General features: G+C 36.2%; 1 protein-coding gene across 2 annotated transcripts; it reads right to left on the bottom strand.

The window, feature by feature from the left end:
• Positions 1 to 8,509: 8,509 nt before the first annotated feature.
• On the bottom strand, positions 8,510 to 53,885 carry LOC149789487 (histone H3-like centromeric protein A). 2 transcript variants are annotated; one of them, XM_089971501.1, is made up of 4 exons: positions 53,762 to 53,885; positions 27,503 to 27,666; positions 26,023 to 26,100; positions 8,510 to 19,406 (listed from the first exon to the last, which is right to left on the bottom strand). In XM_089971501.1, the coding sequence occupies exons 1-4, from the start codon at positions 53,808 to 53,810 to the stop codon at positions 19,266 to 19,268; spliced, it is 432 nt and encodes a 143-aa protein (XP_089827627.1). In that variant the 5' UTR covers positions 53,811 to 53,885; the 3' UTR covers positions 8,510 to 19,265. The 2 variants fall into 2 exon arrangements, with proteins under 2 accessions (XP_089827627.1, XP_089827628.1); XM_089971502.1 differs by lacking the exon at positions 53,762 to 53,885 and adding an exon at positions 53,361 to 53,474.
• Positions 53,886 to 64,775: the final 10,890 nt, after the last annotated feature.

Below are 64,775 nucleotides of genomic sequence, written 5' to 3'. Positions count from 1 at the left end.
TATCCCGGTTAACGTTAAAAGATTATCAATTTCATCTTTGGTCGCATATGCTGATAAATCAATATCTTCTTTTTTTTCCTTGGTTCTGCTTGATCTTCCGTAAATATCAACCATTATCAATTATGGGATTGTTTAAATTTGGAAATCACATCTGTGGTGTATTCATGCACGACTTTATGCGGAGGACTCGCTGATTTCGTGATCGCATCAAGAACATTTAATACTTCACGACCGCATATCGGAGGATCAATCAGTGTTTGTGTTGGTAACGTTGACTGCCAAACTGGAATGTTGGAAAATCTTTGGACGTACCTGAAAAACTCAACTGGCGGTGCTAGCCCGTACGAATCGAAGTAGATAATTCCACGTGGATCGATCGCGTAAGCAACCCAGTGAGTTCCAGGACCTTCCTTGTTGTCGAGATTAATAATACCGGTTTCTGTGCTCGCCGGTCGTGCTAGTAATTCATCTCGCATAAATACACCTCTGAAATTCTTTATACGTAATTGCTTAACAGCATCAAGCAAATCAAAATTAGAAGCTGGAAGCTTCAACATCGGTGTGAAAACGCTAGCGTTGAAAACACTTAGAACTTTTTTGGGTACCATGACGCCGGAGTTCCCGGTAGTCTTAGACCGGATCCCTTTTTTTTTGTATCCTTTCCCGGTGGCTTTCTTTAGTGCCATTCCAGCAGCGGTTCCAACAGCTCCTAACGCGGCTGCCTTTGCTGCTGCGGCTGCTGCTGGTGCTAGTGCTGCGGCAATTATTGGAAGAAATGGAAGTATTCCGCCGGTTTTTTTGACCATATCTTTGACCGCGGCCGGAGAGAGATCAAGTCGAACTCCAGTCGTTGCTTGTTTCGCTTTATTGAAATGTTTTTGTTGGGTTTTAGTCAATGACAGTTTGTTTGGACCGCCCACTAGCTGATCGTGTTTTAGTGTTATTGATGTCCCACATGTGCTCGCGTTTTTCGATTGTAATTTCTTCACCTGACCAGGAGTCAGTGTGACATTAACATGACTGTATGACATTTTATTTAATACGATATTGATCTAATTGTTTACAAGTTTTCCACGGGAGCATCGATGACTCTCATTCGACCGCCAGTACCTTCAAGTAACATTGCTTTATCCGAAAGTATGACCGCGACGGCTCTGTAATTAGCTATAGCTGCTACGTTTCTATTCACGGTAGCCCTGAAGTGAATATTAACGACAGACTGTCTGGTTAGATCAAGATGCTCCAGCGAGAAGTAATAGATTGGATAATTAGATATAAAATCCAATTGCGATATTTTCAAACCAGTGTCGATATTTAGATCACGCGCTAGATACTTTGTCAGTCGTTGATATGCACGTGCAACATGGTTGTTACCAAAATTTAATTGTATATTTTCAGCTGGTTCTTGATACCCGTTTATTTTCAGAGAAACGTCAGTGATACCAAGTTGATCAAATATCATATGCGAACGTGTTTGATCACCAACTCGTGCAACATCCTGAAGATCAATGAAAATATGTCGCGGCGCTGAAACCCCCTGCTGTGATGCTATCTGCCATGTGAATATACCATTGACGGCACTTTGATAACTATCTGTGGTTGTTGTAAGCCACGATAGCAGCGTTCTGCCACCTTGATCCATGAAAGAAAGCAGTCGCTGTTCTTGGGCAAGTGCAGGGGACAATACCGGCATCCACAGTGATAGTTTTGTTATGTTTACGTTACCAGCGTCACCTAGAGGTCGCCATAGCGCATCATTGTCGTTGGCTTTTCTAACAAGCACGACCTATGTTTTGCTCCGAAAATTACTTTTCTGACATCTCGGCAAAATCCAAAGATATGAGACAGTGGAATCGCACAAGAAAAATTTCTACGATTACCTACTAGCGTTTGTCTGCGTGTAGCGAAACCTAAATTAAATTCTGCATTAGCACCATAAACCACCGGATTCACATCAGCGTCAGCGTTGGCGGCAAAGTTTCTTGGTCGTCTAATATTGTACTGATCACTGTTAGGAAAATTAGAAGTGTCCTTGGCAAACATCATTGATGGACCAGCTGATCTTGTATAATCATCACAATATCTTGCTAGACCAATTATTGTTGTAGCAACATCGACATCCTTCTGAATCGATTCAATATTTTTTCCATCAATCATGTAGATAGCACTATCAAACAAGGCCATAATTCCGTTATTGACAAAGCCAATTTTAACATCAGGTCCGTATTCTGTGTCATCGGTTTTTATAATTTCACCTTCTACCTCAACAAATGCTTCAGCAGGCAGGAAATATCTACTGGTATCCTGAACCTGAAGTTCAATTCGTCCTCGTCTGTTTGGTTCTCGTGCGTCATACGAATAATACTGATAATCACGCACTGATTTATTTTTAGAGACTGGCGCGTCTATGTCGAATGCTGTATCGGATTCCAGTTTGAACATTTTATTGTAAAAGTTATCGTCTAAAATGGAGACCACTTCCCGCGATCAAACTTGTGTTTATTTGTTCAGGAATTTCGTTGACTAGCGCGGCTAGCTTTTGATTTGCGGCTTCGTTTATTACTTTACTGACATCTGCTGGCATGTCTGCGGTGGCTGGTAATTTTACCGGTGGAGGTTTTCTGCGTATTAGTCGTGCTAGTCTGCCCTTGATCGCCGTGAATGCTTTACCGGCAGCGCTACCAGCAGCGCCAATAGCTTTATCTTTAACAACATCAAAGGCTTTCATGCCTAATTGTTTTACGATCGGTATTGCTTTAGGTGCCACTCCCGCAAATAAACTCGTAACAACATCGCCGAATCCGTTTCCATAAGTCATCCTGTATACGGGTAGTCGTGAATTTATCACTCTGACCATGACTGGTCTACGTTGAGAATTGTGTACTATCATTTATTTAATTAGTTATTTCTCTAATCGCGGCGACTTCAGTCGCTATCGACGAGTTCATCAATAAGTTCTCGATAGATGTGAGTATCCATGATGCCGCCGCGAAATAGTCACTGACAGATATCAGCCGCTTCATTAATTATTTCCGGAGAGTTATTTCCAGCTCGTTTTCCTCCGATGAGAACTTCTAGCCGTGATACATCATTGATGATATTATCAGGGCAAATATTTAAACCCTTTCCAGTTTTTGTTTGTTGTTCTACAATTCTTGGAGCTAAAACATCTTGCGGTAAACTTTCAGGAGATGTTGTTAAACCAATTATTGGCGACCTAGTTGGCTCGGATTTTTGACGACGTGGACTTTGTTCAGATGCAACCTCATATTCACTTAACGGGACCAGGCCAGTATTTGCTATCCTCTGCCGTTGTTGTAAAGATGAAGGTTTCTGCTGGGAGGATTCTAGTTGTTTTACCTGTTCGGTATAAACTCTTTTTACTTCTTCAAGGAGACCTCTGTATTCTAAATCATCATCTCTGGCTTGTTTTTTGTTTTTATATATACGATATAGCCATTTAATAAAATTATCATCATTCACGTTTTCAAAACCGGGTTTTAAGATACTAGATTTATTAAACATACCAATTAATATTTTTCTGGGCAATTCTTCTCTTGGAGTATTTCTAATATCTTTGACAAACCCTTCTCTAAATTTTGCAATCAGTCCAATATTTTCCTTTACTGGTTTGGACGCGAGTTCAGCACGAATTTGTCCAATACCTTCAAGTATTTCTTCGCCGACGGATGGAGGTTGAACTGCAGCTATATCAGCTGGAAGCCCTCGTAAAATCCTTTTTGTTTGTTTGGTTCTTCTAGCAATCTTTTCAGTTTGCTCAGCGGTTTGTTTTAGCGTTGGAAGAATACCCTTTCTTCGTTACTCCTCCTCTTTGATATCATCCTTAGGTTCTCCTAGTAAAGCTCGCTCTGTGACCACCGCAGCCTTTTCAGTAGCTGTTGTAACGGGTTTAAATAATTCTTCTGCACCTGTTGCAAATTCAACTTGTGCTTGCTGCCGTGCTTGTAATTTTTCTCAGACACTGTCTCGCACAGGAAGAAATTTTTGTATTGCTTCAAGTCGCTCTCGAGCTAGTCTAGCAGAATGTGCTTCTCCGATGTTGGCCATTATTGTTAACTTAAATTTTTAATTCAGAACAGAAATCCTAAAATATTTTACATGATAGCAGCAGAGAGACTGACCCACCAACGTCGTCGTCGACGTCACCGCGTGAAGAAACATTTTTTATAGTGAGTTATCGCTGTCGAAATAACCCCTCTATCCAGAAAAGAGGATTTAGTCATCATAGTTTCTGGATAGAAGGGTTATTTTTGTGAAATAAGACCTTCTATCAGAAATGTTTTCGATAGATGGTCCTGTTGGACGAAATAGTTGGTGGGCTCAGTCTCTCTGCTGCTTAGCACAACTCTTGATGAGAACACATGAGCCACAGTGCACAAATGAAACAATGAAGTCACTTGGAGTTTTGTGGTCGAGAATAGGATTACAGGGCAGTCGCATCTGGTTGCCCAATCACTTTGTGGCACTGGTTCCATGTAAAAGTGAAATGGTCAGCACACCAAATAAGCCTGAGCAGTGTCACAGCTTACATACAAAAGGAAGAACTCAAGAAAATAAATACTTAAGGCATGCTAAATGGACATAATGCCTGTGAGGATCAGGCAAGCATCATCAATCCCAGACATTGTGGACAGTTGTGAAGCTTTGGAGCATACAGATGAGATGACCAGCGTTCAAGAAATACCAGGAACTTACCCTCTTCCACGACGAAAACCGCTAATTGCAGAAGAAATGCTCAATATAATTGTGCGTGACATTCCGACTGTGAAACAAATTCCAACTGGAATTAAACAAAATGCCTGTGTGGTTCTGGATAATATGAACAATACAGAGAGAAGAAAAAAACTATTTCCAGTTCTTTTCCCATCTCAGAGGTGTGCTAAGTATTTAATTTTAAAATGTGGAGATACTCATGGGGACAGACTATGAGAAGGCAATGGTCAACGCTATTGATCTGGCTCTCCCTGATTGCAAGAGAAAGCTGTGCACGAAACACAACAAAGATAATCTTATCCGTCAAATGACAGAAAAAATAAAAAAACACTAAGGAGCAGACATGTATCGTTGAAATGATCTTTGGATCAAATGGTGTTGCCACAGCCAACAACTCAGCAACTTTTGACGAACGTAACCAAATCTTGAAAACTAAATCAATTGAAAATAATCGTGCAGATTTTTTTGTTATATTACAAAAGATACATTCAAGAGAAAATTGCAAAACATGTTGTATCCGGTGATGACCAGCTGTGGACTAACAATAATACAGAAAGCATGAACAAACAGCTAAAGGTCTTGCTAAACTGGGAACCAAGAAAAATGAACGAACTCATTGAAAGAATATATGAATTGATCAAGGTCCAGCTCGTCAACCTTCGCCGATCTCTCTATGGGGCAGGCAACTATATCCTCAACACAAAATTCTCACAATGTAAAATATGTAAAATAAGTAAATTATCAAGGAATTCAAAATATCAGGAAGAAAAAGACTATATATTCATGACATTTTTGCAGAAATCCCACATTAAATTAACAACCGCAGTCACATCTTCAGACGGCATGTACACTGTGTTGAAAGCCCCGAAACTGGCAAAGAAGCCAAACCAAAGAACAAGGACTTAGAAAGAACAAAGAATTAGAAAATATTTGCTTTGTCTCTGATGATTATTTCTTTTTTTTATTATCTATTTAACTCAGCACAACGGAACAGTTTAAAACATGTACCCAGTTGAGAATCTGTCCTTATTCCTTGTAGATTGAAGTAGCCGTTTCCAAACCCATGTTCTCCAAATGGATAATAGATATGGTAACTTCTCCATAAACAAACTCGAAGATGAAACCCATTTCTTCTTCCTTTTGTACTAAATATGAAGATATTATAAAATTGATATTTCATAATTTAAAACAAGTTGAATATGACATCAATGTAGAAATATATGTTAATATGGTTTGTTATAAATGCCTTCTTTGTTCCATCATATGAAGATTAATGTCCTAATGTGAGTGAGTCTCCTTCTGGTGAGTAGCCCCTTGTATTCATCTGTATTAGTTCTCCTTTTCTCCCTTCTTCTTCCCTCCTGCTCTTTTCCTGTGCCGCTTCTGATACTATTCTCCTTCTCCTGCACCCTTCCGGTGCTCCTTGTATTCACTACTTCTTGTACTATTCTCACACTCCCTCTGCCTCTCTTTAATAGTCTAGTGCTGCCTCTATGTGCAACCGTGGAGCTTCCTATGGAAAATGTAAGGGACGTACATCTGGTTCTTCCTATTCTCCTCCCGTAATATTCCACTCTCTCACAGACTTCTCATTGGACAAATGGCAAACACTTTAATAAGCCTTTATTACACTCACGATTTAAAAACACATATTCGTGACCAGAATAATGGTGTATCAGCATTATATATATAGCATGTATGCTGTATGAATGATATACCACAAAATGTATACATTTTTCATTAAAACGAAATGAGGCTTGCATAATGAGTGGTATATCGTGGATACAGCTTACATACTATGCATATATTTTATTTCTATCACATACAAATACACATATTTGCCTTTTGAATGGAGTTTAGACTGACTACAGGCAATTGTGTATTGACCGAGTCAGTTAACTCACATCTCAGCTGAGTGTGTCCACTACAAAATGTAATGTCCTTTTGTGCCTATTCACAATCACCTCTGCATATTGTTAAGTTGTTTACATTTTTGATTTTCTATTTTTATTCACATTGATTAAATCAATATTAGTCACACTTATGATTTATACAGTGCTAGACATCACTATAAACAGGCGTTGTATAATGAGGACATATTGAAATGTTGCTTTTTCTTTCAATAATCATTCAAGTAAACAATTTTTCAAATAAAAAACATTTTACATACGATTTTCTTATAATTTGAACTTTGCCGCCAAATTATACTGGTTATTTAATTCGGCATAATTATGTTGAAAACTAATCCTTCAGTTCGGTTAATATATTCATCAACATAATTTACAATATAAATACACTTGTCTAATGTGACTCTGTCAGGCTTTGTGAGGATTTGTTAGGCTTTGTATGACTTTGTCTGGCTTTGTGTGATTAGGATATATTGAAAAAAATTGCATTTTCTTTTGATAATAAGTTAAATGAACAATTTATAAAGCAACAAACAGTTTACGTATGATTTTGTCAGACTATGCTATTACTGTCATTATTCAATTTCAAATTAGTACTCTGTCACCCAATTTTGAGTCATTTAATTCTGCATAAATATGTTGAAAAACTAGTCTTTTGGCTTAATTAACAATATAAATACACATTTTCTATTTGACTTTGCATGGCTTTGTCAGGCTTAGCCATATTTAGCAGGACCACTATTAGTGATGATTTATCAAAATCTGAGATAGATTTGAAAGAAAATTCAGTCAGATTCCATTAATTTTTGGAGTTTGTACACTTCAAGCATCTTTCATTAAGTCAAAGGAGAAAACTATATAAGCAATGGTTTTTTTTGTCTAAGGATCAATAAATGGAGAAAAGATATAAAACACTTATCATTTGAGTAACAGAAACTACCATTTATTCTGGAAAATTATCACCTTAATCAAAACGTTACCATTGCATGTTTAAACCATTTATATAGCTTGCTTTCATATTTTGAGTGAAGTTATTTTAATTTACAGGATTAATAAGCAACTTTTGTCTGGCTACAAGCACTTGTCATACTCAATATAATAATTTAGTATCTTAATAGTAGGAGATACACTGTATTGTTGACCTTAGGAAAGTGTTTGACCATGTAGATCAAAATATTCTTATCCATAAATTAAAGAGATATAAATATAATGAAGAAGCAAAGAAATGGCCCGTCTCCTACCTTACAAACAGATCAGAATTTGTCATAGTAAATGCCAATCTTGCTGAAGATGAAGGATATATGAATTGGTTGTAGATTAAGAAAACAACCTACTAAAAATCATATTAATTCAATAATAAATGTCCTTCCCAAAATATGATTATTCTAACTTAGATTCACTCATGTTTTCTGCTGAAGATTACTGTACTAAGGTCTGCACTGTTCGTTCTGCATACAACATAAAGCCAACAAGACAGACCCTGATCTGGCTGAAATGAACAGTTTTGAGCTGTTCTTGGTTTAGTGCATGCCATACTTACAACATAAAAACAAGACACCTTGAACACAAGACACAAGAAACAAGACACACCTGACAGGATGCTGTTTTAGTCTGTTCTTTGTTCAGTGCCTGTCATAAATACAATGTAAAGCCAACAAGACTGACCTTAATCTGCCTGACAGGACACTGTTCTAGTATGTCTTTTGTGCCTGTCAGGACAAAGGCATAGGCTGTTCTTGGTTCAGTACCTGTAATACATACAACATAACGACAACAAGATGTACTGTGATCTGCCTGACATGACACCGTTCTCGGCTGTTCTGGGTTCAGTGCCTTTCATATATACATAAAAACAGCAAACAGCAATACTAGAATAAAAACTTTTATTTTATATTTTCATTTTGAATTGTTACAATGACATGTCAATACTTTCAAGTTCCTTTTCAATATATACAGCTCTTGTATTATCAAGGATGCAAAGTTAAACTTCTTTCATCTGATTTCAAACAATGAACAAATGCAACAACTCATTGGTTGTAACTTTCACACATAAAAACTGCTAACTGGGGAAGATGAGGTTAAATCTGGCAATAAGCCACTGTCTCATAAAACTGTTCATACTGATACAAAGAAAAATATGAACCATACAGCATTATATATAGGATAAACTTCACAAAATTTCATGAAAAGAAATAAAATGTACAAAAGTCAACAATGCTGAGAGGAACAGATAACGTCTGGATGATATTTTAACAATTCTTTGCTTAACATTAACCTATTATGATGCAGTGCATAAAAATACTATATCTTTTTCTATTGTTGCTAGTAATAATCTACTACATATATTATAAATACTGAAGCCATTATTTTTAATGCCAATGAAATTAACAAATATTTACAAAATATAAAAAATACATGCAAGTAAAAATACATGATAACCACAGAATCAAATGAACAGAAAAAATTCAGAAAACAGTCTGACATGAACATCTATAACAAAAGTACCTGCAACCACTTATACAGGGCAGATTTTTCAATAGACTGAGATACAACTTTGTTTAAATTCATTCAAATTTAAGCTACAAGCAAGTCACACCTACAAGTAAGATTAAGATCCAATCTCAAACAAGGCCAGAATTTTACCAACATGTCCCAAGTAAATGCATATGATTGGTCGAAAATAGTCAGACTAATTTCATCCTCATTGCTATTTTAACTTTCAGTCTTGGCTCACAATGTTGTTGGCATAATCCAAACTTATGTGAACAATGAACACCTGAAGGCATAATCCAGATGTATCTGAACAAAAAATTTATACAAAAAAGTGTGACCAAGTTTAACACGTATCTTAAATTTATGCCTAACACTGGCGATACTCAAGGCAAATTTTATTCAAACAATTAAGTCTTCCCAAAAGAATGATTTCTCACATCCCTATATTAGTGTAACACAGTTGGCACAAGTAAGAAAGGTATGTGGAATATGTATATCCCACATGAATGCATTGTGACACTATAGATGACCCTCATGATATATATTACAGTAATTATACTATAATGAGATATATTACAGTAATTATATTATAATGATATATATATTACAGTAATTATACTATAATGATATATATTACAGTAATTATACTATAATGATATATATTACAGTAATTATAATATAATGATATATAGTACAGCAATTATATTATAACTATAGAGCTGACTTTTTTTATGAGATTGAACCAAATAAAAAAGACCCATGGGCATGTACTTGGACCGCTTATGACCTAGCTTATGTAATATTCAAAACAAAAAATAATTTTGGAATATAAATATAAATTCTTTAATTTCCTACTCGCGATGTTTTTATTATAAATTAAATTTCTATGCTCTATCAAATGATGCTGAATTATTTAGAAAATACTGTCTTTTTATAATTAATTCAACCACACTAATGATCTACCACCTTGTTTTCATGACTCTTTCCTGATTAGATACGTGTGAAAAATAATCCATTATATGCATTGGTGTGGGATACAGAAATCCCACCAATGGGATCAGAATTTTTTTTTAGCAGGAACAAGGTTTTGCCAAGTTCCTGACAAATCTTGACCCATGAAAGAGATTTTTCAATTCCACACCAGTAGAAATGACAATTTTAATATAGTGAAAGAGTTTTTAAATTGTTGGCCAAACGGCCCTATTTTTATAAATTTAGAAATTTTTGTTTTTTGCTTTGTCAAACTGGAAGGTATTTAACTATTCTGAGGCATATGAAAGGGCACCAAATGGCCAATACAATCTTTTTAGGAAGGTTTTTTTTCTCCACCCAAACCAAACAATGAACTGAATATGATGAAGCTTTAAAGTGTTTTGTTTAAAAAAAAACAACATATTGTCCGATTTGATTTTCCTTAAAAAAAACACTAAATATTTGTCTTCATATATGCTAAAGTGAAAATGGCAAAATAAGTTTTAATTTTAATATCATTTAAAACATTTATCCATTTTATCACTTCTAGCACATTGTTTCTAAATACTGACCAAGAGCAAATAGCTGTGAAGAATCACTGCAACATGTAAAAATATATATGCCCTAAAGAGTACCGTCTCAAATAGTTTTTGTATATAAATCTCAATCAACACATCCATTGTTCCAGTGGCCAAGTAGCTCTTAGAGGAAGAGGTTCCCATTTCAGATTTAGACAGACCCTGGCTATAATGTACCCTTCTTTCAAGAATTACTGAAAAACAATGAAGTGGGCTAAAGTACATGCAGATTATATGCCCTAAGATAAGAAATACTACATGAGACGGATCCACACAATGCAATCAAACTGTTGATACATGTTTAAAAAATAACTAACGGTATAATACATCTTTACTAATATGTAAAATTGAACTAATAATAATCTGTAAGTTCACAAATCTAAATTTGGCACTGAAACACAACCTAACAACAGACACAAAGTTTAACTTTTTTACACAATAAAATTTCATTGCCCATACTGATGTTTATTTAATTTTGTTTCCTTATTTCACCAGCTGAAACTTTTAAATGAAAGAAGTGTTGGATAGTTAAGTTATGGTCTAAGATTAAGCATCAAAAATATACATACAAAGGTTTTGTGTTGTAGACTAATTCAATATGTTAAAGGTTTGTTAAATTCATTTATACAGCATCTCAAATTCAAACCCACTGAAAACACACAGTATGCAAAGTCTCAACCTAATTTCAAAAACTAGTCTCATACTGAAAACACACAGTATGCAAAGTCTCAACCTAATTTCAAAAACTAGTCTCATACTGAAAACACACAGTATGCAAAGTCTCAAACTAATTTCAAAAACTAGTCTCATACTGAAAACACATAGTATGCAAAGTCTCAGCCTAATTTCATAAACTAGTCTCATACTGAAAACACACAGTATGCAAAGTCTCAACCTGATTTTAAAAATTAGTCTCATACTGAAAACACACAGTATGCAAAGTCTCAACCTGACTTTAAAAACTAGTCTCATACTGAAAACACATAGTATGCAAAGTCTCAACCTGATTTTAAAAACTAGTCTCACATGTTATTGTTATGATGTAAACTTTGAAAAACAATGCAATGTGTATGTACGAAATTTACTGAAGTTGATAATCCAAGATTTTTTATTCAACAAGACTTTAATTCCTTATCTTATATTGGTTACCTAATTATTACGTAAGAACTTAGCTCCTTACTTGGGGGCCCCGAGTGGCCGAGTGGTCTAAAGCGCTCACCGTTCCGGATTACTGCCATCTCACCTCTGTCTGCGTATGTTCGAGTCCAAGGCTCGGCTAGCGTGGGTACGTGGGAAAGCCTGCCAGTAGCTTCTTGTGGGTCGGTGGTTCTTTCCTGGGTTTTCCAGGGTTCTTCCTCCACCAGTTATACTGGCCGCCATATATGGCCTATCTTGTGCTGAAAAATGGCGTTAAACCCTAGAACAACAACAACAACAACAAGAAGCTCCTTACTTTGGTGAAGCTTAACTGTGTAGTATTATTTGTGCTTGGAGTTGTGTTTGAAGTGCACATATTCTGCGTATGATGGAATTTTCTACCTTCAAATACATGTAACTGCTTTGGGTTCATTAGTTTCCCCCAGAGTGTGTAATTTATATATGGAACACTTTGAGTTGGTAGCACTCACCACATGTTGGTCGTAGATACACTGACGACAAACACACTAAGCATAAGCTAGAATATGTATTGGAATTCACTGATGACATTACCAGCATTGATATTAAAATCCCCATAATAAAAATAAAAAAATTGCAGATTATCTTTTTTGGACACAAACACCTTAAGAAACATTGACAGCACTTTTAAAATTACGGTTTATCATAAACCTATGCATAAAGACCAGTACCTTGATTTTGATTCATACCGTCCATTAGATCAGAAACTTGGGGTGGTCTAAACATTATATCACAGAGCCAAAGTCATTACATCTGACCCGAAAGATTTAAAACAAGAACTAGATCATGTCAACACTGCCCTCAATAGGTGTCATTATCTGGAAGATAAGATGGTTTCCAACAGGCTCAATGCTAGTCCTAATGACAAAACTGAGGAAAGTAGACCAGCTGGGAGAATAGTTTCAAAAGGTAACATCATCCTTGCATATGCAAAAGGGACATGCAAATGCTTCATTTGATATTGTTTTCCAATGACACAAAATTAATGTGAGTTTCAAATTGTACCGGAGACCCTAAGACTCGTATAGGTTCACCCTAAGGCTAAGTCTGATACTTATCTATCATATTATGTGTGAAGGACAGGGTTAAAGTCAGTTGCCATCATGACTATATTGAGGAAATGGAAAGGACATTGAAAGTGAGAGTTAATGAACATCAAAGACCAAGTTCAAGTTTGTCTAAAGTATCACAGCACATCCACAATGTTTGCCCTGGACACACTGTAACTTGGAATTCAGTAAAGATCTTAGATTGAAAATAAGCCTGGTTTGAGCATGGGGATAAAGAATCAATCTACATCCATGCGCACAAGCTGATGCTGAACAGGGACAGGGGCTGTTACAACATGCCACATATCTGGGACAATCTGTCAACATCGCTTACCATTCCATCGAGTGATGTAAACAGTCAGTAGAGATTAAAACAGTCTGCTGATGAAGTCCTTAGGGTGAGGACAAAAGCTTCAGGTTAGCTTCCTCTATGTTTTTTGAGCATGTCATTGAAAAGCTAAAAACATCAAAAATTAACGCCACTCTTTATCGAACCCATTCAAAATTAATGATACTTGCAAATATTTCCAGTCTAATCAAATTAGTATCAGAAATGTGGCTTCAAGACTAAACAAGCTTAATCAGATGCAAAATTACCTCATTAGTATGCAGTGGTGATGCTTAATATTGAATTCATTAAAGATCTTAATAATATAAACAAATATTTCAAGTTTGATCAAACTGGATCAAATACAGCCTCAACTATGGTATCAAGGTCAGCCAATTAGATACAAGATTACCTCATTAATATGTGTGGATCTTGTTCTTTTCTGAACCCATTAAAAATCATCATGATACAAGCCTGTATTTCAAGTCTGATCAATACAACAAGCCTATATTTCAGGTCTGATCAATACAATAAAAATCATCATGATACAAGCCTATATTTTAAATCTGGTAAGTACATTAAAAATCATCATGATTCAAGTTATATATGATCAATATTTGATAAGAAATGCTGCTTCCAGTGTGGTAACAAGTTCAAGAGGACCAGAACTGAAAAAGAATATGATCCCATTTTGACTTGTTATGGCCAACATCCTCTTCTGACTTGGACTAAGAGTACAAGACATCAGAATGAGTTAGGAGGATTGTGTCTTTGCAATAGTAGCAGGTAAGTATTACATAATTATAACCAACGTGGGTGTGAGAAAGCTTGCCAGTAGCTTCTCGTGGGTTGGTGGTTCTTTCTGGGGTTTTCCTGGGTTCTTCCTCCACCATTAATACTAGCCACCATGTATATAGCCTATTGTATGCTGAAAAAGGATGTTAAATCCCACATCAACAACAACATAATTATAAATAGTTGAACCCCCCACCACCACTACGTTTTAATAGCAGTACTACATTACCTGATATTATTGCATTGCAGAACTTGCCAGTTAGGATGGAGGCTGATGGCCTCCACAATTCTGTAGAGAAAACAACTGCTCTAACTTTAATGATAGATGTGTTCACAAATGTAGGCTGGATAAAGGTTGTGCCACATGCTGTGGTGTCCCTTTAGACCCAACAAAAAATGCCTTCATGCTGATGTACCACAAATCAAAGGCAAAAGGAGCAGATAATGTGAGATTTTCGTAAGTTGGCACTCCATAAAGGGAGTGATTCAAACAGACCAAAGATGCAGTAATAGCCTTAATTTTATGGACTTTATATTCTCATGAATGGTTCCTACCTGTGTGGACATTCTATATGAAAATGGTGAATGCTGAAATCTCAGCAGAACCCTTAAGAGGCAGGAAGAGAAGATTTAGGAAGGTACAGAAAAGAGTAAGGTACAGGGGTGTGAATTTTGACTCCAATCAGAAATCTGTCCTGATTTAGACACCAATGCAGGTGGAAATGAAAATATGATCCTTGGGGGATCCAAGCCAACAGGGTGCTTGTACAGTCTCCAGTTTGCTAGTATATGTAGCAGGAACTGGAGTGGGTGCAAGTAAAGTCTCCCTAGAGGAATTTAGGTCTGTAGCCAAGTTCAGACTTCCCAGGAGATAGAGAGGCAAAGGTGAGCCAATGAGGTCTTCTCCAGAACCATTAAGAAGCACAGGATTTTTGGTCACTCCTGTCTGAAGGAACATGATCCTGCCATGGCTGGTGAGGAAATTCATTCCCACATATTATGCAGATTTAGTGAAGAATGAAATCAGATTCTTCTATATTTGCTACAAGTCTGAGATGGGTCATTGGTGATCAACAGTGGGACAGGTCCTTCAGAACAGCTGAGAATGTTGTACAACAACCAGTCATTGAATACTGGAGGATGAGGATCCATAATAAGTGGGCTGAAATTACCTCCATCACCCTTTAAAGAATCTGGGGCTGGACATGAGTTTGTTGTTGTTGTTGTTGTTGTGGGGTTTAACGCCATTTTTCAGCACACGATAGGCTATATATGGCGGCCAGTATTAATGGTGGAGGAAGAACCCGGGAAAACCCCGGAAAGAACCACTGACCCACGAGAAGCTACTGGCAAGCTTTCTCACATACCCATATTGGCTGAATCTTAGACTCGAACCGACGCAGGCAGAGGTGAGATGGCAGTGATCCGTAACGAAGAGCGCTTTAGACCACTCGGCCATGACATGAGTTTGTGCTTGAAATTAAAATATCTCTGCTCAAGACAAAACCAGGGGTGTTTTCTATGTGGTGGGAAGATGGGGATGTACCATCCTGAAGATTGATGGAGACAGTCCAGTCACAAGGCCTTATGGCATTCCTGATTGAGACAACAGTCTCAATTGTGAAGTGTTTTTCATGAAGAAATATGTTGAAGGTGGAAAGGTGGATTATGAGCCTTTTCTTAACACCAGCAATATCCAGGAAAAGAAAATCTGATACGTGTCATTTTCCACCATCTCAACTCTACCTTTCCAATGAAGGGTGTACCTCTTTCTTAAATGAGCCAGTTTAGAAAAGAAGCCAGTAGCCATCCTTTAAAGTGGAATGGACCTTATACATTATCCGTGACTTGGACATATACCAAGGCCCTAGCGAATACCCCCACATGTGGTGCTCCCAAGTCCAAGGGGAGACGGCTTAAGGGGCCAAACCAAAGAATGAACTTGATAGCTGGAGGCAAAAACCAGCGATTAAAAAACAGACGAGACATGCCACCCTTCTGTTGCTTGGCAAACTCTTGTACCCTGGAAAAAAACTTCTATGTAAACTCTCAGTGCAGGAGCAACAGAAGATCTTAACAAGATTATGGTCAAGAAAGCCTTTTTAAATTGGAGAGAATCTTCTTGTCATTAGTGCCAGAAAGAATTAGGTAGTACATAAGTCTGGAGGAGAAGGCAGTAAATTTATCAAACATCCAAACTAACTCCATTACAAACACCTGGCCCGACAGGTGGGAAGGTGTATGAAACCCCAATAGAAGGCGATAAACAATCATCATCAGTTCCTCTGATCACTCCATTATGATGGAAATGACATTGTCATTCAAAGCCTGCTGCTGAGGTGAAACAGGACTGTCATCATCATCCTGAAGCAGCTCATGGGTGTGCATGTGTGATGGGACTAACAATACTAGTGGTACTATAATGCAATAAGGAATCGCTGAGCTCTTTGAGATCATTTTGAAGCTCAGTGGTGGCCACCTTCCTATTTGCTGGAACAGGATGGATGAGATATAGCAGGTCCACTACATGTCATAACCACTGTCCCTAAAAATCAAGGAAGAGACTTCCATGGGGTTGGAGGAAGGAAGACTATGAACAAAACAATAACATGGGGTGGGTTGCTGATCTGATCATCACACTCTCTATTTGGGTGAATACAACCCAAATCCCTAATCCCATTGGGATAACATAGCAAAAGAGATCGGGTGGCTTACTGACACAATCCCTGTCCCCAGGCAAGATTCACTAATCTCTGTTACTGGGACACAAACCTTGAAATGTTACTGCTTGTCCTTAAGTGGGATGTGCAATCGGATCTTACTCTATAAAATAATGAGCATCCCGAATCCATGGCCATTAGGTGATCTCCAAACCACAGAGACTGCAATAGTCTTTCCAAAATGTGAAGACATCCAGACCTCTCATTGGAACAGAGGAGGTCGTCCAGTGAAGACGACGAAGAGGAGCCCTTCTTACTCCTTTGTATATGTGGCAACGTACCATGAAGTTCCACACTTGTCAGACAAAAGAAAACAAAACATCTGTGCATGCATGTGCACCCAGTACATGTCCCAGGGGTTTTCATGTGCCCACAATATGCAACATAAGAAACTCTGAAAGAGAAATATTCACACAAACCAAAATATCAAGAGCTAAAGGGAAGTAAATACTTACTCATTCACTGGAACTATGAAGAGGATACAATTTAATGATGCATTGCTTGCTAAACAAGATGCAAAACCCCTCAAAATGAACAAAAGAACACAGGTAACACTCAAATAAAGCAGGCACTGAGGAGATAAACACTCAATCAATACAAAAAGGTATGTGAAATTCAATGAGTGATATAATGCACATGTACTGCGTACATCATTCAAGTAAAAAAGAAAAGATGGTATTTTGTATGTTGGCTATGACTAAGGAGTCTGACTGGGATCATGTTCTTTTCAATTTTAGACTTCCAATACTAATTGGAGGAGGGAATAATTAGTTTTGGATTAAGGACTGCTCATAAAACTTGTCTGAGAACTTAACAATATAAGCATATATGCAAAGTTTCTAATCAAAATCGGATCAGAAAATGTGCAAGATAACCTCATTCACATGCAGAGATCTTTTTCATTGTCTAAACTGTCCAAAATTTTTTTTACGATATAGTTTCACATTCGAAATCTTATTGAAACTGGATCAGAAATATGGATCCCAATGTGGTAACAATCAATTGCTGATGAACTGATGATGCCCAACAAAGAACTGACAACATATAACGGATGCAGGGCTATGCCAAAAGTTCATTTGACATAGCTGGACGCTCATTTGTTCTCCAGCTGGACATGAAACAAAATGAGTGCAGATTCAGATCCTAAAATTCAGACCTGCCTAAACTGGTCAGAATAATGTGTCCTTAGGCAAGGCACTTTACTGTAATTGCCTTGGCATTATAAATCTGACCAGAAACATGTATTATTTAATTAGCTATAAACTGATGCTAGTAATAATTAATCAGGCAGAAATAAATATATGGATACAGGTAGGAGCAACATTTATTCATTGGTCATCACACTTGACATGTTACGAAAGGGAAGGTCAGATCCAACCAGGAGGTTAAACTGGCTACCATGATGTGTCCTTGGGTATGGTTGCCTCGGTATTTAATAACCAACCCTAACAAGACCTGCACAGAAAAGCAGACAATTTCTTTAATTTTTAGTAATGTATAACAAAATATCATTTACTGCTATTGTCAAGCTGGAAAACATGGATTTAAAAGTTGGAAGTGTGATTCAAGAATGATGCAGTGACGGTAACTACTGTGTTCAACTAGGAATAAAAAAAATTGTAAATTTGACTTAACCTCAATTACATTGAGTACATTTTCACAAACTGCACTTCCAAACCCTATGGAGCTCAATGGCTTTTTGATATCTCTCAACTTGACACAAAATATTATATTTCATGTGGGCCGTGGTGATGGCAACAATTTTTCTGCCATGTGCCATTCTCAAATTAAGACATGATGTCAAATAAATGTTCTTGTTGTCATTCCTGCTTTTTCCCCCAAAAATCTGAATATTCCATTTTATTTTTCTGTACTTTAAAAACTTTTAAGAGGTTTATTATCCCTTTTGTTCACTTTATGGATGCTCTTTTTACAAGAAATAAGCAACAGCTTGATCACAAAATATGTGCAGATATAAGCATCAAAGGTACTAATGTTGAGGGTTCCCTGACCAACTCCAATGAATCTAATGCGAAACCTGGATCCGAATCAAACATGGATAAGCCAGTATCCTGATTTTACTGTAAACAATCATATTTCTGTAATTTGTGCTTTTATTCTCTGTCTATATCTAAGGGTTGGTAGGTCTGATCATATTTAATGTGCTTGGTCGAAATCATGGGTCCCAAAAGTGTTACATATATGCCAAAAATTGAATATATGTCAAGAACATTCTTTATGCACTGGTTGCAAACCTCTGAGCTTATATTTAATGAATATTTATGAAACTGACCTCAGAGATTCATATTTTGACTTAAGCAAAACATAACACATTGAAAAAATTGCGCATATTACTCGGTGTCCTCTTTTTGCACAAATTACAAATGAATACTGAAGCCTACAAAAACAACAAAAGTGATACCTTAGTCTCACTAAAGCTGCAGGCAAAACAATAAAAAATTAATACATTTCATCAAAAAAAGTTTGTTACATTTTACCATAGCAATAATAGATCAAATCTGTTTCATCAAAAATGTATCTCCACGTAATCGTAATGCCAACCACATGTCTCTTGACATAATGGTGACACGTTTGGCATGAACTGCACACAACTGACAGTCCTCAAACAAGTTCACTAGAATTGCCTCAGCAGCCTGGAATAAAAGAAATGAACATATTTTAGGGTTCTTATTGATGCTGGAATTCACACAAAAATACTAATTCTTTAGCAAGTGTCACCTATTTTCAACCAATAATCATTATAATTTCTCATTTTTCAAAAAAATATGCCAAATATCTAGGAAGCCATTTTGACAATATAAAGACAATATTACTTTCTGTGTTGCATCAATTTAAACATGACACAAAATTTTCAGCTAGCATTCACCTATTTTCTGTTTTGGAGCATATACCTATGATGTATTCCCACAATGGTACCTCTGATAGCAATATCAATAAACAATAGTAAAACTATTAAAACTGACAGTATTATCAACAGACAAAAGTAAAACTATTACAACTGTCAGAATTATCAGTAGACAAAAGTAACACTATTACAACTGTCAGTATTATCACTAGACAAAAGTAACACTATTACAACTGTCAGTATTATCACTAGACAAAAGTAACACTATTACAACTGTCAGTATTATCAATAGACAAAAGTAACACTATTACAACTGTCAGTATTATCAACAGACAAAAGTAACACTATTACAACTGTCATTATTATCAACAGACAAAAGTAACACTATTACAACTGTCAGTATTATCAGAAGACAAAAGTACAGAAAAACAGTTGCAACACTTGATGTTTTGTGTTTTTTTCTTACCTCTTTGATATATTATCACAGACTAGAAAATATATGCTCATGGGCATTACGATTTCTTTCCTCAATTTCTTGAAAACTGAAGAAAAAATGTGTGTGTGATTTGGATTTTCAACATAGCTTTTAGCATTTTTCAGTCATATCACTACGATGTATGCAGCATGGCAGTTTATAGTGATGTCTAGCACTGGGGCATCATGCTGCAGACATGTAGCATGATGTCCCACCTAGTCACATTATCCTGACACCAGGCCAACCAGTCCTAACACTAACCTCTTTATGTATCCAGGGACAACTTCCCCACAGAGATTCAGAAGTTTCCCTGAGAAAGTCATAAACATGGATAATGCATGCTGAGATATTTTGACCACAGCTGCTAAACATTAAAGAGGAACTGTTGACAAAGATTCCACCATCAGCAGGCCAAAAGGAGCTGCAGAAAAAAGACTGGCATAGAAAACTGTGGTAACTACAGGTCTAACCTTATGTTCTATGGCCTCCAGTGTTTTAACTGGAAGGTCACCCAGGTTCCCTTAGAAATACCCATTTGTGTAAAAGTCCAAAGTTTGTGAGGGAGATGCATACAGTCTCTCCAATCTGGAGAGAATTTTACTGTACTCAGTTCCTGAAGGCTTGGGACACAGATCCAGGGATAAAAGACAGTGTGTGCGTATATATGTATGTATGTATGTATGTATGTATGTATACACAATGGTTAAATGGTTGGTATTTAATGACAACTTTTGTGAGTTTAAATTTTGCTGAATAACTGAAAACATCTTGCCCACTGCAACCAACCTAGTCTGGTGTGGACAGAACTCAAGCCAATTCCAACCAAAATTGGTATGAATGTTTCTAAGGACAAGCTGTATCAAAATTATGCCCAGGGTAGCTTCATTAGCAGTGATGTTTCTCCTTAGCAACTAGGTTGAAAACATATTTTTTACTTCTTGACTCGAACATCATAGTCAATATCACTCAAACTTGGTATAAGTAGTCCTTAGGACATCCTTCTGATTGGATATCAATTCTACCCCCAGTCGGTCCAGATTAACAGACCAGCCTCAGGCCATCTGTCAAAGCGGGAAGATTTACAATAGCGTTGAGGGTCCTTTGTTCTTAGAACAAAGCTTCTAACATCTATATGCCAGTGTTAACACCTAACGGGGGGGGTTCTTGTACAAACAAAATCGCCACAACAGTGCAGGGTCGACATACTCATTGCGCTAACCCATTCCTTTGTTCCTGACTTACGTAATCACAGGCAGGCAAATGTGACACTCATGAATTGGTGAGCCAATCTGGTAAAACTTGGATGGAGTATTTCTTGAGACGTGCTCTATCCCAATTATGTCTGACTTAGCTCATGTAGCAATGGCGAAACTTTCATAGCAAACATAAGGAAAACCCAATTTCAACTCCTTAATACTGGCCGAACCAATCTGTATAAATGTTTATTGGAATATGCTCTATCACAGTTGGGGTCAGGTGGGTCTCCTAGCATTGGTGTAGCTTCCAAAAGAACCAGGTGAAAAGCATACTAATGAAACTCATCTCCCATTAAGTATGGCTAATGTTTACTTTTTTTTAAAAAGGTAGTCTCCATGTTAAGTCCACATGCAAAGTACCACAAAGAAGGAATAGTCAAAACTCAAAATTCATCTGAAGTATCAGGGGTTTAGGAAATATAAGCAAATTAAAAAAAATTAACCACAGGATTCAAACAATACTATTATGATTGTGCTCCTGGCTCCCTAAAATGTAAGCAAACAGAAACTATTTTTAAAACAAGAACCTGTAAAGCAAGAGATAAAATAATATTCTTAAACAACAGCAATAATGAGCTAATGATCACTTGACTTCCTTGTTAAAGGAAGCCACTTTCATCAAGACCCACTTAGAACACATTTAAAAGGAAAGCCACTTTTATCATGGCCCACTAAGAACACATTTAAAAAGAAAGTCACTTTTATCATGGACCACTAAGAACACATTTAAAAAGAAAGTCACTTTTATCATGGACCTCTAAGAACACATTTAAAAAGAAAGTCACTTTTATCATGGACCACTAAGAACACATTTAAAAAGAAAGTCACTTTTATCATGGACCACTAAGAACACATTTAAAAAGAAAGTCACTGTTATCATGGACCACTAAGAACACATTTAAAAAGAAAGTCACTGTTATCATGGACCACTAAGAACACATTTAAAAAGAAAGTCACTGTTATCATGGACCTCTAAGAACACATTTAAAAAGAAAGTCACTTTTATCATGGACCACTAAGAACACATTTAAAAAGACAGTCACTTTTATCATGGACCACTAAGAACACATTTAAAAAGAAAGTCACTTTTATCATGGACCACTAAGAACACATTTAAAAAGACAGTCACTTTTATCATGGACCACTAAGAACACATTTAAAAAGAAAGTCACTTTTATCATGGCCCACTAAGAACACATTTAAAAAGAAAGTCACTTTTATCATGGCCCACTAAGAACACATTTAAAAAGAAAGTCACTTTTATCATGGCCCACTAAGAACACATTTAAAAAGACAGTCACTTTTATCATGGCCCACTAAGAACACATTTAAAAAGACAGTCACTTTTATCATGGCCCACTAAGAACACATTTGAAAAGAAAGTCACTTTTATCATGGCCCACTAAGAACACATTTGAAAAGAAAGTCACTTTTATCATGGCCCACTAAGAACACATTTAAAAAGAAAGTCACTTTTATCATGGCCCACTAAGAACACATTTAAAAAGAAAATCACTTTTATCATGGACCACTAAGAACACATTTAAAAAGAAAATCACTTTACTATGGTCCACTAAGAACACATTTAAAAAGAAAGTCACTTTTATCATGGACCACTAAGAACACATTTAAAAAGAAAGTCACTTTTATCATGGCCCACTAAGAACACATTTAAAAAGAAAGTCACTTTTATCATGGCCCACTATGAACACATTTAAAAAGAAAGTCACTTTTATCATGGCCCACTAAGAACACATTTAAAAAGAAAGTCACTTTTATCATGGCCCACTAAGAACACATTTAAAAAGAAAATCACTTTTATCATGGACCACTAAGAACACATTTAAAAAGAAAATCACTTTACTATGGTCCACTAAGAACACATTTAAAAAGAAAGTCACTTTTATCATGGACCACTAAGAACACATTTAAAAAGAAAGTCACTTTTATCATGGACCACTAAGAACACATTTAAAAAGACAGTCACTTTTATCATGGACCACTAAGAACACATTTAAAAAGAAAGTCACTTTTATCATGGACCTCTAAGAACACATTTAAAAAGAAAGTCACTTTTATTATGGACCACTAAGAACACATTTAAAAAGAAAGTCACTTTTATCATGGACCACTAAGAACACATTTAAAAAGAAAGTCACTTTTATCATGGACCACTAAGAACACATTTAAAAAGAAAGTCACTTTTATCATGGACCACTAAGAACACATTTAAAAAGAAAGTCACTTTTATCATGGACCACTAAGAACACATTTAAAAAGAAAGTAACTGTTATCATGGACCACTAAGAACACATTTAAGAAGAAAATCACTTTACTATGGTCCACTAAGAGCATGCTTAAAAAGAAAGACACTTTTGCTATAGAACAGTCCAGACGTCAGCAACCCAAGTCATGTGTGCCAAAAGATGGCATGTCAAGAGGTTTTGTGTGGCACGTGAAGGGCAGCCAAAAATCACAGTTTTAAGTGTTACTCTCTTACTGGAGGCATATGCTCATTCAATTTGTAATTAGTTCGGAAAAAAGTGGCCTGCCATGTAAAAAAGGTTGCCGACCCTTGGACTAGTCTACTAAGAACATGTTTCAAAAGAAAGCCACTTTTGCTATAGTCTACTAAGAACACATTTAAAAAGATTCATTTAAAAGAAGTGTAAATGTTCACAGTTGTTTAAAATATGACAGCCGGCGCTAAGCCCAAGGGACTACAACACATCAAGACTAATTTTTTCCAAACATACAAATTAAGAATATTTCACTATCGAGGAATAATTAATAAACCATATACACCAACCCTGAGAGAGGTATAAACATAATTTTTGCTTAAGGCAAAAAAAAGTGTAATTTGAGCATAAAAAGTGTAATCTACATATATATCATGTTATAATTACAGTAAACTGTATGAAAAATGTTCATTTACTTTTGCTATTAACCTGGATCTGCAACAGGTACAAAGTCTTGGCAAATGTGGGCAAAATACATGTTGATTAGAACCAGAATACAAACATAAAACATACTGACAAATGATTTATATTCTACACTAAACTACTATACATGTCTAACTTCACTGAAGTCCACAAATTCTTTTGTGCTCAATCTAATTGCTGTATTACATCATTCTTGTCTTCTTTTCAAATTTATAATGTGGAAATGATCTGTCCTTTTTTTGATCCAACATGTTTTTATGGTTAAAAAGACCCATCTGCTATAACAATTTTCATCCACAAGACAGACCTTAGATTTCCGTTTTGCTAACATATGGCACCATTTTATTTAAAAGACTTTTTAGTACAGACTGGTCTGCTACCAAGCATGAATAAAAGTATAATGAATCAGTAAGACAAACTTGCAAATTAAAGAAACCCGTTTTGTTGAAAATGGGTTATTTACAGTTGCTATATGTAAAAAATAAGAAAAGTACACATAGGTCAAAAACTAACAAATTAACTTGTTTGCTATTCTTATACAGCAGTCTTTCTTTTTAGAATATTCTCAAATTTATATGATGTGTGGGATGAAGGAGATGATAATAGAAATGACAAAAGATTTTATTACTCTATTTCTATTTTATTTTTTAATGTACCAGAAAAGCATAAAATGTAATGATTACACCAAAAGTGGAATGGTGGGCACATATGCCAAATTTTAACAAATATCATAAGTCTCAAATGAAAAGAAACTAATTTTTATATGTGCTTTAAAAGAATAAACTATGTGAAATAAATATAATTAAAGATTTTATTTAGATCAGCTAAGCAGTTTTGAAGATATGGACAATTAATTTCAAACGCTGACGTCAATATTGGCTAAGCTCTTAGCCATGATAGATAAAGTTATGACAACACTTCATCACATCCATTGCAGAAATATTCATCTACCAATTCAATATTGAAATAAAGTTTGGTTTGGAATTTTTTAAAACCAACACCACACTAAACAACAAAGTTAAGCTATAAAGCAAATAATAATGACATATTCAGGTAATAGATATATAAACAGTTTATAAAACTGTCAAATTTATGGAATCTATTCCAGAAGCCTGGTGCTTTTAACAACAGCAAGATCTATTCCAGAAGCCTGGTGCTTGTAACTACAGCAAGATCTATTCCAGAAGCCTGGTGCTTGTAACTACAGCAAGATCTGTTCCAGAAGCCTGGTGCTTGTAACTACAGCAAGATAACTATTACTGATTTGTTAATTGAAAATATCATCAAGATACTCTGTGATACTGCTATAAAACGTGTGCTAAAATTCAAATTATATCAAAATTAAATAAAAATGTATTAACATCTACTAAACATCTATAGGCATTCAACTGTCAACTGGTCACAAAACCAGAATGTATCAAACAATGCCACAGTACAGACTATTACTACTTTCACATATGACACTGACTGTCCTGGAGTGATCTGTTTTGGCTTTCTGCCCGAACACTAAGAACAAGATCTGATATTTTCCTATATAACAGCCTGTTCTAGCTCTCACAAGCATAGTCACCCGTCTGGTTTACTTAATTTAATGTTGGGCTACCAGGGCTTATGCCTGATTACCCACTGGCATACCATCTGATTTTGAAATTTGTCAGACATCTGACATGGTACAGGATATCTCTTTGCGATTTTAAGTAAATATTGAGAGTTGTTCTGTAGAAAATTTACCTCCTGTAGTGCCATTATAGCCTGAGCAGTCCAGTAGTGGTCTCGCCCAGGGTAAAGGGTCATGGCAACTTCTCGCACCTAGAAAATTTGAAATTAATATAATCATCAGTCCTGTCCACGCAAAAAATCCTTTCACTCCCCTATACAACCCCATGCCATCACCTTCATCTTCAGCCCATAGGCTAAATTGTCACACAGACTCAAAGTTTAAAAACTCTGATTTAAATTAATTTCAGGGAAAGAAAAATAAACTGTTCAGTATCTTCACAAAATCGAAAAAATGTAAACCCCTTTATCATTTTTAGCCAAAAAAGACATACATTAAAGAAGAGTTAAAAAACCAGAACACTGAGCTTATTCTAAAAACTTTTAACATAGTTTAATTTTAGGCACGGAGGAACATGGACATGGATGCCAATGCGACCACTATGCTGAGCTTAAACCAAGCCCAAGAGACAAAAAAAATCTGACAGCACTAGCCAGAGCCCATGGGACTACCACACATCAATTTTCAAAACATATGATGCTGAAGAAATTATAACTATGAAGGAATAGGGTATTAACAAAGCCTAACACTCACTAGGATCCTACACTGCCCAGGTCCGTATATGCCATATACTGATCCATCAACAAAGCCTAACAATCAAATACTGACTACAGTGCATAGAATAGACACAAAACAAAGGAATAATTAACAAACTGCAAACTAATATTCTGACATCTACATGCTTTATTGCTCATTGAATCTTAAATTTTATATTTAGTATTATTTATTTTTTCTTTATTCGATTACCATAATTATCAGAAATTAATAAATTTACACTAATCATGATTTCAGATTTTCTTTACTTTTTGTGCAGTATAATTTATGCTTATGCCATCATAACATTTTATAGCTAAATAATCATTTATCTAATTCTGATCTTAGAACTGGAGCTCAGTTTGTTTTATATTTTTCTAATCTTGCGCAACAACTTGTTCCATGCTGGAAGTCCTGGACTTCGACTTTTGAAAGCCTAGTCAGAAATAGGATCAAAGGGAAGCTGGTAATGATACTGATGTTAAGAGTTTCTGGGTCCATTCTACAACTGAAAATTTAGGAGGAAAATTTCCCCTCCACTTGAAAAAAATGGGAGAACATTCCTAAATATAAAAGATTTAATCAAGTAAGGAATGATAGCCTTGCAAATATAATGATTTTTGCAAATTCATTTTAATTTTATGCACAATTTATTAGAAATTAGCATTAATTCAGTAATTGCATATCCTCGCAAATCGGAGGTCAAGAATCATGCTTTCCACCAACATGCTGACACATTAAATTTTATCACCAATGTAAGCAAATGAACTGACATTATAAACAACCATTGACATATAAACACGCATGATATATTTAATAAAAATCCCAAGCATATCTGACCATCTTAGCACATTATTAATCTCTTTTGAGTCTAAATAATTCTGCATAGCATAAACATACTAGTCTTGAAAAAGGCAGTTTTCGAATTAGAAGATCTGTTGACTTCTGATACTTCCGGATCTCAGCTAAAGCCCTGGTTCCTGGTCGAAATCTCCTCTTGTGTTCAGCTCTTGGTCTCTGCTTACCTTTTGTGGGACTACTTTCCTTCCCAGAAGGAGGAATGCCTGTGAAATTATGAAATGTGATTACCTGTTTCTTTTTCTTAAATATGGTTGTAGATCTTATTTAGTCAAAATCGGACTACAATTATATTTTGCGAACATTTACCTGAGTGACCTGCAAAACTGCAGAAAATCATCGGCAGCAAACATTTTCAGATTTAGGGTGAATAACTAACTTACACATGCATTACATTATATTAAGAGTGAATCTTTGTTTTTCTTGTGCTCAAAAATTTTTTAATTAAGACACAAGCACAAGGCAAGTGGCATTCAAAATAAATCACTTGCTGTGACTCAAAGTCTACATTATTTTGCAATTATTTTGACATGCATCCCTCCCCAAGAAATTAAATGGCCAATCCATTAAACTTGCAATATTACCGGTATTCATGAAAATGAACCCTTCTTCACATACTGCTGTAGAGGGGATCACATTGTGTTCAACAATTTATGCATGCTTTGAGTGTGGATTCTGAATAAGTGTGGCATACACATCTACTCTTGTGACCTTAGACTATGTCTTCAAGTCAATTTTCAATGTCTATTTCATCAGGGGCCTAAGAGTAATTTCATTTCTGAATGATGCAAATATCTCAAACAAATTAACAAAATATAATACCTGGACTCAAATTTAAACACTGATGTTGATTTGTACAGTGTTTTACTTGTGTATCCAGAAATAATTTTTATGCTCAATTTTGCTATTAAAAAAATCAGTCAGGCAATATAATTTCTTTTCTCTGATACTGAACAGTTTAGATAGCAGGACAGCTGTTAGGGGTATATAAACCTCACACTGATGAGACAGTAGTGAATGAACCAATGTCTCAATCAGAACTTTTCCCTCTGATGAGTAACAAGAATAACAAAACCAGTCAGTGATAAAGGGTGGCTAATCACCACAACAGACGGGAAGGAATGATTCAATATTCATTCAGTCAACTTTTTCTTAAAAACATATGAATTAGGAGATGTATTGGTGTTTTTAATATATCAATCAATACATGCAGTAGCTTTAATTTCAGAATTACTCGAGTAATAGTACAGTATTTTGTATTTGTTACAAATACTGAAAACCCTCACTCCAAGTGATAGTACTGTGGATTTATCACAATTACTGACAACACTCCAAGTGATAGTACTGTGGATTTATCACAATTACAGACAACACTCCAAGAGATAGTACTGTGTATGTGTCATAATTACTCAGTAGTTATGTAACATACACAGTACTATCTCTTGGAGTGTTCACTGGACACATGATGAGTGACAGTACTGTGAATGTGTCACAATTACTGACAACACTCTAAGTGATAGTACTGTGGATGTGTCATAATAGCCAGAAACACTGAGTGATAGTACTGTGGATGCATCACAATGAAAACACTATGAATGATAAGGTAGTACTGTGAATGTGTCACAATTACTGGAAACACTCAATGCAATCAACACATTCAGTAGCTTGGTAGCTACTCTTTGAACTAAATGGATTAAATATAATCTAATGGTGACAAACATGGCATTGACGGCTTTGATAACTCACTAATCCCCTTGTCTAGCTTCACTGTCAAACACTTGCATAGGTATCACTTTATATATTTAACCTGTGGATACATTACCAAAATCAGCATCAGCAAGGGACAACCTATTATTATTTAATACAAGTGAGTGCTAATTGTAAGACAAGCAGTGAAATATGGAGACAAGAAATAGTACTGTTCCACATAAATAGGTCACATGCTTCACTTTATGCACAAAGTTTATAGGTTTTGATACAAGTATGTAGATGATCTTGACAAGACAGAGTGACCCAACAAGGAGGTTAATAGTAATAATTAATCAGTGTCCTTTAAAACATTATGAATGAAAATGATGCATCTCATCTGCATTCTCAAGGACTCTTTCAAGCAAATTTGATAAAACTCTTTGAGGATAGGCTCAGCGGGTAACTAACTTATAGGAGCCCTGACATTGTGCTAAGCATACAACCTAGGATAAAACAGGCATTGGGCTATCCATTTTTATTAGTTCTGCTGTCTTTCACAATTTCAAGAAAAGCAAAAACAATATAACTATAATCATTCTCATCAGCTGATGTGCGTGTAAGTTCTGAAAACTCTTAGTCAATTGTAACATATAACAAAGCTTGGGATATAAAACGGCACTGCCACTCGTGAAAGAACATCTCATTAGAAGAGTGGATATGAGGAGCCATGATAGAACATCTCATTAGAAGGGTGGATATGAGGAGCCATGATAGAACATCTCATTAGAAGAGTGGATATGAGGAGCCATGATATAAATTCTCATTAGAAGGGTGGATATGAGGAGCCATGATATAAATTCTCATTAGAAGGGTGGATATGAGGAGCCAAGATATAAATTCTTATTAGAAGGGTGGATATGAGGAGCACCTTCTTCCATAGGAGTCTTTTACACAACACATGATCATTTTGGGAACAAAAGTAGTACACCTATCTAATCAGTGAACCATGGGGTCTAAATACATCGAACATGGCATAGGCAAGGGTGCAAAATAGTGAGAAGGAATAAAGATTTAGTTAAAAGGGGACTGGGAGCTAGCAACTTTCACTGACTGTTGACACATAAAAATTATAATCTCCATTGTCCTACACAAATATTCATCTAATGGATTTTGATCTTTACGATGATTAGTAGGGGTGAAACAATACACATTTTAATTTGATGGACTTTCTATCTTTGGAATCTAGGTGGTGCCCCTTTATGTATGTTGACATACTGGTCCGTATTTTCAGTATAGAGATTACAGATATAAATATAGTTATTATATATTTAAATGCAATTCTCATAAATGACAAGAAAACAAAAATACTTCCAAGCACACTACCAGTTGTTTGTCAGTGAGTTCTATTCAACATTTTAGGCCATTTATGGTGGTTCTATTTAACTCACTTTAGCCGCCAGGTCCTTTGTTTTGCACTGCATGAATGCTTTGAAAACATCTTACCAATTTCACATCTCACTAAAACTTGGAAGATATTACGATCTTATCTTCAAAACAGAAGAAATAAAGCAATTTCATCATGCAAAGAAAACCTCATCTATAACAAATCCAGGCATGGTAATGAGGATGAATATCAGCAAAATCTATCACATCGTACTTCCTGCAAATGCAAAACACTGCTGTGGCCACAGGTACATGTATTTGTTTGTGACAAGGAAAACTACATTGTATTAACAACACCCAGTCCTATTCTATATTTTTCAGAAAAATTTACACAAGGTGATAAACTTTAGCAGTTTGAAATCTGCCCCCTTGTTGATCTGTGGTAAGTTTATTTTCTCCTTCAGCACCTTCAGTCACTGGTTAAATATCTCTGCATAAATTTTCAATTTTGTTCCTCATGTACAATTTTAGGAAAGATGGTGCCAGGATTTTATTTTAAGGGGACTTCACCCACTGTCACCAAAAGAAGGGGAGAGTATAAAAGAAGGAGGGGGAGGAGGAAATGATCATGGTTCAATATTTAACTAACATATCAATATCTCTCTTCCTGGTCAACTCTACTGAAATCAAAATCTTTAAAAGATGTCACCTCTAGTTGTATAAGTATTAATCTGTTAATTATTTACCAAGCTGATCCTGTTCGCTATCTGTGAATGAATATTTTTCTCTGCTTCCTTCTGAAAGGGTATATGCATAGCTAGCTTTCTCAGCTTGAAGATTTTGGGGAACAGGTCTTTGTGGCTTTTATTTACAATTTTCCATAGCTCACAGATATTTCCTTTTGGATACATCTGCTCCAAAATATGATTTTTCACTAACATAAACTTACTTTCATGAATCAGCAGCTTACTGAGTACCATGTCAGATTTCTTATTTGTTCAATATCGCTATATTATGCTTTTCAGTCCATTAATGCCATAGTCTGCTTGTTCTGACAGAGGTATTCAAATAAATATCTATACTTCTTAATTTCATTTTTTTTCATCCTTGTTTATACAGTTTATCTTTAACCCTGATATGGATATACTGTTTTGTTGCATATGATTCGCAGGGCTAATTTGATTGATAAAAAAAATGAAAATTGAATTTTACTTTTAAATTGTCTGTAATTTTAAATAGGCTCGGTATTCTGCCTTTTCTACATTTAATTTTGAAATACAGCTGAAAGGGAGATTGACCATCATGCCCTCTACTGTTGTGCATCCAACTTTACATCTGACTCATACATAACACCGTTTTTGGGCTCAAATCTTTCACTGATATCTCCATTAATAATTTCCCACTCCAATAATCAAATATACTTCAAAATTTTAAAAATTAGTGTTATCATAACTATCACCAGCCAGTATCTGGCGAACGAGAATGTAATGAACCATGCCAGGAATCAAACATTTTGGGTTTTCTAGTTGACCCTTGTTTTAAATATGCATTTGCAAAAACTTCCTTCATGGAAAGTTAAAACTACACCATAATACTTATTCCAGGGCCTGATGTACCACTCAAATTTACTTTAACAACCATTCTTGTTATGCTTGATGAAACCATACAATACACACCAACACCAGAAAACCCAAGACGGACCAGAAACAATGGCAAGCAACAATCAAAGGATGAGAGACAACAAGTTGACAGCACCATCAACAAAGCCTACACAAACAACACCTAGCACTCTACACCATCAAGATATTCAAGATATAATGGTAGTACTTGGACAAAAAACTGTCAACAATACCACAACATCCACAGCAACAACAACAATCACTAGCACAACACACAAAACCTCACGCCCATCCACTACCCCAAAATACACCATACATAACAGTCAGCAAGCAGGTCCATCAGAGCATATAACGGCCAGGGAAACAGCGGAAATAGAAAAAGCCCTCCAGGAAGCAAACCAAGAACCACAAGAAACAACAAACCATACCCACCATGATATACCAGAATACGAAGAACAAGCATGTGAGGGAAGGGGGAAAAAACAATCAAAGGAACTCAACAGATCAAAAAAACAATCACAATAATAATAATGAGTTCTTTGTATAGTGCCTAATCTTTAGAAGCTCTAAGTGCTTTACAACATTAGACAACACCTATAAGATAAAAAAACATATATAATGATATGATTACAAACACAAACACCATGAAATTAGAAAACAAAAAAACATGCTGAGAATATTTAAGGTAGGAAACATTATTAGGTCTTTAAGTTTGTTCTTGCAGTCGAAATAAGTGAGTTTTGAGAGAATATGATCACTGTGTCTTTGTGTCTAAGTTCAGTGGGCAATTCATTCCACGTTGCTGGGCCCTGGTATGCAAAAGAACGCTGTCCATATGACTTTGTTTTCATAGTGGGAATAATGAGTATACGATTGTCAGAAGAGGAGCACACGGCAAACAGATGAGAAACATGGATACAAGAAACAAGAACACCAGCCACCTAAGATCAAAGGAAAATAACAACACAATATACGGAGAATACCAACATAAGGAAAAATCTGAACCCACAAAATACCACTATCACCCACCAGAGCTAACAATATATAACAATAGCACCAAAGAAAGATTTCTTCAAATGAGTAGTAAGAGTTTAGCAGTAACATTAACAACACCACAGCGGCACCTTCCAAGTTATTCGACCAAAGGCCAATGACATAATTATCTGGTGTAACTCTGCATGGCAGCTCGCCAAATACCTGGAAATAGCAAACATATCAGGCATCCCTGTCACCATCAACAGACATAAAGCAACAACACTATCAGCACTAACAAAACAACAACACCCAATTGTGGAGAAGAGGCGAAAGACAGGGGCCCAAATAAACCAACCAAGACCAATGAAAGGAAAGAAACCCCAAGCTGTGGATTCAAAGCTATCTTAAAGCTTACAGGTCATCAGCTATGGAAGACATCAGAAATAGAATAAGATCTAACATACCACCATATTCCATACAGACGAATTATGAAACTAAGTAATCATCAAGGAGTGGAAACCTTTACAGTACTGCCTGAATTTGCAGAACCTCCCCCAAAAAGTATCAGGCTCGGTCCATATGGCAAGCCCATAACACTACAAAAATACATCAACAAGCCTCGTTACTGCAGTAATTGCCAACAATGGGGGCACTTCACCTCCCAATGCCGATATCACACAAGATGCAACAAATGTGGAGGAAAACACAAAGGAAAATGTGCGGCAAATTCATATAAATCTGCCAACTGCTGACGAAAACACACCATACTCTAGGGAGTGCCCCTACACAACATAGGAGATACAAATCAAAGAAATAAAGGAAGACAGGCAAATCTATAACCTACCCAAAAAATGAGCAAGAACAACCCAACACAAGCAGCGACATAAACGAAGGGAACCCTACATCAACAACAGCAACTACCTCTCATGGATCATGTGCTCCGCAGTCGACTTCAATCACCCACAACCAAGAGGAATGACACACATAAATCAGACAATACACAAAAGACAGATACAACACACAAACAAAACATACAAAAACCAGCACATACTCAACAAATAAACAAGGAAAATACCACCCATAGTGCCTGAGAAGAGGGAAAAGAGGTAAATACCACAACATATGACTATATCGATCTCACCTTAATAACCCACTATTTCACTGACCTGCGGGAGGATATACAACAGAACACGCATCACAATCAAATTAAAAAGCAAGACTTCATCCTCTTACTCCTACAACTACTAGAAAAAAATCTTGCCCAAGGACAAATAAAAACTAAACAAATAAATAACAACACTGAACAATGGATATACGTAACGACAAAGAGTATGCAGACAAACTCATCATATGTCAATGGAACTGCAGAGGCCTAATTCCAAACCATGGAGAACTAATATCAGCCATTAACATAGCCACCAGCAAACCGAAAATCCTATGCTTACAAGAAACACTCTTAAATGAAAAAAGTAAGACTAGACTCCAAAATAAATGGTTTTGACACAAAGTTTCTTAAGCATAGGAGTAATGGAAAAAAAGAAGGAGGACTTGCCATATACGTTCACAACAATATTAAAGATGCAGTAGAGATAGACATTTATATTAATTTAAAGGAAACCTAATTGAACATCAAACAATCAATATTAATGTCGGACAAAAAAATCCTACATATTTACCAGTATAATATATATGACCCTGGAGGAAATAATATAAATCCCACCCAAACTTACTCGTAGCTATTCAAAGGTAAGGGTATAAATATCATAATTTGTGGGGACTTTAATGCACACCACACTGAATGGGGTGGTGACCATATAGACACAAGAGGGAAAAGCATCGAAAAATATGCCACAGAGAATCAACTTGTAAAATTAAATGCTGACACACCCACCAGAATAGACGCCATCTACGGAAAACTGACACCTATTGATTTAACACTCACAACACCAAACCTTGCACTTATCACAAACTGGGAAGTGCTACAATAAAGCTCACTTGGCAGTAACCACTCCCACTATGTATAGCAATATACATACAAAGTCCAAAAATGCAACAAGTAACCATACAAAAATGGAAAACAAAGCAAGCCAATTGGGACTAGTTCCAACAAGCCTTGAACAAGATACAACTAGAAGATCTTCAAAGTAACGATGCAAATCAATACTATCACAACATAACCCAGGCTATAAATGAAGCAGCACAAAACAGTAAACCTAAAACAATCAGGAAATCCAACAACAATAGTATACCATGGTGGACAAACAATTACCACATAGACATCAAGGAAAAAAAGAAAGCCCTCAACCGTTTTAAACACACAAAACTAGCTTCGAACTTTATAATATATAAGCAAAAAGAAAACAACACAAGAACAGTAATAAAGGAAGCAAAAACTAATTCATGGGGAGCATACTGCTCCACACTCAACCATCATACCAACTCTAAAGAAGTCTGGGCAAAAGTCAAAGCCATGAAAGGGAAGGTCCTGGCAACATCACCAAAAATATCAGGAACCGACATCAACCAGAACAAAGCAGAACAGCTGGCACGACATTTTGTTAATTCCAGCAGTAATAACAATCATACCCAAAAATGTATGGAGCAAAGACGGGCACTCGAAGAAGAATTCCCTCACATATTCATGGACCAAACCAACAATGACTCACCACTAAATGACACATTCAACCTCAACGAATGGAGAAAAGCACTACTTAACCAAAAGCACATCCCCAGGTGAAGACAACCTCGGCTATGACATCTATAAACATCCCCCGATAAATATGCAAAGAATAATACTTGACATGATAAACCTAATATGGCACACTGGAAACATACCCACATTATGGAAACAAGCAGTGGTCATAGCCATACCTAAACCAGGAAAAGGCCCCAAAACCATAACATTATACAGACCCATCACCTTGACTAACACCATCTGCAAAGTCATCAAAACAATGATCAACAACCAGCTAAGGCACCACCTGGAACAAAACCACCTACTTAATGAAAATCAATGTGGATTTAGAACCATATGCTCCACCATTGATCAGCTAATTCGACTCGAAGCCAGCCTTAAACTTGCCTTCAATGCCAAACGGATAAAAAGATAGGCACTTAACTGCGAAAGGCCTCATCTTCAAACTCAATTCAGCACAACAGGAACAATGTACCGTTGGATCTCAAACTTCATAACAGGGAGGCAAATCAAAACCAGAGTAGGCAATGCACTCTCCAAGACTTACACTCTGGACAACAAAACTCCCCTGGGAAGCGTAATAAGTCTAACACTGTTCAACCTCATGATCAACAACCTCTGCAACAATATTACCAACAAACTAGTCGATCTGTCCCAATTTGCTGATGATAGTGGAATATGGAAGGCAGGCAACCCCAACAGCCAAAACATCAAGCAACAACAGCAAAGCCTAGACGCCATCAGCAAATGGGCAGACAACTATGGATTAAAAATATCTGACACTAAAACAGTAGGAATGCTTTTCTCCCCAACAAACAGGAAACCTACTACATACCCAAAACTCTACATCCAAAATACACCAATCCCATTCGTAAAAGAAACATACTTTTTGGGAATGCTACTTAAAGAAACACTTAACTGGAAAACGCACATAACAACCCTAATCAAAAAATGCCAACAAGACACCAACCTCCTAAAAAATAAAAAGGGGACAACGTGGGGAGCTGACCAACAAACTATGCTCATGCTCTACAAATCATTAATCAGGGCTAAACTGGACTATGGTTGCCAAGTGTATGCCTCGGCAAACAAGGACCTACTTAAGAAACTGGACAGCATACAAATTACAATACAAAGCACTTAGACTATGTACGGGGACTCTACCTAACACTTTACTAGAGGAACTACAAATACTGAAGCTAGATCTAATGCTGCACCTCAGACGAGAAGAGCACATATTGAGATATGCTACCAGAAACTCAATACATGAAGACATCAACCCAACCAAAATGATGATTAAAAAGGCAAAAACGAGCTCTAAACCACCCAGCAGATAAGAAAATACACACACTCGGTGATGAAATTCAACTATCCGGAATTCAAGCAGAACAATACAAAATCAAAGATACTACCCCTTGTAAAAACTGCACGCCCAAAATAAACCTGTCCGCCCAGAACTTAGGATCCAAACTACAAAATCCACCAAAAATACTAACAGAAATCCAGAAAATCATCGAAGAAACTTACTCTGGATTTTTAAAAATCTACATAGTTGGATCTAAATCGAAAGAACTAAACAGAACTACTGCTGCAATAGTGTACGTGTGTGTGATTAGGATGTTTAAAGTAGCTTTAACAATTTTTCAGTCATATTGCTAAGATGTCTGCAGTGTAGCAGTTTATAGTGATGTCTAGCACTGGGGCATCATGCCGCATACATGTAGCATGATGTCCCACCCAGTCACATCCTGAAACCAGTCTGACCAGTCCTAACACTAACCTCTTAATGTTGAGCGCCCAGCGAGGCAACTGTTAGTACCATTTTTGTAAGTCTTTGGTCTGACTCGACTGGGGATTGAACCCACAACCTCCTGCATCTGAGGTGAGGCAGCCATCCATTTAGTACGTATGCAAAAATATGACAAAGCTTGACCCCTCCCCGCACACATGCATACTTTTTTACACACACACCCCACCTGCGTAAGTATGCTTGATGCACCACCACCCCAATTCTAAAGAACAGCCTATATTTAATCCACGCAGAAACAATCAAGGATTATTAATATTAAAGTATTTAATAAAAGATAGTCCACCGATGCCAAATGTCTGGTTGCATCAAAGAAATAAGCTACGTAACTTTAAAAGTTTATCTAGTGTCCACTAAAATTTCAGTCAAACAGGTTAGGTATTAGACAAATTATTATCGAGATTTCACCCACCCACGTTTCCTATGCATAGGTACATTATTAGTAGACACTCCCCCATACGCAAGGTTAACCCCCTCCCACTCCATGCGTACTACTAAATGGACGGCCCTGTACTTGAGGGTGTCATCGATAAATCTTAAAAATCCTTCACACTTGCTTAACAGTTGCTTTGTAAAAGAAATACACAATACATGTACCAATCAGTTTTAATTATTTCTTGTCATGTTTTCATGCATTACCTTAACTGAATGCATCTAAAGAAATATATATTTTTAAATTCATCTGATCAATGACTGTTTAGTTTCACATGGAATTTCAGGGATTTGAGGTTCCAAGTCAAATATACATGAAATTCTCTGAGAATGCACCTTTTCTCAGTGTAATGCATTCCAGTGATGCACCAAATTTTCCATTATGAAAATCCCCTATTTAAATATTTAGTCAGCCATGGCCAGTCTATGAAATGGCTGATGACTAGACTAAAGTGGCATGGTCCAGTTTCATAAATTGGCCCCTAGCAAATTTCTTAACTTAAGGCTATGGTATGACTTTTTCAGCTATTATTGTTTACTAATTAAAGATATGGATATATTTGTGAACTAGGTGTTTCAGGCTGTGTTGTTCTTGAAATTGATGTCAGGCATGTACACCTTCCATGGTTACTCTGCAATAGTCGGCTAGGAAGAAGAGGTAGCCTCCCATAGCAGTAAACACAATGGTTTGGGGCAAGTAGAATATCTCAAAAACAGCTTGGATGACAGCTATTTTTAATTGCATCAGCCTGTTTAGTACACACTATTGTGCAGAACTGTCATCTAGGAAAAGGGCTTGTGTTTGAATTGTGAATATCACATAGTGGCATAAATGACCTTTGGACATGAAAATTGCAGGTATAAAAATTTGGAGTTGGGGTGCATAAACTTCTTCTGCTATGAAGTGCCATTGACTTCTCTGGTCTAGTGGATAATAGTCTTTTGCTTTGTTTTAATATAGGTATCCAAAAATATGGGCCTTTTTAAGACATTCAGTTGTGTATTTGATTTTTATGATTTTTTTTAATACTAGGTCACTGATTGCAGCATTAAATTTGTACATAAAAACTGGCTCCTACCTCCTAAGGTAAACTAACATGAAAGTCAGTGTGACTAACTGACAGTAATCCTTTCCTAATGTGACGACTTCAAAGTAACAAATTTTCTGTTACATGTGTATGTAAGCACAAGTGATTGTTTGGCAAATAAACAAAGCCTTGGTTGTTCAATAGTGTTTAAATTGGTGATGAGGCACATATCAGTCACAATAATAATCAAAGCTTTTTCAGATTTTGCCTTGGACAAAGCTGTTAAATTATTAATATGCCATAATTATAATAATAAATGCTACTTCAGTACATGCATTTAAGACAGTACCAGTAGACACTTTTTAAGAGGGTGCATAAAAGTACTTGGACTCATAAATATTTGTCGAGAAAATCTGTTTTCATTTTTGGGGAATAGACTTGAGATGAAAATGACACTAATACTAATAAAAGGAAAAATAAAACAAGAAAGATTGAGAACATCATACTTAACAGAAAAGAACAGTAAGCAGGCTTGTTGTTTAGGCACCCAAAAATAGGTTTCTAACCCTCCATGTTTTTTGTTGCCAATCCTAGCACTTACCCAACCCCCTTAAAAAAAATTCGTAAGATTGATTTATGCATCTAAGTGAGCTGGTTTAGCCCAGGACTTGAAGTGCTTAGTACATTATACATGTATATACTAATCATAATATTTATAATTTTTAAAGAGGTAAAACAAAAAAAAGACAATTATTTAACAAAATCCCAAAAATGATCTGTACATCGAATTGAGCTGGTTTAGCCCAGTACTTGAAGTGCTTAGTACATTATATATACTAGTCATTCCAATATCTATGTAATGTTTATAAAAAACCTACCTAACTATCCTAATTTTAAAACCAGTACAATAAGAAACACATTACTTCTTGCATTACACTGAAAACTGTATCAAAACAAACAAAAATGTTTGGTTCACCCTTACAACAATGGGGCTAGAAAGTATATATGAAAGAATGAAGTGCATTTTTATATCCTTCATGCTTTTTATTATTAAAATTGCAAAAGGGAGTGGGGTATACACTACTGGTGGATAGGCAATTTTGTTGTTGAGGGTTGCCATGCTACACAAAAAGACAGTCAATCCCATAATCTGTTGAGGAATTTTTTTTAAACTTATGTAAAATATGATCACTGCAAAACAGCATTTGCATACAAAAAACTGAATAAACTAATCATAAATAAACTAATGAATAATGAAGACTGTTCCTGAAGACTCTGATAACCAAAATGTCGTACATACATTTTGTTATGTCCAAAAATAGAAAATGTAAAGAAACAAATCTCAAAAACTACTTTGCAGATGGTAGAGTTCTGCATGATATAAAGTTTTGGGGTCAATTACTGAAAAATAGTTTCTCTCAAATATGATCTTGCAAAGTTGAGAGTTTAATGCAAATATGAAATAAAATTATGATCATGTATTTTTCTTAGTTTCTTTTCCACCTTTTTAAAAATGAGGGACTTGCAAGTTTATGACAAGGACTCTCAAAAATAGACTTGGGACTACCGAGTTCCATGAGTGAAAAGACCAGAACTCCTCATGTATGTTTGACAAGGGTTGTTTACCTAAAAGATCTGAAATATGATCTCTATTCTAAAATCATCATGATACCTATACTAATTAAAAATATTTAGTTCAATGTCTAGCAAGTGATTCATGCTATTGCCATGTGTTTGAAGTCACTATAGGGGGTTTCACGGTTAGTATCTCCCCTTGAAAACACCAGAGGGCATATCGGTGCAACTCACTTCCGGATAGTTCAATCAGTTAAGATGGCAGATGTAGATCAATAAAATGTGACAGACCGCTCACATTATGCAAGCAGGATAGAAATCTCACTATCTTAAAAAGAAATTCTATCAATATTTGATCAATGTTTTTTTACATCTTTTATTTTTTTTCCACTAACTTGTGCTGCTCCCAGCTTTCAAATAAATATTATCTGCCCATCTCAGAACTTCATTATTTTTCCACTACTACCTTATGCTCTAGGTTGTATTATTTGATTGTGCGAAAGTGTATCGCTGCGTAAAAAGTTCTTACAATTTATCTCACTTGAAGAATAATGAAAATATGTTTATTTTGTACAGATTCAATCATAGCAGTTAATGGAGGCTGAACAACGAGAAAAAAATTCTAACTTCTTAAGGTTTTTTTATTATTGATTTAGACTGTTGCTTTTCTATTAATGTTCATTATATTTTTCATGAAACAACTTGTTTTTTTTTCAAAATACACAAATGTACACCAAGCTTGAACAGACAGGTGCACGTAGGAGTCTCCTTGATGATTATTTTAAATTTATTTCCTTGGATTTTTTATTAATGTTCATTATATATTTCATGAAATAACTTTATTTTTTTTCTTCAAAATGCACAAATGTCAACCACGCTTGATTATTTTAATATTATTTCCTTGAACGGTTGGAAATTTTAGAGTATACAATTTGGAGAAATATTGATGTAAGACACTATGCATGTATAGGACATTTGTGGCTCTCAGCTATCTGTCTGTCTGTCTTCTTTCATCTGGTGCATGGGTATGTATATCCTCGAATGAATGTGTGTTCGCATACGTATATTACATAGACATACTTCTTGTTAAAAACAAGTATAAAATGATGCTAAGTTAGAAAGAGTGACTGATAGAGTATCCATTTATTATTGACTTGTAGAGTGTGTTTTTACAAGAAGTCTCTTTTTTTAATCATACTGTTCACAATTTTACATCCGGTCACGTGGATCAATATTGATTTAAAAGGCAAACCAAAGTAATAGGACGGAATCTGTGAAATAATTGGATCTTTAAAACTTACATATTTTGATGCAAGGAAAGTTAAACAGAATTAAACTAATTTTAAGAAGGTTGTTCAATATGAATTTGCTGGTTGCAATCAGAAATGTTGTCTAAAGACCCCAGCAAGTTTGAGAGTTATTACGTGTCATCATAAGCAAAGAAAAATCATGCTGAAAATTATTGCATGTACCGTCTGATATTTGATGTTTCAAAAGTCAAAATGAAAATGGAACAACAAAAAAACGTCACTGGGCATGTTATTTAATCTGAATACTTTACAATATTTACACCCAAATATGAATAAATATTCCGTCTGCATTAATTACTCATTTACCGTTATGATAGCTAATGTAATTATTGCATTGTTTAAGTTCATCTGAATACAATAAAACACTGAGTTCCATTTAAAATAAAAAAATAACAAAAATCCGGTTTAAAATATTCAGCATTACAAATCAGCTGACATATCGAATTCGTGTTATAATTTTCTTATCGAACTTGTGTTATTACCTTTTTAACACGTGTTATAAACAAACTATTAGCATTGCGAAAATAACTGAGAAAGAAGGATATATCAACATATGAAAAATGCAAATTGTTGAGATTGTTTTCGTTAAAGTTATATAACAAAAAATGTGCAGTAAATGTTTAAAATCGGAGAGCAGAGTGAAATGTTCCTACAAATGTATCTGAAATTATGGATAATGAATTTATATTATCAAGTATGGACAGCGTATTTAATTTAATTATTTGATATCATTTAAGTATGGAAAGTAAATAATAGTTAATTATCCGATATAATGTAAGTATGGACACTGAATCTAATTATCTGATTTAATGTCTTTAATTATTCTCCTAGTATGAGCAAAAGACGTTTGGCATATATAATTGATTCATTGGTTTAACCATAATGATATGTAGTACAGCTAAGATACCTTCCTTTGTTGACTATGTTTTGCTAACCAAGTGTAGAATGGTGAACTATCCGAACTGGAAATTTTTTGTGGGCATGCGTATTGGAGCTAAGGGAGGTAATTTTAAGCACTACGATCAGTAACTCCATTGTAACCGTGAAACCCCCTATAATTCCCAGTGAATGTCTCCTTCCAAGAATATTATAAAACACATTGTGTATCCAGAGAAGAATAATATAAATTAAATAATTTCAGCCTAAATCAAACACTGAACACAACAAAGATTCTGCTTCAAATAAATAACTTACCCTGCAAACAAGATTACAAATCCCTCTATTTGACCTAGGATGGTCACAAGTAGCATCTTTTAAATTAAAAAAACCTATTACCTAATGTAAAATTTCATTCTAGAAGATTCCAAATGTTTTTGGATAAAATCTGTTACTTAAATTATAATATAGAAAGTGATAAACGTAAAGTCCCCTTCTCAGACCAAATTAAATATGTTTACTTCTGTTGATAACGATCCTAATAATAAACCCTTACTTGTACAGAAAACATTAGCTATGTATTAGTTGTTTACAAAATAAAAATAAAACTCAATTATTTGGTCAGGTACACAATGAACTTCATTGTGGACAAGATCAGCTACAAGATACAATTTACATAGCCAATAGCATATAATAAATAAAGAAAATTAACAAACAATGCGAATTAAATTGCATAATATAGGACTTAAAAATGACACATGCAAAACATCTATGGGTACTTTCTGAAAATGCACATAAGAGTACCTGGAAGGGGGCCATCTATTTAGTATGTATGCATGGGGGAGGGTAACTCTAATGCATACGCTTGCATATGGAGGGGGAGTCTATTGATAATGTACATACTAAAGCTGTACCGATGTCACTTTTTGCCAATTATGCAGATACCACATATAGCCGATTATTAAAATTGCCGATACCGATTATGAGACCAATTATTTCAAGAAACCGCCTGTTCTACAGTTATTGAAAGCACTAGTATTTCATTGACCAATAAACCATGCCCTAATTTTGTTATAACTAACAATGCCTAAAATGGGTGCAAAATTATGTTAACAGTTCAAATGTGGTCTCAGGCTACTATACATGTGATAACTATTTCCCACATTTTATATCCCACCTTATTTCTTATTGTTAACTCATATATAAAAATAAACTCTTTGCTAAATAACATATTAATTCCGAATTAGTTTTTTTTTTTTGGGGGGGGGGGCACATATGCTCTGCGATATGTTTCTATATTCCTTCTTTTAATTTAATGATGGTAATCAATGCTTATATATACAGTACAGTAACGCCAGGTCCAGTTGACTCATCTAAGTTTCATTGGTGAGAATGGAGATTATAATTTGCTTGTCGAAAAAAAATCTACAGCATTCAGTGATCATTCCTGGGATTTAGGAAGCAATTCACTCACAAACAAGCAAAGCATGTAAAGCGTGGCAAAAATAAATTCCTGAACTCCTGGTTGACGGAGATGTACTTTGTGAAGCTAGCCATACAAAAAAAAAGGGGGGGGGGAGGGCATTTAATTCCTGAATGCATGAAATTGACGGTCGCATTATACGTCACTTATCTTACATTGCACAGTAAGTACGATCATAGAATTTTAGTATTAAAATGTCATTATCTAAATAAAGTTTTTTTACAAAACTATTATTTGGAAAATAATATATACATAATATAGATTTACTTAATACCTGATGAAACATAGAAACTATAAAAAAAGAGAGACTGTAGGAAAGTAGATATTTTACATTTCATAATGCATTTATTTCAGGTGACAACCATTAGACCTATGCACTAATGGTGATGCGCAATGCAAAGACCATGGAAGTAGTGCAAAACAGTCATTTAATGATTTATTTTGTAATATTATGGCTGTATTGCTTGTTGTCAATAAAGTAATAACTATCCCATCTTTTTCAATTTTCATTGCCTATTACATTAATAGTCTTGGAAAAATATTCACTACTTATTCTGGTGATATTTTGTAAAAATTGGCAACAAAATATTGAGATTGGCGATTTTTTTTGTGATAACTTTTTAAAAACCAGGTCCATCCCTGTAATGTGTATGCTGGAAGTTCAACAGCCATACAAGGTGCCTCAATGGCTGGTTGGCTGCTGTGATTGGGATGAGTGCATGCATGGTATTGATAATTTATTTTAAGCAGACAATCAGCGGTAGTTTACAGTAAGCTTTCAATTAACCCCAAAATCAAATGTTTATTCCTTAACTTCCATTATTTAATTCTGATTTAAAATTCAAGCCATTTCAAGATGAATGTTATGATTAAATTTATATTTTAGAAATTTGTTTACATCGGCACCGATTATTTCTGCTGATACCGATTATACAGATTGTTCCAATAATCGGCCTGATGAGTATGGCTGATTAATTGGTACAGCTTTAGTGCATACGCATAGGAAATGGGGGTGGTGGGGTGAAACCTCGATAATAATTTGTCTGTTCAGTCGGAGTTTGAATTTTAGCTGACACTAGACAAAACTTTTAAAAGTTACGCAGCTTATTTCTTTCATGCAGCCAGACATTCAACGTCAGTGGACTATCTGTTTTATCAAACACATCAATATTATTAATCCTTGATCGGTTCTGCATGGATTAAATATAAACCGTTCTATAGAATTGGGGGGGGGGGGCGGTACATCAAGCATACATACGTGGGGGGGGGGGAGAGTATGCACGTGTAAAGGGGGGGGGGGAAAAGGGTCAAGATTTGCCAGATTTTTACAGACGTACTAAATGGATGGCCCAAAGCAACAAAATTATCCCTAAAGCTGAATGTTCATAAAACACATCTAAATAACAATTTGCAAAAAATGTGCAAATTTCAGCATGAAATACCATGAAGTCAAACTTTCCTGATCAAAAGGATGTTTTGATTTATCATGAATTGTCGTGCTATGACTATTACATCATTGTTGATGGTTGTAAAAATAAGAAATCTTCAGGGATGGTGATCTCCCTGGGATGAGTCTGAACAAACTGCAAGAAAAAAGTAGGAGATGCAGTAAAACTGAATTCATTTTTCAATGGGCCCCCATCTGCACTAGCAAAGGTTCTGATAACACTATCTTTAGCTTGGCTTATCAAACAGCTATACTGGTGCTTTGACCTAGCAAAATGTATTGGATTTCATGTGTTACCTCCCTTAGTATGTAATGCCAACTAACCAATAGCGTGGTGCATTGTACATCGGCCGAAAACAGAGATGGCAATTGACCTAAAAAGATACTTAGTAAATTTAACATCGAAAGTATGGCCTGGCCATGTAAATGAGTGAAGCCATTACAGGTGTATTGGAATGAAAGGTATTTGTGCAAACATGGATCTGCACTGGAAAAATGCACTATCGCTGCTCTGTGGCATTTTAGATATTCTCTAAAAATACATGTTCGAGTTTATTTAACTGGACAAAAAAGAAAGGTCTTGTTTTTTGTTTTTGGCATCATTATAATAAGTCCATCCCTGTAGTCATTCAATTTCAAACTAATAAATGAAAATATATTTGGGCCACATCTTTAGACTCTTTAAATTTCAAATGAATAATAAACAGAAAATGTATTGTCTGACAATAAATCTGATGAATCAAGAAGAAATATATTTCACAAATTCCACCTAAGCATTATTTTTTAAGTACCATGGCTCAAGGTGATCAAGAACCTGCAGGAATTTATTTCAATGTAGAGGGTCAATTTTATGTGATAGTCTATCCACGCTAAAAGTTTGATTGTTTATGGTGAATGGTCATCATAATTTCAGTGATCCAAAATTTATTATTCAGTACTAGGAAATGTTATTCCAATTTTGTTTTTTTAAAATATATAAATGGGATTCCAATACTATTACTGGGGCCCCGAGTGGCCGAGTGGTCTAAAGCGCTCTCCGTTACGGATCACTGCCATCTCACCTCTTGTTGTTGTTCTAGGGTTTAACGCCATATTTCAGCACAAGATAGGCTATACATGGCAGCCAGTATAACTTGTGGAGGAAGAACCCTGGAAAACCCAGGGAAGAACCACCGAACCACGAGAAGCTACTGACAGGCTTTCCCAAGTACCCATGCTAGCCGATCCTTGGACTCGAACCCACGCAGACAGAGGTGAGATGGCAGTGATCCGGAACGGTATCTCACCTCTGTCTGTGTAGGTTCGAGTCTCGGATTCAGCCAATGTGGGTATGTGAGAAAGCTTGCCAGTAGCTTCTCGTGGGTCGGTGGTTCTTTCCGGGGTTTTCCTCCACCATTAATACTGGCCGCCATGTATAGCCTATAATGTGCTGAAAAATGGCGTCAAACCCTACAACAACATTACTATTACTTTTGGGCTTTTTTAAAAGTTAAATCATACAAGATAAATTTGCTTATCACTGTTTACAATGGTACTTAGAAAAACAACCAATTTCTATTTTAAAAAATTCACAAACATTTTATCAATTTTTTAATGAAAAAAAAAGACTTACTATAAAAAAAATATTTAAAATTTGAAGCACATTAAATTTATGAATGAAGTAAATAGATAAAATTACAAAACAACCTCAGTAAATCTGTGTGGTGATGAAGCAAATGAAATACATTTTATAGTTTATTTTTTTGTTTTGTACTGCTGTGTTAGTTTACTACATTTATCCAGTATTGCACATAGAGAGTTGGCTCATGGCTTTCTGTGGCATTTGCACGCATTGGGGTGGGGTTCTTCCAATATAATTCAGTTAAATGAAATTGAAAGTTCCACCCTGGCTCGTTAGGTTAGAAAGTTAAATTAGTGACGAGGTAGATTTACAGCTCTGAGCCCCCAGTCAGCAATGCCGACGGTTAAATTATAGAGAACACGAAGATGAAAATTCAATCAATAACAATTTAATAAATTTGATAATTTAAAACAATAACTTCCAATCACTCGTCTTTCCCTCGACCAAGTGACAGCCTAATTCATCCCGTGATTTACAGTGTGAGTTCGATTTTCCCCCAGTCCTTGCATCTACTCATCTCTTTCTTTCCTGCTAATTCCTTCCTTCTTTCCGTTCCTCTAACTCCTCCTTGACTCCGTTTCCCTCTCTACTATCTCCTCCTCCAATTTCGCTCCCAGACTCCAACTTCTCCTGACTTCTCTCCTTTCTTCTCCTTTCCTCCGTCTCTACTATCTGCTCCTCCAATTCGCTCCTAGGCTTCAACTTGTCCTGAATTCTCTCCTTTCTTCTCTTTTCCTCCGTCTCTCTATCTGAAACTACGGGACCAAACTGTAACTGGTCTGTCCCTCAAAGCTTCCTGTGAAAAACCACAAGGTGTTAACATATGTTTTATCGAATCTCACCTCACACTATATCGACAATTAATCATCAGATAAGCTATCACTGTTTCGGTCACGCATGCATACACATCGAAATTCCCACACACTTCTTGCAGGGTAAACAATGGCGTAATAACACAGCATCAGCGAATTGTCATACAGACATCAATACATTGCGTCACGTCAGTATATACACATATTTAATCTCATCGTACTACAATCTGACAACAATCAGACGCATGTCTGTACACTATAAATATTCAACAATGGCAAAATCTATAATCATATGAACACATGTTAGTCTACTATAAAATAAGCACATAGCGAATTACAATATTAACTCTTACGACGGCTAGCAAGCTATATAATTCTTTACAAATATCAACTCATTTCTTCAAAATATGCAAACATATTAACAAAGTCATTCTTCATACTACGATTCTAGTAATAATAAAGTCTACATACGACCTACAATTAAAATGCAGTCGCATTCCACAAAGACCGAACAAATATCGCACTGACCTTATTTGAAGCTCTCTGTACTTAGAATTTCCCGCCAATAATGAATGGCTATTCGGAGTTACACTAACCTCTCCTCTGGGTAATTTCTCTCAGCGAACTAATTCTTGCCGGAAGACACAGAGATATCATTCTACCCAAATCAAGGTCTCTCCCCATCTCGATTCTGATTGGGTGGCGCTGTGACCCTGTCCAATCGTCTTAGCGGCCAGTTCAACCTGTCTGTCTGTCTGCAGGGAAAAGAAGTTAAGACACTCCCACTTCTTCAGGCAACTTCTTTTGATCTTGGAAAACATTTCCACACCTAGGTGATAATTGGCTATCGGGCGGCCTCGCAACTCCTATGTCCGGCTCTCCACTTCTAGCTATGGCAATCTTACGTAACGGATTAGTGCTAGCCTTTGGCAATGTTTAACATCAAACAATGGTCTGTCAGAATTACCTTGATTATACATGTTTCAAACTGGGGCTACTCTGGGTCGGGGTAAACATGACACCTTCCCTCAATTTTGTATACCATGTCCCCCAAATCTGGCCAATGGCATGCTTTATTGTCAGAATTTTTATTAACAGTATGTCTAAAACTTTTAATTAGTGGATGTCTAACCATGTATTTCGGCACTAGCAATATCCAAAGTCACAAAAGGTGATAAAACGTAAAATGACAATGAATAAGGCAAATGAAAACATTCAAAAAGTTTGTGACAGTTGGCGAAGTTGCAATGTAAAAGTGTTTGATGTTGTTAGTGTAACCTATTTTTGAGGTTAAAGTCACCCTAATGGACAGGAAAATTGTTTGGGAGGTTGAAAAAAGTGACTAAATTAATAAACTTGTGTAAATACACAATTTATCATGTAATTATTTTTTAATTTGAAAGTGATTCATGAAACAGACATTTATCATAATAAATACTGTTAGATAATGAGTGGTGTACACTTAAGTTAAGAGAGCAATATCTGGAACAGAAATTAACATGGAGCAGCAGATCAAGCAGATAATGGTCTCAGGAGTTATTTGAGCACATGGTGAGACTTTAATTGCAATGATATAAGTCTTCAAGGAAATTATAATAGTAGAAAGCAAACAACAAAGTTAAGATGGCAAAACCGTTCATGCAACCAGGAATCTCATTTTTATAGCACTACTTCTAAACTTGTACTATTATTTTCATTGGTCCCTTTGAATGGCATGTCCTAGAGATTTGAAGCAAGAAGGACAGTGTCTCCTGCCCTTGGTTCAGAATTGTTTATCAGTTTAAGTTTGAACCAGTAACATTATACAACTTAATCACATCAAAGATAAAGTCAAAAACAAATTATTGCTAACAAGTACAAGCTTAATATAAATACCATAGCATCATGTACTTCAAGACTCAAAGTACTAGTGATAGGGAAGAATGAGAACCAGTCAAGAAATGAGTGAATATAAAAAGATCTCAAACGGTTAATGATTTAATAATGAATTAATGAAATAGTTGAACAATGTTCAGCTTTTGGAAACCTTGGAGAGCAAAAGCTGGCCATTTTTCAACTTGTTTCACAAATTCAATATTCAATCATTAAAATCATTACTATTTGAGATTCTGTTTGCCATATAGTTCTCTTTTTAATGGAAATAGTTTAAAAAGAAACAAGAGGGACAAAATTTGCTCAAACACTACACATTTCATTTGTACACAAGTCTTTACAAATTTTAATTTAAAAAGCAACTGTCCTTTCAAATCGTTAGAACATCTGACAAAGATAGCATCATTATCAACATTTAAACTCCAGTGGAAATTCCTGTGAGGTGTCACAGTGACTCAGGTTAGGTTTGTCAAGCCATATAGACTGACTTCTTTGCGAATGTTTACAATGTTTCTACCTAAAGTGTCAATTCCACTACTAAGCATTCCAGTTGTCAGATATTTATGTGAAGGGTTAGTTACTGGATGAAAACATTCCAGATCCAATGTAATGTATTTGTGACAGGATATTTGTTGTCTTTTTTATTTGGAACAAATAACATAAACAAATTTTATTTAGGGTCAAATTTGCATCATATAAGAAACAATAATGAAATTCAGATATTTATCCGTGTAAAAAGATTATGTGGCAGGTAAGATTCTTTCAGCTGGGAGACCAGTATACGTTTTTTTAAAACTCCCATAACTTAACATTGACATCATGCTTGTCATTGGGTGGGGTCCATGTTACAGGTTCCCTCCACGATGCTCTACACATTGATACCATTAGTTTTATTTGCAATAAGCACCTATGGGGTAAATTGGCCGTATTTAAATAATTCCAATGGAAGTGACCTTATTTTCCCAATACCCTTTTGGCAATCAATTAAAAAAATGGCAGCCAATATGCTGATTGTAATTGTTTTAAAAAATAGTTCCAAAAGGTAGGGCAAGGAAAATTTCCATGATCACACCAATCATTCAAGAGAATAGTGCACAAAAATTTCCCGGGCTTCTTTGTATCAATCAGATTCAAATAAAGTCATATGTTAAAGTGTGCCAACAATATGATAAAATAGAGTATACATGGGTTTAGCTGGCATGGGATGGTTGATAAAGAAAGTAACATTTTTGCGAAAAGAATCTTATGAGAGTTTATTCTAGTGGTGACCAAAATAAAGTGAGACAATGTTTTATTGGGAGCTGATTTAGTACCACGAATCCTTCAATCACCCGAGACCTTCAAAACTCGAGGAAACAGAATCCCATTTTCAGTGTGATTTAGTAATGTTGAAAACAAAACTGAAAACTTTTTATTTTTTAAAAAAAAGGCCAAGGTTAATCACATGGCTGCAGGTGTGGCCATTTTTAAAAAGTCTATTTGCACCACCTCCCATTACATAATTTAGCTGTTCACATGTCCACCATATACCTGATCTTCTGTGTCTTTTTTCAAGTAACTGTAAGAAAAACTGGTTCACTATTACACTCTCACTGCTTCATTTTTTCCCAATGAGATCCATTATCTCGTGTAGAAAATTGCCCACAAAACATGTGTAAAGAGCCCACATTCTGCACATTCTTATGTCCTACACCTACAGTGCTGATTTGTTTTAAATAGCAATGAGCAACAAGGAATACTTGTCTGTAAGTTTAGCTATTGGTTTTGGAAGTGAAAGTAGCTTTAACACGGTCAAATCATACCATTCAGAAACATAATTTTATGTAACTAGGCCCAGATAATATTCTTCTTTCATAATGTTACATAAAACAACACGAGTCCCTTTACTAAAATGTTTCATGGGGATGGAAATGGCTGGACTTTCCCTCTGTAGCAGATTTTTTTAAAATTTGGAAACAATAATCTAAATATTTCAGACATGTCCATAAAGCATTTACTTATCGCCATGTGGATAGCCTTTCTGTTCTGGGTGCATGGCAGCCATGCAAATAGTCTTTTCAAAAGAAGCCATAAGGCATCTGCACAAATAGACACTTGCTTAAATAAAAAAGCAATATAGTTGTGGACATTGAATGTGTTTGAATGTTTCCAAAAATGTATTTCAAAGGATATCACAAAGAGTTTATTTTTAATCCTGCATACTCAAATGATGCAGAAAACAATCATTCTTTCAAAAATAATAATTCTGGTTTAAAAAAAAATAACAGATCATGCAGGTGTTTAACGCTATTCAGAAATGGGTGTTTTTATAATCTGACTCTACTTACCTTTAAATGACAATTATTCACTTTATTTGGATCCTCATGCATCCATCAGAAGGTCATTATTTACACGCATCAAGAATTACATATCCAAAATCAATGTTAAATTACCATTTTTGGATGAAATGAACCTAAAGGTGTTATCCAGTACAATATGGATTCAATGTTGCAAGCTGTGATGTCAAAGTGAAAGCTATGCATGTTGATAAACAAATTCATACTACCCTATATTATCACGATTTGACGTGCTCTTTTCTTAACCTACCCCTGTAATAGTTCATAGTACTCAATGGTTTTCGTCTGAAAGTTTCTTGACGACAAACAGTTTCAAAGTGTGCATGCATACACTGTAGAGTTACACAAGAGTTATTCTTTAATTGCAAGTAAAAAATGGCATTAACGAGTGCTGTGAAGCTTTAACTGTAGGAAGTCAAGTCATATTTGATTAGGCAAATTAAAACAAAATATATTTGTTTTTACAAAAAATCACATTGCCGAAATTGATTTGTGTATCTATAGTCTGCCTATACATTACTGTTTGTACCCCCTACCAATTTCAATAACAAAAACGTTTAATGTGATGTCAACTGAATCATTGATTTATAATTTCTAACCTGACTGTGACTAGAACGGCACTAATACTGGCATCCCCTGCACCTTTCATGGTTAACAGACTTTCCAACAAACAAACGGGTTGGTATAGTCAGACTATAATTGAGCCGGTTTTGCCCGGCACTTTGCAGTGCTGGAAATATTATCTGATTGATAGATAACGTAAAAAACAAAATGAAACAAGAACAAACGCCCAACCTAATTTTAAAATCAGTGAAATAGGAAACACGCATCACAGCCTTTTTCAGTCACAATCAATATTTTATTTCAGAAGCCATTTTTTCAATACTAATTTGCCTAAATAGGTTTTCTAACAAGCATTTAAAACCAAATTAAAAATTACTTTCATTCATCATGAAGTTGTTTGTTTTCATTTAGAACCAACTGCAAGATCCCAAGTAAACTTCTTGTTTACTGGCATTTTATAGAGCCTGAAAAGGTTACTCGTATATCCGGGCTCTGCTAAGCAAATGGCGGCGCTGATGAAATTGTTGATCGGTGTATTAAGGCGCAGATCATTCAACAATCAGGAACAAATATATTTTGGTTAAATAAAATTTTGCATTGTATTTTAAACCAACAATTTATATTTAATTTAAGATGAGTAAATCCGCATACATGACTTGTACGACTTCAAGAGAAACGCACAAACTGTCTGCAAGTGCCCTGCAAATGAAATGTTAAGTTATATGTCATTAAAACTAATGTGTGATTACAATTATTTTACATGTTTTGAGTTCTTACTTTGACTTCCTTTCTTCCTTGGTGTGCTTGACTTCCTCTTTTGCGGCATAATGTCAAATTTTCATAGCTACGTACTTTGCTGTAGAAACATTTTTGAAAATACCGCTCTGAGCATGCGTACTCAACTTTCAATTAAATGAGAGCGCGGACAAGTCAACCGTATGTCATATAATGCGAATACAAAAATAATGCGGTATAAGGATGATGTATAATTTTGAATTGTCCTTAGGCATTAATTTTTAACGACCATAAATTAAATGCAATAGTGTGCATGAATTAATGTGGAAAGGTGAAAACTGTATGGTTTACTACAGATTGACGTTGATCAATGTAACCATTTTTGGGTTGATCAGTTCTCCGAAGAGAAGAAAACGCACATAAATTTTTTATAGGCCACTCACTCAATCATTATATTTCTAATAGGTTATGACGATTGCATAGTTTTATGCACTAAAATCTTTAAAATATTATCAACCAATCAGTTTAAGGTATGCCAGTCAATGAACAGACTCTCTCTCTTTCTGTGAAAATTAGCTGCCATTTTACAATGCTACAGACTAATAATAGTAATAATAACAAAAACAACAACAACACAAACAATATCACTACTACTACTACTACTACTACTACTAATAATAATAATAATAATAAATAAGTCACATAAATCTTACACAGCATGCACATACTTATATACCTATAAAAAACAGTCGTAAAACAGGCACAGAAGTGCATTATCCGCCGGATGACAAATATATGTTTAATAAAACCTTATTTCCAGTGGGATCCGACTTTAGGTAAAGGTACATTTTGCAAATTATAATTTTTAATTCGACTAAAAGGAGAAAATGGCATTAAATTTAATTTAAAAAAAAAAACTTAAATACAAAGGAGTTCAGGACGAAAAATGTTACCGAAAACCAATTATTTCTAGCAAAATATCATTGAACGTATTTCTCTTAATCTGACATTTTAAAAGGTGTGACTTAACATCTGGTGTGTGTGTGTGTGTGTGTGTGTGTGTGTTTTGGATTTTTAACAGTGAAATAGAATAAAATAGAGACAAACAGTCATACATATAATTATATTGTTATAAAGAATATACAACTTATCAAGTACAAAAAAAATTATACAATTTTATATAGTGCATTGGTATTAAGTGCAAGAGGCATACGTTAAATGCGAAACTAGTTGCACAGAATTTTCGGCGTGTGTGTTGTTTTTTAAAAAAAATCACAATTCCGGATTTTTAACTTAACTTTAAGAATTTGAGACATGTTGCTACGATATGGCCCAGTGTGACAATTTATAGTGATGTCTAGCACTGGAGTATCATGCCGCAGATATGTAACATCATGTCCCACTCAGTCACATTATCCTAACACCACGCAGACCAGTCATAACCCTAACTTCTTAATGCTGAGCGCTAGGTGAGGCAGCTGCTAGTACCGTTTATATCAGTTTGGTATGACTTGGCCTGGGTTAGAAACCGCGACCTCCAGCATCCGAGGCGGATGCTCTAACCACTTAGGCCACCCGAGAGGTTAACAACGGATCTGAAATGATCTTTATTTGAAATGTTCTTGATAAAACTGGGTAATGCGTTCTAATCATGAATAGTGGTGTAAAAGAAAGTCATTGAAGCTACGCTACTAGTATATAGCCAAATTAAATGTACTCGTGCTAAAATGATGATGAATGCCACTTTTCACAAATCTTTACAAATCTTGTAAATTTCTCGTCAAATTCGTTATGAGCATGATTTAGTGTTATTTGTTTGACCATATGCTCAACTATTAGCCAATCCAAGCAGTAATATGTGGAAACTGAGGGTCTAGCAGGAATTAACATTAGCCAATAGGTTTACATCAGGCGGTATTTTAGAGTCAATTGGAAATCCTGTTAAAATGATCGATATGTTTAACAATGGGATGATATTATAGTATCAAAAGTTTTTATAGTATCCAAGACGTTTTTAAAGGATCACATATATTTATAAATTCAAATGTATTTTTGAGTCAAACGTGTTTATGTGGTCAAACATTTTTTAGGGATAAAACCGGAATGGTAATGTTAACATGTTACTATCCAAACAGACACCCACACAATCCAAGACCCACCCAACTATCCAAACACACGCATCTACAATCCAAACAAAAGGGTAGGAAGTGATGATGAACATATTTTCCCAAAAAGTTACTATTAAACGCAAGTGTAGGAAGTGCTTGTAGATATATTACTATACCCTATCATAAAACAAGAGGAACCACGATCACTATAACGGGAACAGCTTCGGTGGCCTAGTGGTTAGAGCGTCCGCCTCGGATGCGGGAGGTCGGGGTTCGATCCCCGGCCGAGTCATATCAAAGACTTACAAAAATGGTAGGACTGGTCGGCCTGGTGTTAGGATAATGTGACTGGGTGGGACATTATGCTACATGTCTGCGGCATGATGCCCAGTGCTAGACATCACTATAAACTGCCACACTGCAGACATCGTAGAGATATGACTGAAAAACATTGTTAAAGCTACGTTAACAATCCAAATCACACACACACACACACACAACACTATAGTGGACATAACACCACCACCGTCAATACCAAAGGAAAAGAAGAGAAAACAACTGAAGGAAGGACAAAAACTACCACCGATCGGTTTTCCTAAGTTTAATGAGTGACAGAATATGACAGAAAAGAATAGAAATTATTTATTTACAAAATATAGATGTTAAAAATAAAAATCAAATTACAACAAAAAGACAAAAAAAACCCCAAGCAAATCCGGATTTTGGAGAGGCCGAAATCTGAGATTGGAAGATGGCTACCTCCTCTCCCCTCCCCCCTTGCGCGTGGCTGAAGCCCAAGTCCTGCTTGATGGCTTCTTCAGAGAGAGAGAGAGACTCACACACTCACCATAAAAAATGAATGCGAAAATAATAAAAACAAACTATCGACACTTGGACCCTTAAAACCCCACGCTGAAACATACAAAAATAATTCAAATTACAGCTAAGTGAAACAAAAAGACCCCAGGGCAGAGGTCACTATCTTTTAAAAAAAACCTGACAATGAAGGAAAAAAGACCTAGATGAAATACCTTTAGGGTGGTGAGTAGTGAACCGGAAATTCAAAGGAATCTCGAATCAAACATTTTGTGGATATAACATAAATTTATAAACCTACCAGTATTTACAACTTTATGAGATGACAGCTCTAGCCAGCCATATATGCTGGTATGGTCTAGGTAGTGCCCACAGATAAGATCTCACACATACAACTATATCAGAACGTAGAAAGAGTACTCTTATGTTGCGTGTTTAGGCTCGAATAAACAGTAAGATTGAAAACAACAAGCTTTGAAAAATTTAACAAATAATTTATTTCCCTGGAAAAATACTTTAAAAATGAAGAAAAAAAGAGAACAACTTAAGGTTTTAAGAATCAAATCCAAAAATAATCCAAGAATAATCCACGAACTAAAGTTTAGAAGTTCTAATAATGAAATGTTCTAATAAATTTAAGTTAGATTCCCCGAAGAAGAATCCAAGATGGAAGGCGATGACGTATACTGTATACGTTGTGGTGTTGGAAGGTCAACAGTTCTGTGTTATTCACAAACAATACTCCGGTGTTTGAATTTCCCAATAAAATTTAATGAAATATCTTTGTCCAAGAATTCTGTATAAGACCCAAATATTTCCAGGACAAATAATTAATCCTTTAGAATACAAATAATTCGAGTAAACATTAAAATAACTCCAAAACTAACACAACTAAAGAACACCTTGACATCAAGTGTTTTAAGCCCAAACTGAGAAAAATCTCTATAAACAATACTTATACAGTAACTCGAAACGCAAAACAAATTCCCAGATGAGGGTCAATTTTCCGTAACCTGCGAGAAGTATTTCCGTATAAAAGCACGTAGTCCCAGTATGACCTTGACAAAAACAAATCGTTTTACTCTAAAATTAAGATAAAAATAGAAAAGTTGTTTACTTCTCTCACTGATTTCTGAATTAAGGTCGGGAACTAGGTCAGATTTAGGTATTTACAAATGAACAGTCAAGGTCAAATTGTTTTCTGGAAAAGTATCGAGTTTCTAGTAAACAAAAGTACATTATTTTGACATGTAATGAAATTGAACATAAAAAAAGATTTTAAAACTTACAAAAAATGAAATTAAATCAAATATAAATTAAATCAAATATACGTAACAGTAAAAGGTGAGCCTTTTTAGTTGTCAACAACAACCGTGGCAGACACAAACAAACACATACATATATAATCACATACACATGACAATTTTTGTCTCATTTCTAGAGATCTGGGTCGCCCTGAAAATGACCGTAAGGTATTTGCTACCATTCAAGTAGCAGTGGTCGCACCTTCCGGATCGAGTACGTCAGGCAACAAATCGTTGTCCCCATCTGTTCCAAGATGTCTTTATGGAGACTACAAGCCTAACACTAGGCTAATTATCATCATCCATTCCTCCTCCTGTTCTTCTTCTTCTAAATCATGATAAAACTATCTTCTGAATTTCTCTTGGCATCTTTAAGTCTGTTAAATTCCATTTTTCGTCTTATTTCTCCTCTTTCCTCTCTTTCCTCTCCTTCTTCATTCTTTATTGTTGTCTCTTCCCCTTCGTCCATGCTGCTTTATAATTTTTCCCCTCCCCTCCATCACTTCTCTAATGAGCCTCTTCGCAGACTTTAACGAGTTCGACTCTATATTTTGGTGTCGCTTGTGAGATATGATGTTTAGTTCTAATTATACACGACATAGAAGGTACTCCGTTCTCTGTAATAAACTGATGAATTCTCATAACATGCCCACCTTGACGTGTTTTGCCATTTTATTTTTCTTTCTTGCTTGTCGACGGTGAATGGCAAATAGGCGCATGTGACCAGTTGGCCACGTGCGAATACATTATAGCTGCACGCACGGCTTACTACTTGACTGCTCGACGGCTGGTGTCTGACTGAATGACAAATGAAATAAATAGGTAAGAATTTATTGATTTCTTATCTTGGATTCAAGTTGTGTACGACCAATTGAAGCACCCGTCTGTCGATTTAAATGTGTGCACCACACACTGAATACTCGTCAAATGGATGACAAATACGCATTCGAAGCATAAATGTATCAATTCAAATATCCGGAAAAGAGAAATGAGACGTCTGACTGGAGTCCACAAGCGGCAGCAGAATCCTTCTGAAATGCCGCATATTGTAATTCAGAATGAGCTAGCCATTTGAACAAATCTCCTACTTTGAGCAGTTTTAGAATTTAGCGTACATTAATTTTTTGTGAAAAGAAAATTAAACAATACTTGATTAGTGTTACCCATTAATTTGTGGTTTTAATTAATAATATTGGGTTCTAAAGCGAACGTGAAAACCTTTAAACATATTAATCAATTCTTATAGCCCTTGTGAAACTGCCAATGGTACAAGCAAATATGACTTCAGGTATTCAGGCGAGTCGAACATCGTTTAATTCGTCCCTTGGAGCTGTCTGGATCGACGAGGTCTACAGTCATTAGGTTGTTCACTGGAGGCCAAACTGTTGTGGGCTGGAACGAAATCCTCGATGATTATCCTAGCTGGTTGACAATCAGCATCGCTAGGGAGATTGGACATCCCCTGTATTTTTCGCCCAGGTCGCTGATATTCTGCTCTGACTTGCGATAGCTCGATTTCAAGATTTGGTCGAGTCATCCCTTACATTTTATTCTCTTAAAGGCTGCTGAGATCGTTTGGAAGTCTTCTGTATGGAGTCTTGCTGCATCCCGGTCATCTAAAAGCTTGCCAAGTCCCATTTCCACTGTCTGATCTAGGAGATACCTCCCCACTAATTGTTTGTGTGTAGTCGGTAGCAAATGCTTAGGTGGGTCATTCTTTGTCTTGATTATTTTCACTGTCTTCGGTGTTGCTGCTTCACGTGGTGGCTGAAGTTTTCTCCTTTCGGCCTCTTATCTTTTGATCACCTCATGAGCCTTATATTTTCTTTATTTATCCCTCTCATCTCCCCTCCCTGCCTTACCCATTGTTGAGTTGGACTCACTTGTGATGGTGGCACTAGATCTTCCTTCTTGGTTTCGACCACTGAAGCTGGAAGTGATGTTGTTCTTGGATGTGGAGGTATTGTTGGCCATGGATTCAACAAAAGGGTCGTTCGGTATCGGTCGAGTCAGTGTTGTACGCTCCTAATGGCGTGCTTGCTTTCTTCCTAGCTGGCACGGTTGTCTTGGGTGCTGCTTCTAATGTTGTTTAAATCCTCCTCACAAATTATCAGAATTGGCGTCTTTGTAGCTTGGGTTTTTAGGCTCCATCCTGATGCAGTAATATAATCTTTGCTTGCATATTGGGCCGAGTCCGCTCAAGTGGTCTCGAGGTTAGACCATCCACCTTGACGTGGACATACCAAAGACTTATAAAAATGGTACTAACATCTGTCTCGCTAGGCTCTCAGTATTAAAAGGTTAGTGACAGGACTGGTCGCCCTGGTTTAAGGATAATGTGACGGGGAGGGACATGATCCAACATGTCTGTGGCATGATGCCCATGTGCTGGACATCAATATAAACTGCAACAATGCAGACATCGTAGCAATATGACTGAATGTTTTTGTAAATGCTACGTTAAAATCCAAATCATACACACACACGCGCGCGCATTTTGGGCCTGAGTAGGTATCATCGCTTCCATCTCTAGCTGTCTTGATACATGTTAATCGCTGCTGTCTTAGCGGAGGACTATGGACAAAAATATGACATTGATGTGTACAAAGTCGATTGAGGCGTACCCATGTAAGTCAATTAAGTGTAAGGGTGGTCCCGACCGCAACTGCGGGTTTGACTTGTCGTCCTTGACGCGAACCATGTCCCGTAGTGGGAATGATATCCTCCAATCCCATACCCCTGAGTTGAGCGCCCCCCCCCCCATGTGAGATTTTCCCGTTCTAATTATTTATTCTGTATCCTCTACCTTGTGACGATTTTAGAGCTTTTGTTGTTTTTATTTCATTGAGTTCTTGTGTAGTGTTATTCTTTTCCTCTTTTTCCCTATGGCAGAAATGTATCCCAGGATATTGTGATATATCGATTCAATACCTTTATTTGCAACTGATTATTGGAATCCTGGGTTATGTTAGCGGGGCTTTGAGGGTTTTCTGTTTTTCCTGGAATATACGTCTTTCGGTATTTAGGACAGTCATTGATAACATGCTGGAGCGATTCTGGAACAGGACAATGTGGGCAGATGATGTACGCTGTTCTATTACTTGGATTAGAACTTTCCTAAGCTACTTGTTTTACAGTTTGTACAGTCTGGACTGATGTCCCATTCCCCTTGACAATTGCTATATTTATTTTTATCTAATTCTTTCTTAGATTTCCTGTAGTCTGTAGTCATGTTGATGCATACATGGGCTCACTCAGTTTATTTCTGGCTTCTTTGTCGGCTCTTTCGTTTTCATGCACATTTATATGGGAGGACAGTTAAATTATACAGTATAATTATTCTCTTCCAGGATTTTGAGTGTCAAACTTACTTCTCGTAACGAAATCTCTCTACTGAAAGAGTTGTCCGACTGCAAAAGCTAACCGAAGAATCAAATTTAAAATAAAAATATAAAATAACCTACCAATGTTAGTGGCTAAAAATCATTTACAGGTTTGTGTCTTGTTATGACTTTAGTGTCAGGTGGATCTAACAGTATGGTGGAACTGATATTTCAGCGTATTTTCTTTATTAAATTTTTTCCAGTGGTAATGCCTGCGTCCTTTGGATTATATTGTCCCACTGACCTTGTCATTTGTTTTCTAGAATCACTGACCCTTTATTATAGTCGTGTTAGGCCTTTATGTCTCTTGCACGACGGATTTTCCAGAATTACTGAATAAACGTGCATTAACGTCGTGTATGGCCATTATGCCAAGCGCGACGGGTCAATTTTAGCACCACTGGCTTCTTCATTTCTCACTTTGAGTGAAACAGACCCACTCTCCCGTATACGTAAATGCATGCTTCATGATTTAACCATCTCGTTTGAGGAATAACTAACCACCTGACGACACCCAGTCCAGTGTGCAAACACGGGTGCTTTTCTTGCACCGCACACTACATGTTGCTGGGCGAGGAAAATGCGGAAAAGTTCAGCCGTTGACCCCAAACGAAGGCAGAAATTTTCTAAACTGCCAAAGACGTCCTATATGTGAAATTATGCCCAGTTAACTTTTCGGGACATTCACTACTACGAAATGTGTGTAAGCCACATACTGTAATTTGAATCTCGAAAACCAGTTTAAAATTTCCTATACACTGTGAATGTGGACTTTTGTATTGATAGTGTATATGCATTTTCTTAAATAACCCTAAATAATAATAGGTCTAAGTGTCCCTTCGATTGTTGTGGTCTTGGTTCGATAAAATAATGGTATTCTTTTTGAACAGTGGATAATGGGCTTTATTTAGATATTCAAATATTGTCAAAATGATCTTTCAAGCCAGAACGAAAACCCTTCAATATAAGCGGACATTTTGATTGTTAGCCCTTAGAAGGGACGAGGTCCTACCTCAAGCGGCGGGAACAGGAACGGCCTCAGATGATAGTACGGAATAAACTTCTGTCTGATCCACCTTTGGTTCTTGCTGGATGTGATGATGGCAGCTATTCCCGTGTGTCATGTTGCAGTTGTTGTTGCTGCTGTTTTTGGTTTCAGGCGCTATTGCTTCTTGCTATGTTTGTTTTTTTGTTCCTCTTTTCTCTTCGTAGCCTGTTTGGCCACTTTTTTTCATGATGCTAGATGTTTTTGGCCTCTCTTCCTCCATCCCTTGTCGGTCTCCCCGGTCAATTGCTTTTAGTTTTTGTAGCAACTGGTTTTCTGATACCTCAGTACCAGACATTGGAGCTGAGGGCGGAGTTCGTATTCTCGGAGGTAGAAGTGCAGGCCTAGTAGCCAGGGTTTCCATGCTAGGGACGCCTGGTATCGGTTGGGTCTGCGGAGTCTTAATTCACTCCCTCTGTTGGTTTGACATTTTCATCCTTGGCCAGATGTTCTCCAATTCTCGTCATTGGAGTTCTTCTCCCAGATCAAGAGCAGTCTTGTCCTCCTAGCATGAGGCCGAAATCCCCATTCTTATCCAGCGCTAAGGAACTAACTATATTAATTGCATCCAGGGCCTGGACGAGAACCATCGTGCCCATCTTATTGTTGTGTACTGTTCACTGCTCTCTTATCTGTCGAATTAATCTTATCATGAATCAATCAATCGATCGATCTTTAATTAACAATGTTTGCGGCATGTATATTGACTCCCCTTAATGGAAAACCACCTGAGTAGATTTCACCCCTAAGTTGCATGATAACATGGATATCGGGGATTAAGCTGTGGATAGCACATTATAAATGTTTGTCGAGTAGGTAGGAAGCCACAACTCGACTAGTTTCTGTGTGCATAACAGACTTCTTAATTTGGAGACAACCAGAGCATGCACGCCGAGAAGCCCTAAGTTGGAAAAAGTCTAACACGAGACTCACAGAAGTCATTTCACTTTTCTGAAAAGCCATTAATATATTAACGTTCAAATTTTGCCCGGATTTACTAAACTGGGTGATCCCTAACAACCAATAATGTGTTAGCTACGTATTCAATTAGGCCAATCCATTAAGTGATAAATGTACATGAAGCCTTGATCAGTCTAACGCTGAATGTGTCGAACTACTTATCCGAATGAGTCCTAGGGCTGGCTATCTATTTCAGTCGTTTTATGTGCTGCAATCCCAGGAAACTGACGAGATACAATGGAACAGTATTTTCTCCTGGGTCGCAAAACGCCATCGGTCTTTAGTTCACAGATCCAGGAACTCTGGTATACCAGCTGATATCCTCCCTAGATAATCCAGGTGGCTGCCCCTTATTTACCTAATAGCTACCTCCCTTGTTGTATCCGGTTGGTTTCCCGCTTATCATTTTTTTTTCTCTGGTCTGCTACAATTGTAGACTGTCGCCTGTTACGTCGGGGTACTTCCCGATGGTTACCCCATTGCTGGTCCTGTCGGTAGCACTCCTCGACCTCAGTGGAAGGGAGGGGGTTAGGTTAGCCAATTTCTGTGTCTCACTGCGACACGCAATTTCTATGCCCCATACTTCCTCATAACAAATATTTGGTTGGTCATTAACTGCACGTGGAAGCACGGGCATCCCACAGCAGGGTGTCCCTTCCCTTCATACTACCACAGCAGGCGCTCTGAAGATGATGGTTATACGGCTGGTGTCTGACTGGAATGGAATGGAATGAATGTTATCCAGAAATCTTTTCTTTCTTGAGTTAGTGACGTATGTGGCCAATCAGAATTAATTTTCCTTCTTCATAAACTGGTTCTCTCTCATTTGCTTTGTGGAACTCTCCAGGACTGTCCGCATATCTTTAATTTTTATCGCTGGTCTGCTATTCTGTTTTTCAGTAGGACATCCCTCAAACACTGTTCCGCCTCATTGATCAGGTAGTCTACCAGTTTCATCCTCTGTTAGGTGGTGACAATCGGCTGTTGCTGGCTCTTTGTTGTTGGTTTTGCTTTCTCGTTTGTAGCCATTCGGCATTGTGCTAGTCGTTAATGCCAGCTCCTTAACTCATTGTCAGGTGGGTATGAGAGCCAACACCCGCTGCTTTAATGTGACCACCGCACATTTATTAATTGTTATATCTGATGGTGGCCGCGGGAAAAGGGTTCAGGAGAACTGCTCCGACATCACATGAAGGCACTCCTTGATCTTGTGGGCTATTTTTAGATACCCTTGGTAAAACATTTAAAGGTGTTATCTTGCCACGAATTTGGAATACATTGAATACATGAATCTGTGCTATTTCTGTTTGCTGTATAGAGAAAAGCGATAAGAATTAAGAAAACATTTTCATTTTTTAAAAAGGATTATCAATAGACATATATTAATTAATTTTGATTATAGAATCATTGACCATAGTTTTGGAATTTGAGGGTATTTAG

This window comes from Sinohyriopsis cumingii, chromosome 10, assembly GCF_028554795.1.
Source record: "Sinohyriopsis cumingii isolate HCF-2022 chromosome 10, ASM2855479v2, whole genome shotgun sequence".
Lineage (NCBI taxonomy): Eukaryota > Metazoa > Mollusca > Bivalvia > Unionida > Unionidae > Sinohyriopsis > Sinohyriopsis cumingii.
The sequence above is the reverse complement of the archived record's forward strand: the minus strand, read 5'-3'. Positions and strand labels throughout refer to the sequence as shown.

Coding starts and splice junctions, on each gene's coding strand:
- LOC149789487 (XM_089971501.1), bottom strand. CDS start 53,810: ATGCCGCAAAAGAGGAAGTCAAGCACACCAAGGAAGAAAGGAAGTCAA. Junction 27,667..53,761: donor AAGGAAGAAAGGAAGTCAAA/GTAAGAACTCAA, acceptor ATAATTTCACAG/GCATTCCTCCTTCTGGGAAG. Junction 19,407..26,022: donor CTATAATGGCACTACAGGAG/GTAAATTTTCTA, acceptor CTTTTATTCCAG/GCTGCTGAGGCAATTCTAGT.